Below are 72089 nucleotides of genomic sequence, written 5' to 3'. Positions count from 1 at the left end.
GAATGATGGTCAAAATGGGCTTGTTGGGCTGAAGAGTCTGTTTCCATGCTATATTTGTCAATCTTTCAAAAACACAGCCGCCCAACTTTAATATGGGCAAAGAAGTTATTATTCTGATAGTTGAATATCTTCTTCAATTTGTGTGTGCATTCAAATGGAATTTCAACCCCATGGCTATGAAACTTAGATGTGTACACAGTAAACTCATATTACAGTATGAAGATGCTTATGCTTAATTAAATATAACATAACTCTAGACATTTATCTTTGTAAATATGCTCTTAAGAGATGTAATCATAACACACTGCTTATTTTGAAGATGAAATCATCTCTTAATCCAGCATCCTGATCACTGACCCCCTGACTCCCTGAACTCCCCTCTCTCCTGATTTTTGCCTCTAGCACAATCGCTGAAGCCAAATATCATGGAGTGGGCAGATTCATATTGAAAGTAACATGCTTTTAGATCTGGAAGCACTCTTGTCTAGATCTTCCTTGTTCAATTCCATCTTTTAATATATAAAGCATGAAATTGGAGAAAGAGTCATAAAAAAAATGGAACTAGCAAACATTATAATTCCCAATCGAAATCCATTTCTAATTCTATGGAGAAAATAAAACTAAAGATGGATGAAATATATAAATGGCATCCAATGCATTATTGCTCGGTTTGTGTCCTCATTTACACCTGATTTCAGAAAGCCATGAGGAGTGGCACATGGCAGCACAGTGGCTTAGTGGTTGAGCTGATGCCAAACAGCACAAAAAAACTCAGGTTTGATCCAGACTATTGATGCTGTCTGTACGGAGTTTGTATGTTCTCCCTGTGACTGTGTGGGTTTTCTCTGGGAGCTCCAGTTTCCTCCCACACTCCAAAGACATACAGGTTTGCAGGTTAATTGGCTTTGATAAAAATTGTAAATTGTCCCAAGAGTGTAAGATAGTGTTAGTATATGGGGTTATCACTGGTCGGTGCGGACTCGGTGGACTGAAGAGCCTGTTTCCACGCTGTAACTCTAAAGTCTAAAAGTCTAAGGAGTCCATGTTGTAACATCGAAAATTGATCTGTCTGTCTGTCTTTCTAAATATCTGTTTATCTATATCTGTCTGTATCTCTGTCTGTCTCGGTGTCTCTCTGTCTGTCACTGTCTGTCTCCATCTGAATCTTTGTCTGTCTGTCTCTATCTACTCATCCCTTGCACATGATCTTGCACTTTGACTTGAACTGGCTGAATCATTGTTGGGGAGGATCAGTCTGAAGAAGGGTCTCAACTCGAAACATCACCCATTCCTTCTCTCCAGAGATGCTGGCTATCCCAGCATTCTGTGTCTATCTTTGAATCAATGTTGGTGTGGATGTTAGCAATTGGAAGGTGTCAAATGGTCAAAAAAGAAAATCCAATGGTCTTTTGCAAAGCAGAGATTGAGCTGAGCAATTAAAGGATGAAAGGATGCTGTGAATGAGGGCATGGCCTTTTTAATGAAATTTGGTGAGGTGAGGAGGACTACCAAAGTTCCAGAAATTATCCCTCATTGAAATCACAGGCATAGCTTTGTTTAGACACATTAAATCCACAAATCCACGAATATGTTTTCATTATAATGCCTTTTATTCTTCAATTAACAAAGCTGTTTTATCCAAGAATTAATGACACATATTATCTATGCATAGATAAAATTACACCAAAGTTTCCAAAATTTATTTTTGCCTATTCTTTTCACATTTTCTATAAAATATATCAAACTCCACATAGACAGTACTGGAGGTTGTTGTCGAACCCAAGTCACTGGAGCTATGAGACAGCTCAATTTACGCAATATCACTTCACCTGAAATGTTTTCCAGAAACTCATCCTTTTTATAAATTGAAGAATGATCAGAACCTTTGACAGACCAAAAATCGGGTGACTTAACACAAGCTGCTATTCCATGCACTGTGAGCATAATATCCCCAGTCTCCAGAAAACAAACACAAATCAGAACAGTGCACCCAGTAACTCCAGAAAAAAGCTGGACAGGAGCTTATAGATAATAGAATATTCATTGCCAAATCTGACTCATAGAAACACGTCAATTTACTTCCTAAACCATAAATTTAAAGAGCAGAAGAAACCTACTACAGAAACCTGTTCTTTTAAAAACAGGTAATATTCCCAGAAATTACAGTGAGTGAGGATAATTAAGGGAGATCAGGGAAAAGATGGCCATTATTAGACTTGTATTTATATTTCATCCAATGCCACTAAGTACCAAGAGATACAGGAGGTTTACAATTGGCCATTTGAGGACAGTTGCCCTGGAGGTTAGTAGTAGGGCAGTTCAGAAAAGCAAATCATATGATGAAATTCTCAGGAACGGAGTCCCCAGCTAGCACCTCTTCCTCAATGGTATTCACCCAGCTGAAGATGAACTGGGGACTCACAAAATGTATTGGACACAGACTGAGATCATTCAAATGTCATGTTTCAAGAATGCAGGTCCACTGTTTTTAGCCTTCTCAAGACACAGCAGCAGCAGTAGAGTTGCTGCCTTACAGCGCCAGAGACCCGGGTTCGATCCTCACTTCGGGTGCTTGTTTGTATGGAGTTTGTACCTTCTCCCTGTGACTTGCAGGTTTGTCGGTTTCCTCCCACACTCCAAAGATGTACAGGTTTGTAGATTAATTGGCTTGGTATAATTGTAAAATTGTCCCTAGTGTGAGTAGGATAGTGTTAATGTTCGGGAATCACTGGTCGGCACTCAGTGGGCCGAAGGGCCAGTTTCTGCACTGTATCTTTAAACTTAAACTAAACTAAACTAAATAGATTAAATCAGATAGTCATTGGATTGTGAATGATTCTTACAGTACATTGCCTATGATTCATTACTCTTCAACTGGGTCTTTTGAAAAGGCTGTCAAGATTTAACCACATTGACATGGTTCTATAGTTAAGTGCAGTCTAAACTTAAGGATGTTGGAAATTCCATCAAGTAATTCCATCATCACTTTACTGATGCTAGCTTTTTGTTGTAAACTCAAGATTCTCTGAAGTTCCTATCTTGTGATTTGTAATCTTATCTCCAGTCATTTCTCCAAATTTCTCAATTACAAAACCAATGACTTAACTACTACCACACTGTGTTGCTTCTCAGGCTGTTGAAAACACACAGCTGCAACCACACTCAAGAATGTTTCTACTTACGTTGAAATAAATTGAGGCCACTTGTCAACTCTTGATCGACATGGTATCCTCTTCATTGTCATTTTTGCTTTGATAGTACTTTTAAAGCAAGGACCAGCATCCCACTTTATATTTTCTAATATTATGTTATTCACGTAATAAATACAAATCCAGATTTTACTCTTTTAAAATCATATTGCATTTTGATGTTGGTTTGTCTGATGCTTTGGTCCCATCACTAAAATAATAATATTTGTACATATATTTGGAAAACTCAAGATTTCAAAATCAATTTATTGTCACATGTACCAATTAAGGCACAGTGAAATTTGAGTTACCATACAGCCATATCTAATAAAAACTAAGAAGACACACACCCACATAAAATAAAATTTAACACAAACATCCACCACAGCGGATTCCACATTCCTCACTATGATGGAAGGTAATAAAGTTCAATCAACTTCCTCTTTGTTCAACTGCAGTCGGGGCTGTTGAACCATCCACAGTCGCTGCTGTCAACTGTCCGAAGTCCTAACGTCAGTTGGAGCTCTCCAAAGTCAATCCTCGGCAAAGGATCACAAGCTCTATGATGTTAAAGTCCGCGCCGTGCCCGAGGCATGAAGCACCGGGCCGGTCTCCAGGAAACGCCACCAACTCCTCGATGTTAGGCCGCAGTGGGGACGGAGATATGATAGGGAGAAAAATCGAGGTAAGAGATTAAAAAAAGTCGTCCAACCCCTCCCCACACCCCACATAAAATAAACCAAGGAACACTAAAATGTACTTTTAACACATACTTAAAATAACAAAAACAGAAGAAAGGACAAACAGACTGTTGGCGAGGAAGCCAATGCTGGTGGCGCCACCTGGTGGATTGATTGGGTGGCGCCACCATCTTTCTTCCAGAAGCTGGTAAACTAGAAACTGTGAAATAAAAAATAAATTAAAACAATTTGTAATTAAAACAGAAGATGGTGGAAATACTCAGCAAGTAGCATCTACAGAGAGAGAAACAGAATTAACGTTTCAGGCCAGGTTAAGACAGACTTGTTCTGATTTCAAAAACAGACCATCAATCTTTGATCTGCCATGTATTTCTGGCATTTACTTTTCATTTCAGACTTTCCAGCATATGCAGTCTTCTATTTTTACTCCAGCGCAGTTCTTCAGATGGGTGGCTGCATGTCATTAAATAGCTGATCCTATAGAGTCATAGTCATAGAGTCAAACAGCATGGAAATAGGACCTTTGACCCAATTCATCCATTCAGACCAAGATGCACCATGCAAGCTACTCCCATTTGTGTGCTTTTGGCCCACATCCCTCAAAACATTTCCTATCCATGTACCTGTCCAAGTGTTTCTGCCTCAACAACCTCCTCAGGCAGCTTGTTCCATATACCAAACACCCTCTGAGTGAAAAGGTTGTCCATCAGGTTTCTTATAAATGTGGCCCCTCCCATCTTAAACATATGTCCTGTTGCTTTTTGATTCGCCTACCTTGTGTAAAAGACTGTGCATTCACCCCATCTATTCCCATCTTATATTATACAACTCTATAAGATTACCCCTCAGCCTCTTGCACTCCAAGGAATAAACTCCTTGCCTGCCTAAACTTTCCTAGCTGCCTCTCAAGTCTTGGCAACATCCTCTAAATCTTCTCTGCACCCTTTTAAGCTTCTTTCAGGGTATCTTTCCTGTCGCAGGCTGACCAAAGCTGAACACAATACTCCATGTGTAGCCTCGCCCACATCTTGTACAACTATAACATAACATCCCAACTTCTATAATTAATACCTTTACAGATGAAGGTCTACTGTACATTCTAAAAACCTCTTGACCACCCTATCTACCTGTGATGCCCAGTTCAAGGAATTACATGCCTCTACTCTGAGATTCCTCTGCTCTACTACACTCCCCAAGGTCCTACCATTCACTGTGAAAAATATACATACATATTATAATATACATTTTTTTTGCACAGAGTGTTGCAAGGTTTGGGGTTCCAGACCAGTATGGTTAGACCCAGCACGTGGTCCGATAGAATAGCTTTCTTACTAACTGCACAATCATTTTCATTTCACTGCACATCTTGTATATGTATGTGACAAATAAACTTGACTTGACTTGACTTGACTTGAACTGCTTTCAGCTTCATTTGATTATCAGCATAATTTAGATGAAAGTACTGCTTGATTTTGGAGTGTTGTAATTGGTGCAACTGGCTTTGGGTGCCATCTGATGAAGTCTTCAGTGTGAACAAAGACAATTATGATTCACAGAATGGATAATGTAAGTGTTACTCAAAATTTATCCTGGTACAATATTTCAGCTTCTATTGCAATGGATATCGGTATACCTGACAGTATGCATAACAACAAGCCATGGACTTTGTTTGTGCAAGTAGAATGATGATTTTTTACACGACATTCTGAGTAACCTCTCAATACCTTCTGATTTGCAATCTCCACCAACTAGGATGGAAAGTACAAAGGGTATCTTGATCTTCAGTTTCATAATTAAGCCGCTCTTAATATGCGACAATCAGTTTCAATGTGCAAGGATGAGGGACCACCAATAAGAGAGCAGCTGGTACACCTACATCTCAAAAAGATCCTCCTTCCGTTTACGCATCATTACATTAAGCAAGCAGAAGAGCTTAACATTTGTATTCATATCATACATCGGAAGTTGCCCAGACCACTTTCCAAGCAAAGTAAGTTATAATGTTTGAAGCAAGACAGGCAATCTTTTTTTCCACAGCCAGTCCCAGAAATGGGTATGTGATAAAGACCAGATAATGTCCATGCATTATACTGTGCAATGCAATGTTTATAGGTGCTGTGTGATTGGAGTCTATTAGTAAATCAATTAGTAAAATTAATTGGCTGCTTACGGCATTGTTCGTAACAGGTGGAGAATTGATGTGTAAGCATGATGCTGAATATGCAAACTGGCTTTCAATGGTGAGAAATATCTGTTTGCATGCAATTGTGACAAAATTCAGTTCTATACACATGGCTTGTGTACAACATGGGCCATTCAGCAGGAGTTGGCCTTTACATCAAACATGAGGCCTACCTTTTGCCTCAGTTAAAGGAAACTGGCTTACTTGCAACATCACCACAGAATTCAACACCCAGACCTACTCGTAGGTAGATCCTCTTGAGGATTTTAATGTGTGCCTCGTAACTGTAACTCTTGTCTAAATCCACATTTTCTTTTGGCCATCCTCTGTCTCTTGAGTTGATTATCTACCTTGCTCTCACCTAAATCCCAAAAACCAATCACACTCATAAAACTTCCATTCCTTAGTGTCATCCTTTTCCCAAAGTTTAATGCCTCAACCTCATCAAATTGAAGCTACAGGTCTCCAAATATTTTAATACCCATTTAACCACGCTTCCCTGTGTGGAAAATAATCTAGGAAAACCTATTTTAAGCATGTTGATGAAGGGATCAATAATTGCCCAGTATATGGGGACAACTTCCTTATTGCTCTTCAAAATGGCCTCATGGAATCTTCTACATAAAGCCAAGAGGTCCACAATTTAATATCTCATCTCTGACATTGTGGCATTTCTGAACCACACTGGAAGGTCAGCTGCAATTATTATCCTAGATTTCAGCTTAAAAACCCGATATCTATGTACTTCAGAATTTTGTTTTAGACACAAAGCAAACAAACGTGATGCAAACATAACCTGATAAATTACACCAATAAATAATTAGTCTTAACAACAAGTATGAGTCTCAGTATATTGACATTGTTTTGTCAAAGTGCCAAAGATCGGTAGGTTGCTCACCATTAATTTGACATATCCCTGGGGTCTCTGCTGATCTCCTGCTAAAATTGCAACAATCAGAAGAAACAACATTAAACAATTTAATCCACCCTCTCCGTGTGTATCATGTTCTATCTGCTGAGTTGATGTATAAATGAGGGATGTTTCAATCAACAAGTATTCATTACCCAGCGATATGTTGGTCGGAGTGGGCAAGTTGGGCCAAGGGGCCTGTTTCCACGCTGTATGGACTCTATGACTCTATCCCAAAGATGTGCATATTTGTAGGTTAATTGGCCTCTGTAAATTACCCTGAGTATGTTGGGGGTGGATGCAAAAGTGGGATAATAGAACGAGTGTTAACGGATGATCGATGGTCAGCATGATTCAATGGGCCGACAGGCCTATTTCGATACTGTATCTTTCAATTAATCAATCAATCAATCATGGGGAGAACATGTAAACTTCACAACCCTAGATCAGGGTAGAAGAAGCACTAACTACTAAAATAAATTTAAAACAAAAATCTACTTTAATCTTTGAAAATGCAATTTGGAAGATTATGATAACAGTATTTACATCTTTGGCACAATTTAAAATTGTACGTGAAGCACTTTTAACTCAGACTATTGTTAAAATGTTGGAATATAAATGGAAGTGAAAAGCTGACCCAAGCAGTATTGTCAATGCATTACTTGGAAGATGTCAATGGGCTATAATAATGACATGGTTCAATTGTTTGTATTTGGCAGAATCAACTCGACCTCTTTAGCAACCATCAATAATCAAGATTGCTTTATGGTGAGGCAGGCCATGAGGTGACAGGAGAGTGGTGCAAATAACTAAGCAGTGGGGAGAGAAAGCTGAGCTAAATCACTGTATCATGGCAAGAAACATAATTTTGCCAAAGGCTGCCGGGAATGTACTTAAGTTAAGTGGAGTGGACAGCACAAGGAACATGGAATACAATGCGTAAAAATGTGAGGTTATCCATTTCAGCAAAAAATAAAACAAATATGGTTTTTTTTAAATGGTGAGTGATTGGGAAGTGTTGATGTTGACATTGATCTGGACTTCCTTGTACACAAGTCCCCAAAAGCTAAGTTATGAATGCAGCTGATATTTAAGTGACATTTGTTGCAGGAGGATTTGAGAGCGAGAGTGGAGATACATTATTACAATTATAAAAGAGCTTGGTGAGACTGCAGCTGGAACATGGTGTGAAAGTTTGATCTCTTCATATAAGAGTGAACATAGTTTGTTGAAGGAGTAAGTACACTGAAGATTTACCTTAATAATGTGTGGGATGACAGGCCTCTCATTTGAGGAGAGATTATGTGAGAGGCATTTATTCTGTGTTGTTCAAATGGATGAGAGGTAACCTCACTGAAAATTAGAATGCTCATTGAGGCCACAGCAGGGTGCAGATGGGCAGAATATTTCCCCTGGCTGGAACGTCTAGAGCTATGAATCATAGTCTTAATATGATTGTTAGCCTCTTATTTCCTTGGGAGCATTGGAATTCGGTGCCATGGAGGGTTGTGGAGACGCAGGGATTGATTTTATTAAAAAATGAAGTTGATAAATGTTTGGACATGGGAGAAAGCAAAAGAAACTGAGTCTGGGACTAAGGTGGGAGATCAGCCATGATCCTTTAGAAAGGCAAAAGCAGGTTAAAAAAAGCCGAATGGCCTCCCTCTGCTCTGATTTATTATGTCCCTTTATTCTATCTTGATCGGGTGGCGTGCCCTAGAGTGGTGTGGGTGTCTTGGTTCTTGGTCCTCCAAAATATTCCAAATGGAATTTAAACTGGAGGTGGCAGAGTATGGACTTAAGCAAGAAGGGCTTCTTGGAGAAGAGCTGCCTTCAAAACAATTCTCATTTGTTAACACAATATTGTTTTTCAGTTTTCAGCTAAAATTTTCAAATGCTTTGCTCTTCAAACAGTTTTGGCTTTGGCACAGTCTCAATGATAAAACAGAGATTAAGAAGATAATTCCAATGCACAAAATGGTTCTAAGGGCATAGCGGATGACATAATTGGTTTAGTCCATCTTTCATCAACCGGATCTGGGATGGACCCTGACATGGACATCCAACATCAAGCTTGTGATTAGGCAGTGCGGATGCTTGAGGAAGCTTGGAACTTCTGTACCTCTGCACATTAATGTAATAATTCTTGGCAGTTATATGGGGACATTCTCAATGTTCCATGTAGATTGATTTTAAATGTATTTTTCTTGGAAATTCTTTTAAATAATCAGGAAAATCCAGGCCATTCAGTTAACACTGTGCCTCTAGAGGATTGAATTCTTAATCTAAAAGTAAATTAACATTACATATTACAGTCATAAAAATCGCACAATACAATAAATATCTTGCAGTTTCATTGCAAATATCTATTGTCCAACAGGCTTCAGTCATTTTCTAACCTTGTGCACAAATGTTATTTTCAACCAGATATTATCAATGTGACAGTTTATTTCAGCTTATTTATACGTGACATTGAAAGTTGAAAGTAGAAAGTTCAAAAACACTTTATTTGTTCCCGTGGGGCAATTTGCAAAGGCACGTGGAGTAATACAAAAACTATTAGGGGGGGAGGGGGGGGGGGGGGGATTAGCAGGGTGAGCAGCGGGACAGGGGTGGTTGGGAGTTGAGGAGCTGAACAGCCTTGGGCACAAAGGTTGTCCTTTTCCTCTGTGTCCTACAGCCAGGGCAATGAAGCCAGCATCCTGAGGGGAGCCACTCAAACGCAGAGAACAGGACAAGTGAGGGGTCTTGTAAAATCCTGCCAGCTGACCTTAGCATCTGCTGGTCGCATAGGGTGGAGAGGGCTCTGACAAGGAGTCCTATAATTTTGGAACAGACTTTGGCTGTCCTCTGAAGATTTCTGTTTTGAAGGCTGATGGAGTGGAACCAGCAGGTGAAGGAGAACGTGATGACACTCTCAATGAAGGAGTGGTAAAACGTTATGAGGTCCTTGCTGACCCCAAAGGAGTTGAGCTTCCTCAGGAGATACTGCCGCTGCTGGCATTTCCTGAAAATTAATATAACATGATGTTATCTACTTGGTTTTGCCAGTAAAATTATAAATCTTTTTTGTTTTAAAGCATTTGGCAAGGGAAGTCTTCCCATTATGTTTTCAACTGCCTGGCTGTATGCTCTGGAATTGTATGATAAAATCACTAAGTCCCTTTTCCTTTTACCCTCCTTGTACAGCTCGTTTCCGACATCTGCACTGTTGCTGGAGCTGTCAGTTGTTTTACTTGAAGCAGCACGTTGTCTGGCTGATAATCCATCTGAAGATCCAAAAGCACTTCACACCTGGCCCCTCAGGTTTTCCAATAGAGAGGCATGGTAAAAGGACATGAATCTCATTCATTTGAATGAAGTTCCCAAACCCAGTTAAAAATAAATGCAGTTGAGCTTTACTTGTCTTTATTTTATTTTTTAACAATTTAATGATCTTTTAATTATAGTTTAGACATTCCTTGATTTATATATATTTTTAAAATAATGTAAGGCTATCCAAACAGTTTTTTATCAGAAACATTTTGAGAGTTCAAAAGCCTCTAATAAATGCCATCAGGTTTTACTGAGAGTGGGGTAACAGGGTTCATCTCCTGAGGCCCATTTACCACTTGCAGCCTGCTCCACCTCACAGGAAGTCCCACAAGTATGGAAATTCAGCCTGGATCGTCCCATATGTGTGAATGCGTGAGCAGCCTGGGAGGCAAGTCCACGTTGAAGGGTTTGAAAACGCACACCTCCAGATTCAGGGACAGTTTCTTCCCAGCTGTTGTCAGACAACTGAACCACCCTATCACCAACCAGAAAATGGTCCTGACTTACCATCTATCTCATTGGAGACACTCAGTCTATCTTTTGTCTTTTCACTGACTGGATAGCATGCAACAATTTTTTTTTTACTGTACCTCAGTACACATGACAATAAACGAAACTATCAAACTATCAAAAATCCAGAGCGACCTGGCCTATGTAGATCAGTGGCCGATTTTGAATATATATCTCACCTTGGATGTGCCTTTAAGGTGCAGTACAACGACAAGTTGTTGCCATTTTCTTTAACACAAGAAAATTAAATCAATAAGTGCTTTCCAGAATTGCCATAAGACGGATTTGATGCAGTCCTTTACACCCTGACCTCCTCTGATACTAAAATAAACCATAATTGAATTTTGTCTTTGTTTCTTTCTCCCATTAAAGGATACCCAGTAATTCAACCAATCAAATCAAGGTATTAGACAGACACAAAAAGCTGGAGTAACTCAGTGGGTCAGGCAGCATCTCTGGAGACAAGGTATAGGTGATGTTTCAGGTTGAGACCACTCTTCAGACTCTGCCTGAAGAAGATCTGCCTGAGAGATGTTGCCTGACCCGTTGAGTTACTCCAGCTTTTTGTGTCTGTCTTCGGTTTAACCAGCATCTGCTGTTGCTCTTTACCCATATTGAAGTATGATATATTTAGATTTTAGACCCTTGACTTTAGAGATACAGCGTGGAATCAGGCTCTTTGGCCCACTGAGTCCACGTTGACTAACGATTACCCTGTACACTAGCGCTATTCTACCAATTAGGGACAATTCACAATTTTACCAAAGCCAATTAATCTACAAACCTGAACATCTTTAGAGTGTGGGAGGAAACCGGAACACCCTGAAAAAACCCCACATGGTCACAGGGAGAATCTACAAACTCCCTACAGACAGCACCCATAGTCAGGATCGAACCTGGGTCTCTTGCGCTGCAAAGCAGCAACTCCACCACTAATGGGCGGCACGGTAGCGCAGCGGTAGAGTTGCTGCTTTACAGCGAATGCAGCGCCGGAGACTCAGGTTCGATCCTGACTACGGGTGCTGCACTGTAAGGAGTTTGTACGTTCTCCCCGTGACCTGCGTGGGTTTTCTCCGAGAGCTTCGGTTTCCTCCCACACTCCAAAGACGTACAGGTATGTAGGTTAATTGGCTGGGTAAATGTGAAAATTGTCCCTAGTGGGTGTAGGATAGTGTTAATGTGCGGGGATCACTGGGCGGCACGGACTTGGAGGGCCGAAAAGGCCTGTTTCCGGCTGTATATATATGATATGATATGATATGCCAACTGTGCCACCCCAAAAACATAAAAACTTGCATTGTGCAAAACAACATTGTGATGGTCTTCTCTTTAGAGTCAGGTTGAGGAAGTTCCGCATTAACACAATAAAACAAGAATACACAGAGCAACAAGGATGCATTCTCAGCTCTTTACTATACTCACTATACACTCACAACTGCGTGGCCAAAATTTGCTAAAACCCTATTTCCGAGTTTGCAGATGACACCACCATAATTGGCTGGATCTAAAACGGACGGATGAGACGGAGTCAGGACGGAGATAGAGTACTTAGTAACACGGTGTCAAGACAATGACCTCTCAGCAAGATAAAGGAGTTTGCTCACTTTATCATATATCTATTCCCTTTATCATGTATCTATACACCATGGATGGCTCGATTGTAATCATGTATTGTCTTTCCGCTGACTAGTTTGCACGTAACAAAGATTTTTCAATGTACCTCAGTACATGTGACAATAAACTAAACTATGGGAAACAAAGTGGTGTACAATACCATTCAGCATCAATGGTGCTGAAATGGAGATGGTCGAGAGCTTCAAGTTTCCTTGGCAGAAATATCACTATAATTTACCCTGGTCCAACCTTTCAAAACAGGTCATCTGTTGCTGGCCTTGATTTGTCCTCGTCTTTTCTCGCCTCCAGTTCTTCCACTTCCACCCCCACTACTTTCAGTCTGTAAAAGGGTCCCGACCCGAAACGTCGCCCATCTATTTTCTCCAGAGATGCTGTCTGACTGACTGAGTTACTCCAGCACTTTGTATCTATCATTGCAGCCATTGCATTGTTTTTTAAAATCTGTACTTTCTCTTAAATGAAAAGCTAAAACACTGTAACACTACATTCTGCATTTTGATGTTTTTCGCTTTGCACTACCTCTGCCCTTGTGCAATGACTTGAATGTACTGATGTATAGTATGATTTGATTGTCTAGAATGCAAACAAAGCTTTTCATTTTTCGGCAAATATGAAAATTATAAACCGATCCTAATGTCGGCTACGTGCCTCAATACTTAAAGTGACGTCAGTCAAAATTAGGCAAGTTATATTCCTAGTTAACAATTTTTTTAAATAAGAAAAAGGGGAAAGAAAAATCAATCAAGATAATCATCCTGACAAACAAAGCTGCAGAGATGTCCAGAACTAGGTTGGAACCAGGCCAACAGAAGGAAATATATGCGGTAAAGCCTGAGACAAAGGCACAACAGGGAACATACAGTCAAGCTGGCTTAAGTGTTGCAAGTATGATAGAACATGAGCAGCTAAAAAAAACAGGATTGCCCTGAGCAGGGGTCAAGATGTGTGTGTGTGATTGTAACATTATTTCTACTATCAGGGCACAATTAAATAGATATCGGAAATCCATAGAGTGCATGGGTGTAACATTATAGAGAAGACTTTCTTTAAACAAGTGGCATCAGCAAAATGTACTAATTTATCTTTATTTTTTGCACACTTGGTGACTAATTTAGGAGTGCGTATTACTGAAGCAATTTGGATAATACCCATTTCTTTCTGTAAATTCAGAGCTGTCATTAATACTTTCTTTTTGGCAGTGTTTTGTTACAGAGGAACATCCTGGAGGACAGGGTGATACTGTCAGCACCAGCAGCTGGGTCACATCATGAGAAGCTGAGGCACTTCCTCATTCCCACTGTGTGACAGGATTAATGAGATACTTCCCTGTCTGGGTTTAACTCTGATCAGTGGACAGATGGATACCAACTGATACAGCCGCCCCATAACAATAACTCGGAGAACGTCTGCGTTTGTAATTTCGAACTAATTAGGGCAGTCATGTGGGTTTAATCTCATCTGGACTTCAGTGCTATAATTCTGTTGTAGCTCCTGTTGGAAATAATTAGAGCCCCTACCTGTGTAAAAATGACAGGAATATTGCCTAGATACTGCAACATATTTGGCACAGTGAAGTTTAATATTTTGGTATCAGTGTCAAGATGACAGTTCAGGGTCACTAGATAAATATAGCACAGCATTTGATGATTTCTCTTTACACCATTACAAAGGACTCTGACCTTGCATGTAATATTATACCATTTACACCATTTTTCTGGTGCTTTTTTTTTCTGTGTTACTGTTTGGCTTTGTCTATGAGATAGGAATCTCAAATAAGTACAGACATGAATAAAATGAATAATACAATATCAGAAGAAACTAAAGCACATCACTGACTGGATACATTTTTTTGCAAGATAGCTAGTTATTCTCTACAAAATACTGTTTAACTCCTTTGAACTCTTGCAGTTTTTTTCAGGTGTTCTGAAATAGAACACATATGCCCTTGAAAAGATGTTAAAATTACACTGTAGAAAATCAAGTAACTAAACATATGCATCATAAAAGTGAAGTCTGGATATAAAGAGGATTTTTCAGTCAGAACATGAATTCATGTTGTTCCCATTGACTGTAGAAGGTTAAATACTACATTGCACAAGGTAGTTTGAACTATGTGAAGTCTAGCCAATCCCTTCATGTCACATAACTATTAATCACAAACAACAATTCTGAAAGTTGCAGTGCATGTTATTTTTGTATGGGGATTGGTTGTAAAAAGCCTTTCTCACTCCATCAATTCAGTACAAAACATCAGAACATTTAACACTGGCATATTAAAATTCAACAGTGTTAGCAGAAAAAACTCATTAATAAACCCTTGCAATATTTCCAATCATCGCACCAGATCTTATGGTGTTATTCAGGTGAAAAAGAAAACATGCAAAATTCACACTAAAAAAACATTGTATGCACTCTCACGTGAATTAACATGTTTTCAGCAAAACAATTTACACTTGCGGTTTTAAGAGAATTAGTGGAGCATAACATAACATAATAAATTGAAAAAATAAAATTACTTATGTAATTAATGGCAAATCAATTTTATTGTTATCAATATCACTGACATCAAGTTTCATTGTTACAGACCTCCAATGTTAATTATTGTTATGCTATATTGTTGAGCATTAGTGGCACAGAATTGACAAAGTCCACTAAGTAAAGTCAAAACACAACATATTAAATAGGAAAGGGTCAAATGATAGTGGAGATGAAGTGAAATCATGGCTGTTGGCGGAATCTGTACAAATGGGATTCTCTCTCTCTTTCATAATTCACTTCCAATGTGTTTCTAAAACCTTTATTGCAGCCAACAAGGATGTTTCCCAAGACTGTATCCCATTGCCACCATTAGGATTGCTTTGGGGATGACAGTGAAAAGGAATATTATTTTACAAATATTGGGTGCATAGCTTCATTTGAAGAAGGGTCTCGACCCGAAACATCACCCATTCCTTCCCTCCATAAATGCTGCCTGTCCCACTGAGTTGCTTCAGCTTTCTGTGTCTTTCTTCATCGGAAAATGTTGTTTCTTATGGATGGTGTAGGATGTAGTGATGCAATGTGATATAGAATGATATGAACACATTATCATTGATATAACATTACATTGCCATTGACTTAAAAATCCAATACTACTCGGATGCTATTGTAATTATATTTCCTGTCATCCACATGCATTGGCACTCTGTTTTAAAAGAGTAATTTTCCGTCCAAAGGTTTGTAGAAAGCAGGAACTGTCTCGCCTCTTCCTGTTCCTATCCTCCCTTAGATTATTGCTTTGGGCATAGGTGTTAAAGTGCTTGCAGCAAAGTTAGTTGCTTCAAAGTTGTTTCAAAAGGGGCATCCATGATTTTATCGATTGGCAGAACTGGCCAGAGGGGTAAATGGCTTCCTCCTGTTCTTAATGATCCTGCATGAATTTGTGCTGATTAAATGTCCATAGACTCATTGGCTTCAAATCCCTCCATGGCATTAAAAAAACAAAACTGCTGGATGAACCTAACTGGTGGAGGAGGGAAAGGAATTATCAATATTTCTTGTTGAGACTGTGTATCAAGGCTCATTCTCCTTCCCACAGATACACGTCAACTCATTTGAAATCTCGCAGCAGATTTGTTTATTTTACACCAGATTTCAACATCTGCAGTCTTTAGTGTCTCTCTCCAAGGCTTTGCCTTTTACTTACTTACAGTACCTTGAACTGTAGAAAATGCATTTGGGGTTAGAATGGAGAAACTGGAATTGGAGGGAGTCGACAAAGATCTACAAGTTCAGGACTAGTTTAGATATGGTAGGAAGAGAAAAGCTGCTCCCATTGGCAAATGATTTTGGAAGTGGAGGTGGGCACAGACTTAACATTTGAGGGGGGGAAAAGCAAAATGGGGAATGGGGAAAGGAGAATATGTGAATAAAACCTTACTTTTATGTAGAGAGTAATTAAGATAGCCAATTGGAGTAATAGAAACATAATTATACAATCAGAGAGAATAATTTGCAGATCCATATGGGAGAAGCATGGTGAAATGGGACTGATTGAATTACTCTATTAGGAGCTGGCTTAGACATGATGGAACAAATGGCCTCCTTCTGCACTGTAACAACCCCATGATCCATTGATTTTATGATTCTCCAAGATCTCTAAACTGCAGCAGCTTCAACCTCAATGTACATCCTTAATTTAAGCATTGCAATGTGGGCAGCAATATATTCAACTGTCTGGGCCTGAGCTCTGGAATTTCCTTCATTAACACTTCCCCAAACCTCTCAGATGCGCTCTCTTTCCTTAGGACTCCCCTCTTGAAACACACCTCTTTGAACAATTTGTTTAATCTCCTGTCCAAGTATCTCTTTATATAGGGCAGTATGTATGATAACTTTTCTGTGAGTGCAACAGGACCCCAAGTACTTTAAGGGTAACGTAAAAGTGCCAATTCTCATTATTGTTCGTCAGCACATTGCTACAAAAATCATAAATTTTGATGAAAGTTTATTTCACAGAATTCAGAAAAATATCTTTAATAGCTCTAATTTCAATGGCCACCTAATTAAGGAAGGGATAAAGATTAAGATTTGAGTGCTAATCCTATTGTTCAAATTGTGGTTTGAATTGCATGTATTCAAATATAAAGGGAGTGATGCTCACCTAGGAATGATGACCATACTGTGACCTAATTGAAGGAGGATAAAGTTGTAGCCATGGACTGTAAGAGCTAGCCTTAAGCAGTTTATAATGTTACCTGAGCCTTGATATTAAATTACTGCTTTGAAATTTTCCAGGTACCTGTATTGTTCTAATATACATTGCAAACTTCTAAGGCGATTTTAATCAATTTTTGTCTCAATAACATCTCCCCTTGCCGAGCTGCATATTAAACCTAAATTGTTGACTGGTATCAATTACTCTGAAGTGAATTCTCCGCTGTCTCAATCGTTTGCATGTATCAGCCTGCATAATGGGCAAACTTTAGTTGAGAACAACTTGTTGTCTCATCTTGAGTTAACGCTTAATTGGTGTTTGATTGCACTCAGGTTGAAAGATGAACCATTGCAATTTCAATAGTGTTATTTTATCAAGGACTACATTGCATTCAAACCCTAATGGTTAATTCTGACTATTTTCAAGACACATATTGATTCATTCCGTTTCCCATTCCCTACTTCACTATCTCCTGATAAGAATCTTAGATTAGTTGATAAAACCTACAGAATACTTAATATGCTTGTTGGATACATAGAAAAAAAACTTTAATTTGTATTCACTGGATCAGCAATGCTTATATAAATAAGTTATTAAAAAAATATGACAATGAATAAAAGCAACATTTTGTTTCTACTGTAATAATTTTAATGGCACATCTGTCACATAGCTACCAGGACTCCCACTGATCTGACAACTGCATTAGACAAAATGGATCTTGCAAAAATCTGACAAAATAAAAGACACAAACAGCTTCTACGATGAGCACTATAAATCACAGAATCAAGACTGAAAGTATATGGGATGGCAGAGTGAATATGTAAATTCCATGTTTTTCAAATTTACTTTTATATCTACGATGCCAATAGTCATCTGAAGGGAAAGGATGAGAGAGAAGGTTTATTTTGATATATTACAAACAACTTCAGGTCAAAACCAGTTGAAGAGATTGTTTTAGTTTAAATAAGTAAGTTTGTCAAAGTGCTCTGAATTTTTATTGCCGTTTATACCAAAATACCATTTATATGACGGCACAATGGCTCAGCTGGTAGAGCTGCTGCCACACCGTGCCAGAGACCTGGGATCATTCTTGACCTCAGGTTCCATCTTTGTGGAGTTTGCACGTTCCCTGTGACCATGTGGGTTTCTAATGAATGCTCTGGTTTGCTCCCACATCCCAAACACTTGCAGGTTTGTAAAATTGGCCTCAGTAAAATTGGGCCTAATGTGTGGGGAGTGGGTGAGAAAGTGGGAAACATTGAACCAGCATGAACAGGTGAATGATGATCCGCATGGACATCCGCATGGACATGGATAGAAAATTGGTTGACAGACAGAAAGCAAAGAGTGGGGATAAATGGGTCCCTTTCGGAATGGCAGGCAGTGACCAGTGGGGTACCGCAAGGTTCGGTGCTGGGACCCCAGCTATTTACGATATACATTAATGACTTAGATGAAGGGATTAAAAGTACCATTAGCAAATTTTCAGATGATACTAAGCTGGGGGGTAGTGTGAATTGTGAGGAAGATGCAATAAGGCTGCAGGGTGACTTGGACAGGTTGTGTGAGTGGGCGGATACATGGCAGATGCAGTTTAATGTAGATAAGTGTGAGGTTATTCACTTTGGAAGTAAGAATAGAAAGGCAGATTATTATCTGAATGGTGTCAAGTTAGGAAGAGGGGATGTTCAACGAGATCTGGGTGTCCTAATGCATCAGTCACTGAAAAGAAGCATGCAGGTTCAGCAGGCAGTGAAGAAAGCCAATGGAATGTTGGCCTTCATAACAAGAGGAGTTGAGTATAGGAGCAAAGAGGTCCTTCTACAGTTGTAGTGGGCCCTGGTGAGACCGCACCTGGAGTACTGTGTGCAGTTTTGGTCTCCAAATTTGAGGAAGGATATTCTTGCTATTGAGGGGGTGCAGCGTAGGTTCACTAGGTTAATTCCCGGAATGGCGGGACTGTCGTATGTTGAAAGGCTGGAGCAATTAGGCTTGTATACACTGGAATTTAAAAGGATGAGGGGGGATCTTATTGAAACATACAAGATAATTAGGGGATTGGACACATTAGAGGCAGGAAACATGTTCCCAATGTTGGGGGTCCAGAACAAGGGGCCACAGTTTAAGAATAAGGGGTAGGCCATTTAGAACAGAGATGAGGAAGAACTTTTTCAGTCAGAGAGTGGTGAAGGTGTGGAATTCTCTGCCTCAGAAGGCAGTGGAGGCCAGTTCGTTGGATGCTTTCAAGAGAGAGCTGGATAGAGCTCTTAAGGATAGCGGAGTGAGGGGGTATGGGGAGAAGGCAGGAACGGGGTACTGATTGAGAGTGATCAGCCCTGATCGCATTGAATGGCGGTGCTGGCTCGAAGGGCTGAATGGCCTACTCCTGCACCTATTGTCTATTGTCTATGGACTCGGTTGGTTGAAACAGATGATTCCATGCTGTATCTCTAAATACCAAAATTCATAAAGTACTGCGTTTGTCAGAAATCTAAATTAAAATAGAGATGTAGCCTGAATCTTTGCGTCGAGAATAGCTGCAAACAAAATGTCATTGCCCTAAAACTTTATCCCTGTTTCTCTCGCCAGGACTCCTACTGAAGTTTCCAGCAATCTCTGTTTATTTTATACTAAAATCAATATTCCTTCTCTTCTGCAGGACTTAATAACTGTAATTTAAATATATTTAGGATATTTTAGGAGTTTGTATCAATTATATCAACACCAATCTCTACCTTAATGCGGAATTCCTTCATTTTCTTGGGCCTTGATACATGAATTCAATATTGCTTTTGTGTGAAAACTTCCAAGTGGCAATTTTCAATGGGGGAGTCTACTGTAAATATGCTTGTATGTTTATGTGTGTATGTTTACAGATGGACATCTAATTGTGAGCCTGGGATGTGTGTGCTTGTGAATGTCTATTTGTGTGCGTGTGCGTATGTGTGTGCCTATGCAAATGTGTGCTTGTGAGCATACTGTGTATCGTATAATGTGCATAAATCTGAATGTCTGTGCGTGTGTGAGTGTAAATACATGCGTATTTATGCATGTGGCTGTGTGTATATTTGTGAATGTCTGCATTTATCTGTGGATTTATGGTATAAGATTTTGCTCACAACCAGTAAAGCGCCATCTGCTGTCCATAAAAAAATAGACAACCCTTCTGAATGTGTCATACCAAAAGCAACAGAATCAAAATATTATTGCCAAAATTATGATTGACGCCTGCAAGTGTGCATTGATCCTACCACCAGAAAACCCATAAGTACACAGGTCTCATGACGTGATCTGCGACTGAACTGGGTTTACACACACAAAACCTTTTCTTGTGCACTCTGCCTTTGTAGATGAATAAGGTGGGTCTGAGGACAAGGCTCGATGTTGGTTAGGATTTCTGTGGCAATGAGAGGCCTGAGGGTGTGATGACGTTCAGTGATGGAGATCAATGAATGAGGAATGATTTGGGGTTAAGGCTAGTTGCCCAAAGATTGCTGGGGATTAGGATTGTACATCAAAATTAGTTTGATTAGCAGTTTGAGCAGTAAGGCCATGCCCCTACCTTATGCGAGAGAAGACCTTCATATTCCAGTGACGTTGAAAATATGTTTATTAATCTGTGCATCTCCATGCAATAATTTGATAAATTAGTATTCCTCAGGCGAGTGAAATGGCTTAAAGGACTCATGCTGTTTAGACATCCTCTCTCCACTGGTACTCCACAGGGATTGAAGAGGGCATCAACATTAACTACTTTACAGAGTAAATATTACTTTCCACACACTTAATGTTATTTCTGATGCCATGTCTCTGATGTCATTAACCTAGAAGTTCAGGACTGGCAGTTGAGATAAGTAGGAAAACCTTTTGCTGCAGATTGAAAGAGTCAGTCAGACCAATTCCACAGGAGAGGGAATAGAAGTGGTCTGATTGGCATAAATCAACCATGGGGATAAAGTCACCAAATCTGGTTAGGTGCTTTTCTGGACATTTCATCACATAACTTCCTCCCCCAATCTCCCCTCTCCCTTTCTCTCTCCTCTCTCCTCTCTCCTTCCTCTCCTTCTCTCCTTCTCTCCTTCTCTCCTTCCTTCTCTCTCTCTCTCTCTCTCTCTCTCTCTCTCTCTCTCTCTCTCTCTCTCTCTCTCTCTCTCTCTCTCTCTCTCTCTTTTTTTTTTTTTTTTTTTTTTTTTTTTTTTCATTTTCAAAGACTTTATTCAGCACATTCACATGATACATCACATCAAAACCACATTCAGGGGTTACAAGTCATCAAATAATCATTATAATACAATGTTGCCTTCATTATTTACAATGCTCTCAACCCCCCGCGGTGACCAGCGCCCACGGAAGGCCTCCATAGTCCCCGTGGTCTCCGCGTGTTCCCTCTCTAGGGTCACGCGCGCACGGACGTAGGCCCGGAAAAGGGGAAGGCAGCCGACTCTGGCAAGACCATCGACCGCCCGCTGCCTGGACCCGCGAATGGCCAACTTGGCCAGGCCCAAGAGCAAACCGACAGGGAGGTCCCACCCCCCCGAAAGACCCTCCCCACCCCCTGCCTTGTGTCCAAACACTAGAATCGTAGGACTAAAGTGTAACCAGAACTTGAGGAACAACCCCTTCAGATATTGGTACAGGGGCAGTAACCTCTCACATTCCATATAGACATGGAACACGGTCTCTTCGTCACCGCAGAAAATACAGGCGGTCGGCGAGCCCGTGAACCGGCTCAACAGTTTATTACACACCACCGCTCTGTGCAGCACTCTCCACCCCAGGTCCCCGATGTAAAGGGGAACAACTCCCTTATAGAGAGCCCCCCACTGAGGACCGTCCCCGTCTTCAGGTGGTAACACAGACCGCCAAGATGTATCAGGGCGGTGTACGAAAACAAGGAGGTGTAGAATGTGCAGGAGCATTCTGTACAGTGTGCGTCTCTTCGCATCACGAAACAGCACGCTGGGCATCTCGGAAAGGCGGCTCAGGTTGTGTGGAGCCGGCGCCCGGGAGAGATCCCGGAGCCTAGGCCCGATGAGCAAATCTGACGGAGCGGGGGTAAGCTCAGTCAGAACTACTCTAGGCACACGCCTCTCCTCGACACCCGCCACGACAGGGTGAGGACCAGCTGCTCCCGCAGCCACGACGTCCCCCTCCCTTTGTGGAGCAACACGTCGGCTGAAAACAACCAAATTCCTCACTCTAAGCACGTCCCGATAGAAACTAGGCAGACCCCGTAAGGCGGGTCGACTGATGCCCGCCACCGGCAGCCGCGAAACCCCCCGTAGGCAACAACCCCGACGAAAAAAATACGTGGCCAGAGCGTGCCACCTGGGGGGGTTCTCCGTGTACATATACCTCCGCAGAGTCCTGAGACGGAGAGCCGCCACCTGGGTACGCACGCATACCAAGGATTGGCCGCCCTCCTCCAACGGGAGACTCAGGACTGCTGCGGTAACCCAATGCTTCCTATTTCCCCAGAAGAAGTCCACCAGCTTCTTCTGTAAAGTAGTTGCAAAGATGGAGGGCGGGACAAGAGTAGCCAGCCGGTACCACAACATGGAGGCCACCAGCTGGTTTATGACCAGCACCCTCCCCTGAAAGGAAAGGACTCCAAGCAGGCCTGACCAGCGTCCCAGCCGGGCGACGATTTTCATCTCCAGCTCCTGCCAGTTCGCCGGCCAGGCATCCTCAGTGGGACTCAGGTACACCCCCAGATAGAGGAGGTGCGTGGTGCTCCACGCATACATCGCCATCTCCTCCGGCAGGGAGTCTACCTGCCACTGACCCACTAATAGTCCAGAGCATTTACTCCAATTAATCCTGGCGGATGATGCAGCCGAGAAAGTCCTCTGGCAGTCACGCATCCTCCGCAGGTCACCAGGGTCAGTGAACGTAAGGAGCACATCATCGGCATAGGCTGAAAGAACCACTTCCACCCCCGGACCTGGTAGAGCCAGGCCTGTCAGCTTCCTCCGAAGAAGACACAGGAATGGCTCTACACAGACCGAGTACAACTGACCGGACATGGGGCACCCCTGACGAACCCCCCTCCCAAAATGAATGGGAGCCAACAACACCCCATTAACCTTCACAAGACACTCCGCTGCAGCGTACAAGAGCCGGACCCTGGCTACAAAATGCGGTCCAAATCCGAACGCTTGCAGCGTCCCGAATAGGTAGTCGTGGTCTACCCTGTCAAAAGCCTTCTCCTGATCAAGAGACAGGAAGGCTACTGACTGACCAGTGCCCTGAGATAGATAAATCAGGTCCCTAACCAGGTGGATGTTATCCTGAATGGACCGACCAGGGACTGTATAGGACTGGTCAGGGTGAATCAGTTGAGACAGCACAGAGCCTAGGCGATTTGCCATCGCCCGTGCAAAGATTTTGTACTCTGTACAGAGGAGAGAGACCGGGCGCCAGTTCTTCAACAGGCGGAGTTCACCCTTCTTGGGCAGCAGGACAACGACTGCTCTGCGCCACGAGAGGGGCATCTCCCCGGTCGCCAGGCTCTCCCCCAGAACCTTCATATAATCATCCCCCAGGACATCCCAGAAGGCTCTAACAAATTCTACCGTCAACCCATCCAGCCCAGGGGACTTGCCCCTCCTGAGCTGGTGCAGGGCACGTGTCAACTCCTCCAGTGATAAGGAGTCATCCAGAAGATCGGACACTTCCCTATCTACAGTCGGTAGACCCTCCCACAGGACCCGCTGAGCCTCCCCGCTGCAACCATCTGCGGAGAACAGGGTCCCATAAAAGGACCGGACTAAAGCACTGATCCTCTCTGGATCTGTGACAGAGGAGCCATCATCCGCGAGCAGCTCCACGAGCTGTTTGCGGGCTCCCCGCCCCTTCTCCAGAGAGAAAAAGAAAGGTGACGCTCGGTCCAAATCGTGCAGCATTTGGACCCGCGACCTCACGTAAGCTCCTCGGGACCGCTCAAGCAGCAGGTCCCTCAAGGCTTCCTTCTTCCCCTGAAACTCTCCCCATTCACAGGAGTCCTCACCAATCCGACCCAGGCGAGACTCCGCCCCCGATAGCTCCCTCTCGAGCCTCTCAACCGCTGAGTCCCGCCTTCCGGTCGACCCCCACGTATATTCCTTACAAAAGAGGCGGATGTGAGCTTTCCCCACATCCCACCACTGCCTAAGTGAAGAAAAGCTCCCCTGCCTCTCTCTCCACTTCACCCAACTCCGTCTGAATGACTCCCGGAAACACCGATCCTCCAGCAGCTTGTTATTGAAATGCCAGTAAGCAGACCCAGCCCGCGTGCGCCCCGGATTGAAGTCCATGCGCACCAGACAGTGGTCCGAGCATGGCACCAGCCGCATTGAGGCCGCTGAGACACGGGAGACAAACGCACCGGAGATATACATTCGATCAATGCGGGAACCGCCCCCCTCAGACCTCCGCGAGAATGCGTTTGAGTCAGGGTGGAGGTTCCGCCATGCATCCACTAGCTCAAAAGAATCAAGCAAGCCTCTCAGTTTCTTTGCTACAGCGGGGGCACACTGAGTACCAGAACGATCTCGCACCTCAAGTGTGCAGTTGAAATCTCCCCCCAGAAAGACACACTCTCCTCTTTCAATAGTGCTCAACAGAGCAGTCACCTCCTGAAGTAGGCAGGCCTGCATCGTGCCGCTGCTGGGGGCATACACGTTAATAAAATGCAACGGCATGCCATCCAGACTCACAGCCAGATAGAGCAAACGACCTGGCACCACTTCCTGCACCTTCAGGATCTCTGGCTGAAAAGTCGGGGCCAACAGAAAAGCCACCCCGCTCGAGTTTGTGCTGAGGTGGCTCATGTAAACCCCCCCTTCCCACTCCAGTCGCCAGGTGGGTTCGTCACCGACAACAGTGTGCGTCTCTTGCAGAAAACACACCACGTATTTCCCCTCTCTCAGGACTTGTAAATGCTGAAATCTGCGAAAGCTCGCTCTACTGCCATTTAAATTTAATGTAACTACTGTGAATTTGCAAACACGTTGGAATTATTTCCTCACATTGCTCTTGGTCGCAGAACCATCCTCCTTGAGGAACTTTGAGAATTCCCCAAGCTGATGCCTCACAGACGCAGGAATATCACTATCCTTGCTGCCAAGGATGCTATCAAGATCCTCAATAAATCCTGGCAGCTCTCCCCACCGCCTCTTCGCTGTTTCAACTTTAGTCTTGTGACTTTTAGATGTTTTGAGAAAGTCCTGAATCTCACGGATAAGGGTTGCGTTAAACACAGCCCTGAAGTCTGGGCGCCCCGCCAACCCACTCACACCTGGAGCAGCAGCCTCCTCTGCACATCGCTCAAGGCCAGTGTCAGAGTCTGTGGGACTACAGCTTGCTGAAAGCTCACCCACCCCACTGCACAGGCCGAGCCCATCGCTCTCCCCCTCCTCCGGCATGACACCACCCCCAGGATCCATGCCGAGGGAGGGTCCCGATGCCTCTGACAGCAACAAGCTGTCCGGTAAAAGGCTAGGCTCCTGCACTCTCCCATCACACCCCACCTCTGGGTCTGGGGAAGAAAAAACAGCAGGCACCCCCGGGGTCCCAGGTGTTCTTGGAGTCTCCCCTACTACCTCAACCGATGAGGCATCACTCCCCTCATCACTTCCACTGGTTCTAATACAGAGCTCAGAGTGGAACGTTTGATCTCCCGCTCCTCCCCCCTCAGGCTGACTCTGCTCATCCCCCATCCCAGGGAGCACATTTCCAGGGGAGTCAAACCCATCAACCGGCGTGCCATCACCCTCAGAAGGCCCCTGAAACGAGGGGACCTCCTCCGACCCAGCGGACACACTCCCAGGGGCATCAACCCCGCTACCCGATGAGATGACTCCCTCGGAAGGCCCCAGAGATGAGGGGGCCGCCACCAACCCAGAGGACACGGTTTCAGGGGAGGCGATCCCAGTAACACCTGCAGAAGGTCCCTGAAACAGAGGCTCATCCTCCGGCCCACAAGTCACCAGTCCGTGGTCACCGCTCTCGACAGGGGTGGAAGGTCTCGAAATATCCGTCCCCCTTAATTTGGGCCCACGCTCATGCTCTTCCTCGCTTTCCGACAGCCTTCTTTTTGTCCCGGTGACCGGGGGAGGTGCGGTGACCTCCATAGAGGAAGGGTCCTCCACCTCCGCACCACCCGCTGCCCCCTTTCTACTCCCATGTTTGCTCCCCCCTGCCCCCTTCCGGTTCACCTCAGCTCCTTGCTGAGCCAAACCAGGTGCGCCCTGGACTTCACTGGGCCCACTGGGCAGGAGCCCATCTGCTGTTGATTGATTCCCTTGGAGGGGCTTATCCTTCTTCTTATCCTTATTCTTAGTCTTCCCCTTCTGCGTCACCCAACCTCCCTCCCCCCCTTCACCCTTCCCCTGCGCCTTGCCATCTACCACCTCCACAGGTTCAGGGTATGGGGGGGGGGGGGCCCTCACTGCTCCGGGTCACCAAGGTAGTACTTGCAGCCTCTGATGGGTTGGCAGTGCCATCCCGGGTTACCGAGACGGAGCCAGCAGCCCCAGCCGAGTCAGCAGTTCCACCCCGGGCTACCGAGGCTTGGAGGGCCGCCCCGGATGGGCCAGCACTGCATTCCTGGGCCCCTGCGTTAGAATTTCTCGCAGTGGCCCGGCTCCTGGGACACTCTCTACGGAGATGTCCAAACTCCTTGCACGCGTGACACTGTGCCTCTCCCCAGCTCCAATACACGCGATTGGAGAGACCCTTATGCTCCACAGCGAAACTCCCCTCGGCACCCAACCCCACTTCCACCTTCATAAACACGCGCCTCTTAAAGCTCAGCACCCCTTTCTCATACGGGTCATTCCCGGGGTGCATGAGCCTAGTAAGTTTAGACCGCACCTCCCCAATCTTCATCAAGTGTGGAAGGATTTTTGCATCCCGGAGAAACGTGGGACAATTCCGTAGGAGAACCGATTTTACATTGGACACCCACGGTTCCACCTGTAGATGGACCCCCTCCACCGTGAGCCCCTTCTCCAACACTTGGGCCACATCCTTCCGGGACTTCAGTATCAACTGAACCTTCCCTCCTGCACTCTCGGAAGAGGCAATGACATCCCTCTTGAACAGATCATGCAAGCCCTTTGCAATTGCAGCCCTGCTCCACGTGAACCCGGTTTGAACCGAGATCCCGTAAATATCCCAGTCCAAGTCAACATGAGGCTCATCCACGAGTGGCCTCGAGGCCGCCGTCGAAGCCGCCACTGCGTAGCTCTGAACCTTAGGCCGAGCCCCCGCCTTCATGACAGTGGCACACCTCAGCTCCAGGGACAGCAGCACCTCAGCTCAAAAGCGATCCTCAGAGACAGTCACAGTCTGAATGAGCAGCAGAAGCAGTTTCCTCCAGCCAGAGAAAGGAAAGTCCCCAAGCTCACCTCCACAGTCCAGAGCAGCTTTTGGATGGCTCTTCAAAGCCCTGACAGAAGCAAAAGATACCCTCTTCACGTTAAGCCCAGGCAACAGCACTGTGCAAAACGGTATTGGGGCAGAGAGTCGGTGCTATAAAAATCCCCGCCAGCACCACGGCTGCTCCCCACCCGCGGTGCAAGAGGAACTCAGGAATTCCAACACGAAATGGAGAAAAATCCTTAAACAAACAAAGGAAAGTTCTCCCCACAGTCCCCCGACCGTCGGCGACTTTCTAGTTGGGGTCAAGCTATGAAATCTCACTGCAACTGTTCACCTTCCTCCTTTCGACAAGAACCCTTGATGAAAGGTTTGCTTCAAAACTTCTCAGGTCGCCGGAGCAGAGAAAAACACGACCTCTCTCTCTCTCTCTCTCTCTCTCTCTCTCTCTCCTCTCTCTCTCTCTCTCTCTCTCTCTCTCTCTCCTCCTCTCTCTCTCTCTCTCTCTCTCTCTCTCTCTCTCTCTCTCTCTCTCTCCTCTCTCTCTCTTCCCTCTCTCTCTTTCTTCCTCTCTCTTCTTTCTTCCTCTCTCTCTCCCTTCCTCTCCTCTCCCTCTCTCTCTCTCTCTCTCTCTCTCTCTCTCTCTCTCTCTCTCTCTCTCTCTCTCTCTCCTCTCTCTCTCTCTCTCTCTCTCTCTCTCTCTCTCTCTCTCTCTCTCTCTCTCTCTCTCTCTCTCTCTCTCTCTCTCTCTCTCTCTCCCTTTCTCTCTGTGGCTTCTAATGCACATATGACTACATATTTTATATAAAAGCATGCACAATAGCGCACTGTGGAGTTGCAAAGAAAATGCACTTTGTCGCAGAATTTGATCAATTATAGGAAGTCAGAGAACAGATAACTCAGAGGAGATCATTGTGAAATTGAAAATCTGCTGCCAAGTCTTGTTAGATTAATGCATTAGCACTTCTGACCATTATTCATCTAATTTGTTCATTATACAGAACATCTCAGTTAACCGTATTTGAGGTACCAATTTAAGGAAGGAAGAGGGAGTGGGATTGTTGAAGTGTGGGGTGATCTCATCTTGTCGTTCTAAATAGATGTCACATTTTTTATTCAGTGGAGTAAGGGTTAGATTGGCAGTCTTTTTACACAAAGCGAGCAACAAAGCTATTACCTTCAACTTTTAATGGGTAACAATGTACATCTTTTCTTTCAAGCACTATTAGATTGACAGCTGATCTCACACTATCTTTCTACCAGAATCCTCCTTACTAACCTTGGGCTGGTTTCATATATTTCAAACAGCCAGTCATCTCTCTTTGTGAAAAGCTATCTGAGTAAATTACCACAGAAATTAATAAGGAGACTAATAAAGCATTTGAGAAAAGTACAATATATATTTTTAAATACCAGTTTGCAAGAAAATAATGGCAACCATCAATTTAATTCTTTCTTTTAATTGATCTTGGTTGTACATTTAGAAATAAGGTGGGTCAGATTATATACAACAGATGTAGAGGTAAATTTAAAATCAGGCTTAGTGATTACATTTCATGTATTAAATGTGCATAATCTATCTTAAAACTGCATAATCACCCCATCAATTTGCATAGAATATTGCCACACGCGACTTGTAAATGAAAAGAATACCTAATTATGGCACAAATCTTGTCATTCTGTATTCAAGAATTGTTTTGAAAAGGCTGCACAATTAAATGTTTTCTATTACAGTGAGACCAGGAGTTGGGTTAAAATTCATGTTTCAAATAACACTTCTGGGGTGGGGTGGGAGAAAACTGAGAAGAACATGATGTGTGTGGAAGATAAAATGCTTCTAGGTCCAGAACTAATATTATTGAATTTCTGACAAGATTAACAGAAGATTTGTGAGGTATTTTCTGAGATAGCAAAAGAGCTTCTGCATTATTTATGTACGCTAATGGTGTTGCACTATTTTCTGCAAGGAATCAGAAGCACCATGTGTGTTTATGTCATATTGATGCCTTAAAAGCGAATCTATTCTGTTCTGATCCCCTTACACTATGTAATAACATATGTGATTCATTTCACTCCGTCAAAAATGTTTCTGAAAGTGTGCTTTATGTCTTATTTTTCACTATTTTTTCTTAAGAGTTTCAGTGATTTTTTATTGACAGTATAATCATAACCAATTCACATAGTTAAATTGATTTGAAGTCATATTAAAATAATGGGGTGGGGGTAAATAACCAAACTAATGTATCTACTGGGTACACTGGATGAATTCTGTTTTCCCATGAACTTTGGAGACAGCAGAAATTAGACTTCATCCTGAGACCCCGAAAGATCCAAATCTTTCCATAAAGTCTATACGTAGTGGTGAGTCCATTAGAGAAACAAACACTTACTTCTTTCTACTTGCTCACTAGATGTAAACACTGGTGGCAATGCCAACATCTATTCCCCATCCTCAATTGCCAGAATGGAGAGATATTTAAGAAACACCAAACCAACGGTCTTGGAATCGCAAGAAGGTATTGTAAATCGGCTCTCCTATACTGCAGGAAGAATAGTAATGAATCACAACAGCTCATGCACCACTGCAGTAGCCATGTGCTAATTGTTACTCAGACTTCATTTTATTCCAGATTTTATTTCATTACATAATTGCCACTGTGGGATTTGAACTCATCTCATTGGATTTACGGTCAGATCAATAACTGGAAGGATGATGCAAGTAGAGTGTTTGAACAGCATTACTCAGATCCTTGATCAGCAAGAGGATAAAGGTAGGGAGAATACAGAGTTGAAACTATAATCAGATGAACTCTAATATTATTGAATGCTGGAGAAAGCTCGTTACTTGAGTGACTGACTCCTGCCTTTACTTTGTATGTTTACAGGAAATAACCTGCCGGTCAGACAATATTTGTGGAGAAAGAAATAGAGTTAACATTTCAGGTTAGTGACCTTTCATCAGATCGAAACCTGCCCATTCCATCACTGGCTTTTTACTAAGTTAAGTAACTTAACCACATTACTGGACCAGGAAATGGAGAAGGTGCCCAACCGAGGTGAATATTTGCATGCTAGCCAAAGAAGCAGATTTACAATCACATATTACAATCGCTCCACACTTGTAAATCTCAAATCTATACACTGTAATTGGCTCGATTGTAATCACGTATTATCTTTCCGCTGACTGGTTAGCACGCAACAAAAGCTTGTCACTGTAACATCAGTACATGTGACAATAAACTAAACTGAACTGAAGTATATAGCACCTTACGTGTCTCTTTCCGAATGCGCTAGCATATCAGGCAGTTAAGTACTTTATGATTTGTTTTTATCCAATTGTAAATGTTAAGCTATTGTAAGTTTGGAAAAGGAAGTATTTTCTTGGTTATAAAACTATAATTTTTTTTTAAATTTGGTTTCTCTTCTAACTGGTAGATCTCAGTCAATTAGAATTCATCATAATATTTCCTTCACCCTGACCCTCAACATTGGTGCTCCTCAGGGTTGTGTGCTGCTCTGCACCCTGTACACCCAAGACTATATGGTCAAGTAAAACGCCAACTTGATCTTTAGTTCCACCAATGATACCACTGTTGTCAGCCGGATGAACGGCAATGATGATACATAGTCCAGGAAAGAGATCACAAAACTAATGTCATGATGCTAGGACATCAACTTTGCCCTCAACATCAGCAAGATGAAAGTGTTGGTTGCTGACATCAGTAAGCAGTGGAAGGGATGTAGGGTGGAGGGATATCATTGAATCCAATCCTGACCTCATCAACAAAGCTTCAGTTTCCTAGACATCCATATCACTAGCAACCCAACCTGATCCCTTCACACTGATGCGGCAATCAGAAAAGTACATCATTGTATTTACTTTCTTTCGCATCTGAGAAGATTTGGCATGTTCTCAAAGATTCCCTCAAACATTTACAGATGTGCTATAGAAAGCATTCAGCCTGATATGGTAACTGCTCTGTATGGTGATACCTCCAGAGAATGGTGAACACAGCCCATTCCAGCACTGGCTTTTTACTCCCTTCCATCCAGTGCCACCAGACTCCTGAATCAAGTATCTCTTTCACACCCATTTCCCAGAAATTATGTCACGTACACTTATTTTTAACTCTACCTCATTCAGTTATTCCATTGTTGCACTTAACATTATTTTGCTGCACTTCAGATTGCAGTAGACTTTGCATTATTCAACATCCTTGTATTTATTATTGAATCTTCATTACTACGTATAAAGTTTACTCTATAAGCGTCATACAAACAAGGAATTTCATTACACCCTGGTATATATGACAATAAACTATTCTGAATCTGAATATGAATGTTTCCAGCATTTTCTGGTTTTGTTTCAGGTTTCCAGGTATTATGTTGCATCACTGGCCAGCGCACCACATTCTAGGCACTGAATCTACATGAGAATATACTATGAAGTTTGATTATTCAAATCTGTATCTGGTAATCTACCTCACAAACAGTGCCCTTGAAAACAATAAGGTGCAATAATTGTCATTGCTACAATTTGGGAAACATAACACCACATTGACTCATATACAATAAGGTTCCCCTGACAGCAATGTGATATCGAACAGGTGATCTATTTCAGTTGGGTTGGGTGAAGCACAAATCGTTGCCAGGTTATCAGGGGTAACTTCCTTGCTCTTCTTTGAAGTTGATCTATGTGATCCTTTATGTCCACCAAGGAGGCTTGGCTTAATGCCTCACCTGAAACAAGACAGTTCTGCATTGAAGATGATAGAATTAACCTGCTTTAATAATTTGTTTGGAAAAACAATGAACTGCAAAAAAAAAGGCACAAAGTGATGGAATAACTCGGCAGGTTGTATAATTTGTTACTACAGTTAATTAATTAATTAGTACCCATGGTAAATGCTTTCCCGGAGATGGAAATATACAGAGCACTGCAAACTATCATCCAAATCCAGAAGGTTTGATTTATGGGACATGACCAAGGCACGCTCTCTGGGAGTACTTCTATGATTATACTCGACTGAGATTGATAGACTCTTAGTCACTAAAGGAATCAAGGGACAGCGCAGAAAAAAGGAGTTGATGAGGATGATCAGGCCTAATCTTTTTTTTTATGTTCTTTTTGTTCACAACAAGTGGCTAGTAAAATTGGGCAGTTCATTCCAAGCTAGTTCTCAGTGACAGGAAATGTGCAAGAGAATTCTGAGAGAGTACTGAAAGGATATACTTGTTGGATGTAGCTAATACACTGGATGGGAATTTTGATGATTGTGTCTGATGTAATAGCTGGAGGTCACCTTGGACTGAGATCACAATCCTCAACTGAGCATCTCGGAGTGTGGTGGGAAGAGATTCTTCATTGTGTTCAGTCACCCTCAATAAGCACAACTTCTCCTGTGGGGTTGACCATTGCATTCTTGACAAGGTTCTCACATGCCCCTTCCTAGCCAATGCCTCTGCTTGTGGGGCTGGAGAGTTGCCTGAAGCAGGATTTGCATAGAAATTCTTGGATCCTTTCAGTCTGAGGTACAATAAGTAAATAGAAAAACAATAAGTTCAGAATAGTAATTTGGAAGAGGAAGAGAAAATGATGGAAACACTCAGCAGGTTCGGCAGCATTGATGGGATGTCAAATGGTCTTGATCTCATGGTGTAATTTGCTCATTAAGATATAGGGACAGGCACAGCTAACACAGATGAATGTAAGTCAATGCATGCTGCAACAAGAAATAAAAATATATTATATGCATTCATTGTAGAAGTCAGTCGGAGCGTAAAATTAAGACCCAACCTCTGTCAGTGCAAGTTTTATCCCACCAAGTCCAACCAAGGATAAACTGAACCAACTAAATCACAGCTAACCAAATTTGATCAATCATCGGCAATCCAAACCCAACCTTATTATGATCAATTCTAATCTGACTCAATCGCGACCAATCCTAACCCAGTCGAATCAGTGAATCCAAACCCATTTCAACCATGGCCATTCCAATCATGGCCAATTTAAACCCAATCTTACAGTCCACAGCCAATCGAAACCTGACCTGACCTGACCTGACCTGACCAATTCAAGCCTCACACAAAACCAACCCATGACAGCCATTCCAAGCTCAACCTTATGCAGCATGGTCAATCCAAACCTGACTGATCTGACTCAACCAATTCAAACCTGACCTGACCATAACCAATCCAAGCCTAAAAATGGCCATTCAAACCCTACCCAAATTAATGTATTCTAGCTAATATAAACCTGATCTGAGCTCAAGGACTTGCAATTTTTCCACAGCCTCTTCCCAGTCACCACCACATGCAAAGTGGTTCAAGTGAGGTACTGAGCTGGGCCAATAGGCGACCTCAGCCAAATGTTTCATCAGAATATACACTTGTCCTGAATCCAAAACATATTGATAGAAAACTAAAGTTGATGGAAATTTGAAGCAAAATTAGAAAGTGCTAGGAGCACTTAACAGATTAACTAGCATTTGTGAGGAGAGAAATAGACTCGGTTTCAAGTCAACAGCCGCTCATCAGATCTGGAAATGTTTGAAAATGTGTTTTAAGTTGTCGACATGAGGAAGGTGGAGAGAACAAAGAGAATATTTATGATAGGGAGTAAACCAAAGATGACAAGGTAGTAATTATTTTAAAAGATGGTACATGAAGCAAATTGAAATGGAATAATACAACCACATCTGGGGAGAATAGAAAGAGATTATGTCATAAGGTCGTAAGTGATAGGAGTAGAATTAGGCCATTCGGCCCATCAAGTTTACCCATGGGTAAATTTAAAAATTGTCCCTAGTGGGTGTAGGATAGTGTTAATGTACGGGGATCACTGGGCGGCACGGACTTGGAGGGCCGAAAAGGCCTGTTTCCGGCTGTATATATATGATATGATATGATAAGTCTACTCCGCCGTTCAATAATGGTTGATCTATCACTCCCTCCCAACCCCATTCTCCTGCCTTCTCCCCATAACCTCTGACACTTGTACTAATCAAAGATCTATCTAGCTCTGCCTTAAAAATATCCACTGAATTGGCTTCTTCAGCCTTCTGTAGCAAAGAATTCCACAGATTCACCACCTTCTGCCTAAATAAATTTCTCCTCATCTCCTTCCTAAAAGAATGTTCTTTAATTCTGAGACTATGACCTCTAGTCCTAGACTCTGCCACTATTGGAAACATCCTCTCCACATCCACTCCATTCAAGCTTTTCACTATTCTGTAAGTTTCAATGAGTTCCCCCTCATTCTTCTAAACTCCAGCAAGTACAGGCCCAGTGCTGACAAACGCTCATCATAGGTTAACCTACTCATTCCTGAGATCATTCTTGTAAGCCTTCTCTGGACCATGTCCAGAGCCAGCACATCCTTCCTCAGATACGGTGCCCAAAATTGCTCACAATATTTCAAATGTGCAGAAAAGCATCACCAGAACAGATGCAACAAAGACAGAGAATCAGGGAGAATAGAAAAGAGTCTTACCAGCCATAAGGTGAGAAGAAGTCTGCTCAAGATACCCATGGGAATAAGATGCAAATCGACAGCGAAGATAATGTAAGTTTGCACCATCAGAATAGATTTGGAGAAAGTGAGTGGAGTTGAAAGAGAAGTTGTTCAATGAAAGAAGTTCTGGTAGAGTGGACGAGTGGCTGAGGTTTAGGTTTAGTATTTCCATGTGTACCAAGACTTGTTTTGTATGGTATTCAATCAAATCAGATAATGCTGTGCATAAATACAATCAAGCCTAGGGAAAGAATATTTATTAGCTCTTGATCAAGGAAGAAGTGAAAGGCATCCTGGTGTAGAATGGAAGTGTGAAAAGATTAGATTTCCATGGTGCTAGTCATGACCCGGAAACTGGAAACTGTGAAAATATGGAGGCCATCAGATGTGTCATAGATGAAAGTGGGAAAGTACTGAACAATGGGAGAAAGGTTAGATGGGAAGATGTGAAAATGTACTTTCTTTGGACAAGGACACAATGACACATTGGAACTAATAGCATCGCTGTTAACACTAATTAGTTCATTTAAGCATCGGCCATTCTATCATTTACTGTACATTCTGAGATCAAAAACAATGCTCTAACTCAAATATTTTGCTTCAGTTTCAGCAGGCTATCTGAAGGGAAAATATTGTTTGAACAGCTTCAGGGAAAGAGTGGCATGGCTGATAGCAAGGGTTAACTCTCTTAAGTATTTATATAATATTCATGTCTGAACGTGCTACTGTTGGAAAAATGAAGGGAGAGGATAATAATCCAAGTGTTAAAAATGCTGAGGGATGAGATGCCACAGATGTTTAACTTAGACTGTGAAAACAGAAGTAGAAGACGGGCATTCACAATTTGCATGCATGAGGTAACACTGTGCTGATCAGAGAAACTTATCTTCTGGAGTATTACATGTGTGCACTGAACTGATAGGAAAAACACCCCTAGCTGAGCTAATTAAGACCTTCAAAACAAATTAAATGGGACATGGATGAAAGTGGTTGGGGACAATCATTTGAATGGATAAGGACAAGCACTTGAATCGCCAAGGCAAAACTTGAATTGCCATGACATGGAAAGACACAGACCAAGTGCTGCTAAATATGGATGGGTATTTAATAACCACCTTCGACATGGTGGGCCAAAGGGCCTGTTTCAGTGCCTAATGACTACAAATAATTTGAGACCAAGATGGCTGAGTGTACTTCGCTGGAGTGAGTTAAAAATGGGTACCCTGTAGGGGCACAGGGATTGGTCCAGACCATCGAACCCTCTGATTGGTCGAAGAGGTCAGGTGGTGCGCAGGGGAGGGAACAATCAGTCTGGTTTTGAACTCCAAGAAAGACAGTTGAATTTATGGTTGTCTGTCGTTTACAGCGTTGGTTTTGTCACGGTTGTTAGCCTTCTAATAAACGTCTACCTCAACGCACATCGCCTTACGACTCGCCATAGTGGTGACCCCGACGTGATCACAGATCACCAAGATGCCCCACCAGGAGGCATCGACACCGAACGCAGTCGGCATTCATCTGCCCCCGTTCTGGGCCCACCAACCACGCCAGTGGTTCGCCCAAGCGGAGGCACAGTTCCACCTCCGGGGCGTAAAGGAGGACGAAACCAGGTTCTACCACCTATTGAGCGTCCTGCCATCAGAGACGTCAGCACGGGTAGCGCAGTACGTCACCGACCCGCCAGAAACCGGCAAGTATGCGGGCCTCAAGTCGCTGCTGCTGAAAACCGGCCGCAGCCAACAACAGCGAGCCAGCACACTCCTGCACTTACCTGAGCTCGGGGACTGACCGCCGTCAGTCCACTTGACGGAGATGATGACTCTGGTGGGAGAGCACACCAAATGCCTCATGTTCGAGGAGGCATTCTGCGAGAAGCTGCCAGAGGACGTCCGCGTAGTTCTAGCAGACGTCCCGTTCGGGGACCCGATGGATTTTGCAGAGAAGGTCACGGCAAAGACGAAGCGCGCCGGTTCGGTAAATCGGGTTTCCACACCGGTGAGCGACCGACCGCGCGGCCAAGATGGCGCCCATCCGCCCGCCACTTTTCAAAAAAAACGCCAAACTGCCACATCGACGGCGGCCATTTTGAAACAGGCTCGCAACATAGAAACACACCAGCACGGCTGGTGTTTCTTTCATAAACGGTGGGGAGCAGCGGCACGCAACTGTCGGAAATGCCTCGGCCGATCAAATGTAGAGGCAATCTCGATCGGCCAGAACCATCGTCTCTACCTTGCTGAGCAACATACCGGTACCGTTTTCCTCGTGGATACTGGGGCGATCGTTAGCATTGTGCCTCCACCCTGCCAGGAAGCGCGGTCAGGTAGGACCGGTCCCCCACTCATTGCAGTGAACGGCAGCCCTGTCCGTACCTACGGAACACGGGACATGTCCCTGTCCTTTGGTTCCAGGACCTACGACTGGACTTTCATCATCGCGGATGTAGGCAAGGCAATCCTGGGAGCAGATTTCCTTTGGGCTTTCTCACTGATCCCTGACGTCCGCGGGAAGAGCCTGCAACCGTCGGCCAGTAACGTTGACCCTCCCGCTCTTTCGGTTTCCGTGTCGCCCAGCCCGACCGTCCAGGCCGTCACCACGACCTCCGACCCGTTTGCTGCGATACTCACTGAATTTCCGGAGCTCCTGGTCCAGCGTTTCGACGCACCTGCCACCAAGCACGGAGTCGTGCACTTCATTCCTACGTAGGGACCGCCTGTTTTCGTCCGAGCCCGACGCCTACCCCCTGATAAGCTGGCAGTCGCTCGTGAAGAGTTCCTCACTTTGGAACGGCTGGGGATCGTGCGCCCGTCGGACAGCCCGTGGGCCTCACCGTTGCACATGGTCCCAAAAGCATCTGTGGGGTGGAGACCGTGTGACGATTACCGGCGTCTGAACGACATCACCACGGCTGACCGATACCCGATCCCTCATATTCAGGATTTTTCCGCCAGCCTGGAGGGTGCCACGGTATTCTCAAAACTGGACTTAGTCCGAGGGTATCACCAGATTCCGGTTCGCCCTGCAGACATCCCTAAGACCGCCACGATCACCCCGTTCTGGCTTTTCGAGTGGCTGCGGATGCCTTTCGGTCTCAAAAACGCCGCCCAGGCGTTTCAACGCCTCATGGATCATGTGGGTCGGGGTATGCCTTTTGTGTTCATCTATCTGGACGATATTCTCGTGGCAAGTCGGTCGGCTCACGAACATCGGTCCCACCTGCGCTCCATATTCCAAAGGTTGCAGGACCACGGTCTGATCCTATACCCGTCCAAATGCCAGTTCGGGCTATCCTCGGTCGATTTCCTGGTTCATCAGATCACACCGGCCGGTGCCGTTCCCTTGCCCGAGAAGGTGGCTGCTATCCGCTCCTTTCCCCGCTCCGACACCATCAAAGGGTTACAAGAATTTGTAGGCATGGTGAATTTTTACCACCGATTCGTCCCGGCGGCAGCTCGGATCATGCGCCCCCTTTTCCAATGCCTCACGGGTAACCCCACCGAGCTCGTGTGGTCCCCTGCTGCCGATGCGGCTTTCGCGGCGGCCAAGCTGGCCCTCGCGAACGCCACCATGCTTGTCCACCCGCGCTCCTCTGCCCCCACCGCCCTCACCGTCGATGCCTCCGGCGTGGCGGTGGGAGCCATCTTAGAACAGCAGGTTAACGGTCTCTGGCACCCTTTGCCGTTTTTCAGCCGCCAGCTCACTCGCCCCGAACTGGCTTACAGTGCCTTTGATCAGGAACTCCTGGCCCTCTACCTGGCGATCCGTCATTTTCGCTATTTTTTGGAGGGTCGCTTTTTCGTTGCCTTCACTGACCACAAGCCACTGACGTTTGCTTTTTTGAAGGTTTCCGATCCGTGGTCGGCCCGCCAGCAGAGACACCTCACTTTCGTTTCTGAATTCACCACCGACGTTCGGCACATTGCAGTTAAACTAAACGCCGTGGCGGATGCCCTGTCCAGACCAGCGGTTTCCCCGGTTGCCGAGGTAAGTTCCGGGATGGATTTCCAGGAGCTCGCGGAGGCTCAGCGCCTGGAAGACACCCCCTCCCTGTACCCCCCCACCACCTCGGGGTTGCGGTTGGCACAGGTAGCCTGTGGCACGGGCTGCGGAGGCAGGTGGCCGCCTGGTCCCGCTCCTGCATTCCTTGTCAAACCTCCAAGGTTCACCGGCACACTCGGCCCCCCGTCCAGCAGTTCACGGTCCCCGCAGTCCGATTCCTCCACATCCACGTGGATCTCGTCGGCCCGTTGCCTCACTCCAGGGGCTACACCCACCTCATCACGGTAGTCGAGCTGTTCACCCGGTGGCCGGAGGCGCTCCCGTTGTCCGACATCTCAGCAGTCTCCTGCGCTCGGGCTCTGGCACTAAATTGGGTTGCCCGTTTCGGCGTCCCGGACGTCATCACTACCGACCGGGGTGTGCAATTCACCTCGTCCCTGTGGGTGGCTCTGACTCAGCTGTGCGGGTCCCGATTACAGCAAACCACCGCCTATCACCCCCAGGCCAACGGGATGGTGGAGCGGTTCCACCGGCAGCTCAAGGCGTCCCTCACTGCCCGCCTGTCCGGCCCAGACTGGGCCGACCAGCTCCCATGGGTTCTCCTGGGTATCCGCACGGCTCCGAAGTCCGATCTCGTAGCTTCCCCGGCGGACCTCGTCTATGGCCTGCCCCTGCGGGTTCCAGGCGACGTTCTCCCTCCATGTTCTACCCTCCCTTCCTCCGTGCCAGCACTCTTGGCTTCACTCCGAGCGCGGATGGGTCCCTGGCCCCGGTCCCTGCTTCTCGCCACGGGGAACCCCCTTCACATGTCCCGGCGGCCTTGGGCGACTGTGAGTTTGTGTTCCTACGAATCGATGCCCACCGTACCCCATTCCGGCCGGTTTACCAGGGTCCGTTCAGGGTAGTGAAGAAAGGCACAGTCACCTTCACGTTGGAAGTGGGCACACGACAGGAGGTCGTCTCGGTGTCCCGCCTTAAGCCTGCCTATTTGGACCCAGACCAGCCCGTTACAGCGGCTCAACCTCCTCGCCGGGGCCGACCTCCGGCCGCGGCTCCCATACAGCAGTTTCCCCCCTCGCTGCCCCCGTTCGGGACTCCTCTTCCCCCGGTTGCCTTGCCACTGCCGCCTCCGGCTCCGGCAGCCCCTCCCGCGGTGCCTGCTCCCCCGTCCCCACCCCCGGTTGGGCCTCCCTCTCCTCTCCGCACCCGCTCCGGTCGGGTGGTCCGGGCACCTGCCCGGTATCGCGCCGAGGGTTCTGGGGGGGGGGGGTCATGTAGGGGCACAGGGATTGGTCCAGACCATCGAACCCTCTGATTGGTCGAAGAGGTCAGGTAGTGCGCAGGGGAGGGAACAATCAGTCTCGTTTTGAACTCCAAGAAAGACAGTTGAATTTATGGTTGTCTGTCGTTTACAGGGTTGGTTTTGTCACGGTTGTTAGCCTTCTAATAAACGTCTACCTCAACGCACATCGCCTTACGACTCGCCATAACCCTGCACATTGACTGATGGTCAATGAAGGTCAGGGTATTCGCTCAGAATTTGATCTCCTTTTGGGCACCAAGTGCACTGACAGCCAGGGGCAAAACTGCCAGATAATGAAGTGCCTTGCCCCACTTTGTGCCCAATTACACATTTCAATATCTAAGAAAACTAAACCTGGTTGAAAATCAGGATTTCTGTATGTTGGTTGTAATATCCACATTTTCCATCTGGATCCTTCATGTATTGCAAAGAGAAAACCAGGCAGATGAAGCGACGACCAGCAATATTTGTTGTACACTTGAATGTGATGTGATTAACACACATGTATTTAACCTGCAGGTTGTCACACATATTCCTGTGTACCACTTGTGAAAAATGCATCGTCACAACTTAACACAATGACAAGAAATTGATTTGCTCTTTTGTGAAGATTTGCTTGTTACAGATGCGTGGCATAAATTTACAAATATAATTTAATGTGGGCTCAGAATACATTACATTATCTTCAGCAAGGGAAACACTAACAAAAGGTGACTTGGATATTGGAATGTCTAACTGTTGTGATTAATTGGGTATATTAAAGTAACAAATAAGTGTTGACTTCTGTTGTCTGCCTGTAGTCATTTGTAGAACATTGCCAGTGATGGATATCAACAATGAATGTTTGAATTTACAGGAGTCTTAAAAGGGTTTGTTTAAATCTTATGAAAATTCTGAGAGAAACAAAGACAAGTGAGAAAAACACCAGATTTCTTAAACTGCAGCAGAATTGTCTGTATTGGGCCATGATTGTCACATGAATCAAAATTGTTTGCAAGCTATCAAGCAATAGGCAAGTACAACAGGTACAGAGAGAAAAATACCAGAATGTAGAATCTAGTGCTGCATCATTACAGCATAACTATTGCAGAGAAAATCCAGATTTTTAAAACCTGCAAGGTCCACAATGAGAAGGGGTGGGAGAGCGAGACTACATTCTGGTTTATGGGAGGGCCATTCAGAAGTCTGATTACAGTGGTGGAGAAACCTGGCAGGCAGGTTTGCTAGTGTTACACGTATGGGTTTAATCTAAGTAGTGGGGGAAGGGGTTGACAAATTGGGAATATGAAGATGGAGTTAAAGGGGAAGTGAATACAGGAGAAATTGCAAAGGACTCTAGAATAAATAGGAAGGAAAGTTCTAGATGGGATAAGAGAGTAAGGTCAGGGCCAATGGTGACCGGTGTGAGAGAGGAGGTGCATACCAAAGATAAAGTGTTGTATTTAAATGCACAAAGTATAAAAAATAAAGTGGATGAGCTAGAGGCTCAGTTAGACATTGGCAAGTATGATGTTGTGGGAATTACAGAGACAGGGCTACAAGAGGACCAGGGCTGGGAACTGGATATTCAGGGGTATATGACCAATCGAAAAGACACACAGGCGGGCAGAGGGGGTGCGGTTGCTCTGTTGGTAAGGAATGATATTCACTCCCTTGCTAGAGGTGACATAGAATCAGGAGATGTAGAATCAGTATGGATAGAAATGAGGAATTGTAAGGGTAAAAAGACCCTAATGGGAGTTATCTACAGGCCTCCAAACAATAGCCTTGACATAGGGTGCAAGTTGAATCAAGAGCTAAAATTGGCATGTAGAAAATGTAATGCTATGGTGGTTATGGGAAATTTCAACATGCAGGTAGACTGGGAAAATCAGGTTGGTACTGGACCCCAGGAAAGGGAGTTTGTGGAGTGCCTCCGAAATGGATTCTTAGAACAGCTTGTACTGGAGCCGACCAGAGAGAAGGTAATTATGGATTTAGTGTTGTGTAATGAACTTGATTTGATAAGGGAACAAGGTAAAAGAACCATTAGGAGGCAGTGATAATAATATGAAAAGTTTTAATCTACAAATTGAGAGGGAGAAGGAAAAATCAGAAGTGTCAGTATTACAGTATAGCAAAGGGGATTACAGAGGCATGAGGCAGGAGCTAGCCAGATTTGACTGGAAGGAGACCCCAGCAGGGAAGACGGTGGAACAGCAATGGCAGGTATTCCTGGGAATAATGCAGAAGTTGCAGGATCAATTATCCCAAAGAGGAGGAAAGATTCTAAGAGGAGTAAGAGGCACCCTTAGCTGACAAGGGAAGTCAAGGACAGCATAAAAATAAAAGAGAATAACAGAATAAGTATAACATAGCAAAGAAGAGCGGGAAGCCAGAGGATTGGGACTCTTTTAAAGAGCAACAGAAGATGACTAAGAAGGCAATACGGGGAGAAAAGATGAGGTACGAAGATAAGCTGGCCAATAACATAAAGGAGGATAGTAAAAGCTTCTTTAGGTATGTGAAGAGGAAAAAAATAGTTAAGGCAAATGTGGGTCCCTTGAAGACAGAAGCAGGGGAATTTATTACAGGGAACAAGGAAATGGCAGACGAGTTGAACCGGTACTTTGGATCTGTCTTCACTAAGGAAGATACAAACAATCTCTCAGATGTTCTAGTGGCCAGAGATCCTAGGGTGATGGAGGAATTGAAGGGAATTCACATTAGGCAGGAAATGGTGTTGGGTAGACTGATGGGACTGAAGGCTGATAAATCCCCAGGGCCTGATGGTCTGCATCCCAGGGTACTCTAGAAGGTGGCTCTAGAAATCATTGACGCATTGGTGATCATTTTCCAATGTTCTATAGATTCAGGATCAGTTCCTGTGGATTGGAGGGTAGCTAATGTTATCCCACTTTTTAAGAAAGGAGGGAGAGAGAAAACAGGAAATTATAGAACAGTTAGTCTGACATCAGTGGTGGGGAAGATGCTGGAGTAATTTATAAAAGACAAAATTGCGGAGCATTTGGATAGCAGTAATAGGATCATTCCAAGTCAGCATGGAATTACGAAGGGGAAATCATGCTTGACTAATCTTCTGGAGTTTTTTGAGGATGTAACTAGGAAAATGGACAGGGGAGAGGATATAGTGTACCTTGACTTTCAGAAAGCCTTCGACAAGGTCCCACATAGGAAATTAGTGGGCAAAATTAGAGCACATGGTATTGGGGGTAGGGTACTGACATGAATAGAAAATTGGTTGGCAGACAGAAAGCAAAGAGTGGGGATAAATGGGTCCCTTTCAGAATGGCAGGCAGTGACTAGTGGGGTACCGCAAGGTTCGGAGCTGGGACCGCAGCTATTTACAATGTACATTAATGACTTGGATGAAGGGATTAAAAGTCACATTAGCAAATTTTCAGATGACACAAAGCTGGGTGGCAGTGTGAACTGTGAGAAAGATGATATGAGGTTGCAGGGTGACTTGGACAGGTTGTGTGAGTGGGCAGATGCATAGCAGATGCTGTTTAATGTGGATAAGTGTGAGGTTATACACTCAGTGGTAAGAAAACAATACAATACAATACAATACAATATATCTTTATTGTCATTGTACCCAGGGGTACAACGAGATTGGGAATGCGCCTCCCATACGATGCAATAATTTAAGTAATTAACAGCAACCCAACGAAACGAAACAATTGTAACAGTTTTTTAGACAGGGTAAAGTGCAAGTTGATCTATGCGTTGTGGCCATCCGGCTCAGCAGGACCGGTTCATAGCAGCTATGGCCCTGGGGATGAAGCTGTTCCTGAGTCTGGAGGTGCGGGCGCAGAAGGCCTTGTATCATCTGCCTGATGGAAGGAGTTCGAACAGACTGTTGCAAGGGTGTGAAGAGTCTTTGTGGATGCTGGTGGCTTTTCTGAGGCATCGTGTGTTGTAGATGCCCTCCAAGTCTGGTAGCTGTGTTCCGATGGCCCTCTGAGCTCTATGGACTACCGCTGTAGAGCTTTCCTTTCTGCCTCCGTGCAGCTGAGGTACCACACAGGGATGCCATGCGTTAGGATGCTCTCTATGGTGCAGCGGTAGAAGGTCGTCAGCAGCTGTTGGGGTAGACCAGACTTTTTCAGTGTTCTTAAGTAGAACAGTCTTTGTTGTGCCTTCTTGACCAGCGCAGCAGTGTTATTGGACCATGTTAGGTCCTCCGAAATGTGAGTGCCCAGAAACTTGAAGCTGGACACTCTCTCCACACTGTCCCCGTTGATAGAGATCGGGGCATATTCCCCGTTATGTGACCTACGGAAGTTGATGATCAGCTCCTTGGTCTTGGTGGTATTTAGGGACAGGTTGTTATCCGAGCACCAGTCCGCCAGGTTCTGCACCTCCGCTCTATAGTTTGTTTCATCCCCGTTGGTGATAAGCCCGATCACCGTTGTGTCGTCTGCAAACTTGACAATGGTGTTGGTGTCGAATGCAGGAACACAGTCGTGTGTGAAGAGGGAGTAGAGCATGGGGCTCAGAACACAGCCCTGTGGTGTGCCGGTACTCAGGGTGATAGTGGAGGACAGGTGCGGGCCCATTCTCACTGCCTGCGGTCGTTCCAGCAGGAAGTCCAGGATCCAGTCACATAATGATGAGCTGAGGCCTAGCTGGTGGAGTTTGGTGATGAGCTTGGTGGGGATGACCGTGTTGAAGGCAGAGCTATAGTCTATGAATAGCATCCTCACGTACGTGCCCTGTCTCTCTAGGTGAGTCAGGACAGTGTGAAGAGCCAGAGAGATGGCGTCCTCTGTGGATCTATTTGCCCTGTATGTAAATTGATGTGGGTCCAGAGAGTCAGGGATGCTGGTTTTGATGTGTGAGAGGACCAGCCTCTCAAAGCAGATTATTATCTGAATGGTGTCAAGTTAGGAAAAGGGGACGTACAACGAGATCTGGGTGTCCTAGCGCATCAGTCACTGAAAGGAAGCAGGCAGGTACAGCAGGCAGTGAAGGAACCCAATGGAATGTTGACCTTCATAACAAGAGGAGTTGAGTATAGGAGCAAAGAGGTTCTTCTGCAGTTGTACAGGGCCCTAGTGAGAGCGCAACTGGAGTTCTGTGTGCAGTTTTGGTCTCCAAATTTGAGGAAGGATATTTTTGCTATTGAGGGCGTGCAGCATAGGTTTACTAGGTTAATTCCCGGAATGGCGGGACTGTCGTATGTTGAAAGACTGGAGCGACTAGGCTTGTATACAGTGGAATTTAGAAGGATGAGAGGGGATCTTATTGAAACGTATAAGATTATTAAGGGGTTGGACACGTTAGAGGCAGGAAACATGTTCCCAATATTGGGGGAGTCTAGAACCAGGGCCACAGTTTAAGAATAAGGGGTAGGCAATTTAGAACGGAGATGAGGAAAAACTTTTTCACTCAGAGAGTTGTAAATCTGTGGAATTCTCTGCCTCAGAAGGCAGTGGAGGCCAATTCTCTGAATGCTTTCAAGAGAGAGCTGGATAGACGTCTTAAGGATAGCGGAGTCAGGGGGTATGGGGAGAAGGCAGGAACGGGGTACTGATTGAGAATGATCAGCCATGATGACATTGAATGGTGGTGCTGGCTCAAAGGGCCGAATGGCCTACTCCTGCACCTATAGTCTATTGTCTATTGTCTATTGTTCCTGAATCTGGTGGTACGTCCTTTCATGCTTTTGTATTTTCTGCCTGATGAAAATGGGATAGAGAAGGAATGACCAGGATCAAAATGGTCCTTGATTATGTTGGCTGCTTTCTCAAATGCAGTTGATAGGGTTGAGGCTGTGTGATGGACTGAGCTACATCCACAACTCTCTGTAACTTTTGATCCCAATTGAAAATCATTCTATTGAAGGGATATTGAATCATTACAATTGTTCACATTTTAATTCCAGAGTTTAGAGTTCAGAGTTCCAGAGTTTAATTCCGGTGCGGCTCGGCCGCGGGGCCTTCAATCGCCCGGTACGGCCGCGGGACGGTTCAGCGCCAGGTGCGGCTCGGCCGCGGGGCCTTCCATCGCCCGGCGCGGCTCGGCCGCGGGGCCTTCCATCGCCCGGCGCGGCTCGGCCGCGGGACCTAACATCGCTCGGCGCGGCTCGGCGGCGGGACTTTACATCGCTGGTGCGGCTCGGCCACGGGACTTTACATCGCTGGTGCGGCTCGGCCGCGGGGCCTTCTATCGCGCGGCGCGGCTCGGCCGCGGGACTTAGCTGCGCACGGTACGGCCGCGGGGCCTTCCATCGCCCGGCTCGGCCGCGGGATGTTTCAGCGCCCAGTGTGGCTCGGCCGCGGGGACTTGGGCGTGGGGAAGAGAGCGGAAGTTTTGTTGCCTCCATCACAGTGAGGGGGTGTTTGGAGTCACTGTGATGGATGTTTGTGTTGGGGTTATGTGTCTTGTGTTTCTTTTTTTTGTGTGACTGTTGGTAACGTAATTTCATTCGGTACCTCGGTACCGAATGACAAATAAAGGCTCTGTATTCTGTATTCTGTAGAGGAGTAAATTGTAAGAACATTCAACATTGAAGCAGGTGCAAGCCAGACGATCATCAAACCCCCTTTGTCATTCATAATGCATTTGATCATCTGGATTCACCTCTCCCAGAATCTTCATTCCAAGTCACACAGGTTCTCTATTATTCCAGAACCTTTTGATACAATACAATTTTGACTAATTTTTCACAGCTCTCTGATGTGTAGAATTTCATATCTTCACAACTATCTGAGAAGCGTGGGGTTTTTACATGTGAGTTACATGTGTCAATGATACAATGACGCTGCTCGTGTGACATAAGAACATGTGTTAGTTGGCATGAGACTACTATAAAGAAAACATCTGCAGCATCTCATGGCGCCTCGAGATATTTACAGATTGTATAGCCCAGTTTTGAAAGGCTGGTTTATAGATCACCTCAAAGTAACTACAAGAAGCTATTTTTCATCATCGTAAATGGACATTCTTTTATCTTGAGACTATACCTTCCAGGTTTCTTACCTAGGGATTTTCCTGAAACTCAAATCCTTCAGAATCTTATATGTTTTATTGAGGTCTCAACTCAGGAGAGTATAGGCCAAATCTACTCAGACTTCATGAGGCATCCTCGTCATCCTAGAATCAATCTAGTGAGCATTTTCTGCACAAATATCAAGGTGGGTAAACCTATAGCATTCAGAGATGTGAAGAAGGGATGTACAGATGACAGAGGGTCAGCATATAAGCGGGGTGGCAAAATCTGGAATTTATTTAGGTAGATGTTTGAAGAGGTGGACGAGAATTGTACATTTAAGCATGGGAGGTTATTGGTAGCTGTCCCAATATAAATCTTTGCACTAACAGCATGTCCTGCCCTTGGATGGTAATGGGAACAATTTGCTTCCTGAGATTTGTTACAAAACCAGCATCAATCGTACAATATACTTTTGGAAAGTTGACATACTTCCAGTGACCAATAGGTATTTTTAACTGGTATTGCCTGTTTTCAACTTAATTCTTAAAAAAGAGCAATTTGAAGTTTGATTAAAAAATGTGTTTCCTGTTGCTTTTGCGATATTTCAATATTCTTATTCAATTCTATTCTGATTGTACATGTTAGATGATGAAGTCATACTGGGAAAATGTAATTAAAGAGATAGCAAATGCTAAAGGAATTAATTGATGCCATTTAAAAAGAAAATCAATCAAAACATTTTAACAATTGTGCTGCATAGTATTAAAATCCATTTGGAATTATAATTGCAGTGCTATGTGTATGAATGCTATAAATGCTATCGAAGCATATAAAATGGCAAGTGCACTAATCTGAATGTGATAAACTGGAATTTAAACTCTTAGAAAATGCAGTGGGAAATACAATTAAAAATATTATGGCATAATGTCACATTGTTAAGTTGGTGGCAAGAAATGATGACAATTCTAAATGTTCCCATTAAATTTAATACTGGTTTATAGCAGTTCCGGGTTTGTTGGAATGCAACATTTCTGCATTTTAAGTTAGATGTTAAAATTATAACAGCTTTGTAGCTGAGAAAGCCTGAAACCTCCACATCATTACTCTTCACTGGAGTTTATGGTGAGAACCCAAATCAGAATTAATCTGCTATTGTTAGAATAATAAATCTAAACTACTTAACACCAATGCTATAATTAAAAGGTGGAAACAACACTGGCATTTGATTGCGAATAGTGTACTTTATAAATAAACACAAAATAATTGTAATTAATATATGGGCTCCCAATTGGCAAAAGAAATGTAGCAGCATTCAATCTGCTAATAAACTTAAATTCTTGACACCCTTTGCTTAGCTTGTCAAAGCTTCTGCATTTCAGATTATTTGCAGAACTAGACTTTTATCTCTTCACAACTTTGAAAAGAAAAATCATGCGCCTGTTATCAATGTACATTCTGGTTTTGGTAGTGTGTCCAGGAACATGAGCAATGAGACAAATATTTTCCTTACCATTAACTGTGGATGTCCAAAGGGCCTTCTTTGTGTATGTAAGTACGGAGGAATGTGCTACCTCACCACATATCACAAATTTATTAAAACAATGAAACAAATTTTACAGTTGTTTAAGAGCATTTAATGTTACCAGATCATTCCAGAAAGCATAAGCCTGAATTCTGCTCGAAAGGAACAATCACCAACATTTGCACACTAACCATCAGCATCTGGATAGGTAAATATATTGACCAAGATCATCTTGGACTTAATCAGTGATGAGTTGTGTGACCACAAAGCCCTGAGCAATCTAATTAGAATACATGTGCGAGGTAGAACAAGCACCAATCATTTTACTCCTCTGAAAATTTGACTGATAGCAAAGAAACATAGAAACAAGAAACATAGAAAATAGGTGCCCATTCGGCCCTTCGAGCCAGCATTCAATATGATCATGGCCGACCCAAACCCTGCTACGCCATCTTTAGGTGTTGTTGATAACTCCAAATGTTTCTGAATATCTCTGATATGTAGAAACATTTAAAAACTACTAGCCGGGCGTGGACCCGTTGGGCCCAAATCTCTCCTGCGGGCCCGGCAACCCTCCGTGCAAACCTCTCCTGCGGCCAGCAGCAGGAGAGCTCTCTTCAACTCCCTCTCATTGGCCGCCTCTCCCGTCACTCTTGCGGGTCCCACCCACCTCCGAGCGGCAACCCTCCCCCAACTGCGCATGCGCGGATGCGGCGGCCATCTTACGTAAGTATTAAAGTTTAAAAACTGATTTTTTTATCTCTCCTGCATTGGTCTAGCACCCTCCCCTCCCCCACTCCCCCCTTCCACTCCTTCCCCTCCCCCCCATTCACCCACTCCATCCCCCTCAACCCCCTTATCCTCCCCTTCTCCTCCCCCCACTCACCCACTCATCCACTCCATCCCCCAACCCCCCTTATCCCCCCTCCTCCCCTCCCCTGCCCCCCTCACCCACTCCATCCCCCCTCAACCCAGGCATCAGTCAGAACCACCACTTCCCACTCCCCTGCAAGAGATTAATATATATTAATTGATATACAATATAACATTTTATATTCTTACATTATTATATTCATTATTATTATTATTATTATTATTATTATTATTATTATTATTATTATTATTATTATTATTATTATTATTATTATTATTATTATTATTATTATTATTATTATTATTATTATTATTATTATTATTATTATTATTATTATTATTATTATTATTACCCCAAATTTGTGACTTACCTCACCAATTGCCACTTTTGATTGTTGTAGTTAACATACGAAAGAAGAAAAACCCTGGAGGTGTGTATGTGTGTGTGTGTGTGTGTCTGTGTGTGTGTGTGTGTGTGTGTGTGTGTGTGTGTGTGTGTGTCTGTGTGTGTGTGTGTGTGTGTCTGTGTGTGTGTGTGTGTGTGTGTGTGTGTGTGTATGCCGCGCTGCCCGGTGATCGTCCGGGGGGTGCTGGGGCCGGGTGGGAACGTGACTACACCCTCCGGCGGGCAGCACCACAGTAGTGGGAGCCGCGCACAAGATGCTGGAGCGGGAGGAGGAGGAGAAGAAGGAGAGCGTCAGCCATTGTTGTTGGAGTCGTCAACTATGCTGTTGGTTGAAGCAGGCGCTGGAGGAGATGCAGGAGGAGGAGGAGAAGAAGCTGCCCGCTGGGGGTTGTAATCCGGTGATGGTCCGGGGCTCTGGGGCCGGGCGGGAGCGGGGACTCAACGACGCCATCGGTTGAACAAGGCTCTGGAGGAGACGGAGGGGAATTCGGGTGGGTCCCACCTCCCTCCGAGCTCCCATTGGTCAGATCCCGTCCCGCCCTCTACCCTCATTGGCCAGGCAGCTGTTGGATTCCCATTGTGACGTCAAACGCGGCTGACGGCCAGGACAAATGGAAAAGTGATTTTTTAAAAACATTAAAAAGCCAATAACTTTTAAAATATAACACAAATTTGAATGAAACTTCCTACGGCGCGAGGGCATGAAGGACACACGCGCTGAGAACAAAGAGGGACCGGCAGGGGCATCGCTGATAACAAAGAGGGACCACTGGGATCTAAGGAGTATTTTGTAACTTTGTCGGCACCAGATACGCGGTGACTCTTTACGTACTTTGTGTATTGTATGCAAAAACAAAGAATTTCTATTTCACAGCACCGAGGTATAAGTGACAATAAAATATCATTGAATTCTTTGAATTGAATCATTGAAATAGCTATGACCTCATCGTGCCAGAGACCGTCTGCATCTCCTAGCTGTGATTGTGTGGGTTTCCACTCAGTGCTCTGGTTTCCTCCCACATACAAAAAAACTTGTTTTTTTGGTAGATTAAAAGTTGGGCCATTGTAAACTGTCCCTACTCGTACTCGATGGGTAGAATCTGGAAAGACAGACGGGAGAATGAAAACAATGAGATTAATAGAGAATTAGTGTAAAATGGGTGTTTGATGGTAGGAGGGGACTCAATGGACCAAGGTCCTGTTTCTATGCTTTATCTCCCTATGACTCTTTGATCACATGTTTGTAGCTGAATGCAAGAATGCCACTGGATGAGAACATACTTTCTCCAAGATGCTAGTTGACTTCTTACCAGTTGAGTTACAACTTCAGCATAACCTTTGGTCTCAAAGAGAAGAATTCTACTCTCAAGACCAAACTAATGCCTAAATATCTGAGTATGTGGGATAATTAAGATTAAATAGTACTATTGACCAATTTTTTAAATGTATCAAACTGTGTTTAATTCCCATTCCTAAAAAGCACTCTGTTATAATTGATTTTGTTGAATGGTCCCATTATGAGTTTTCAGTGTACACAATGTTGGAACCGTGTAAATGTTTTGGACCAAACTGAATTTGTCCTCAATAGCCCTTGCATGGGAAGCTACTGATTACTAGCCTCCCGCTGCATTGCTTATCTTGCAATTCCATACCTGCGTGGAAGTCCAGGAGGAACTGGAGATCAGATGGTGGTGTATTGAACATAGCCTTATTTCTGTATTTCCCCATCCTTCTCTTACATCTCAACCCATATTCTCCACCCTGCCACTCGATAAACATGCTCCACAAATTGGAGTATGCCATGCTGCTTCTTTCCTGCTTTGCACTGCTGCATATTCTCACAACTAACATGACTCTTTAACATGTGCAGGAAAGAAAACTGCAGATGCTGGAAAAATAGAAGGTAGACACAAAATGCTGGAGTAACTCCGTGGGTCAGACAGCATCTCTGGAGAGAAGGAATGGGTGACATTTCGGGTCGAGACCCTTCTTCAGACTGATCTAAACTGTTGATATATAGAGGCATAGAAACCCGTCCATCGGCCCAACGTGTCCACACCGACCAAGGTGTCCCATTTACCCAATCTATTGCCCTCACAATTTTGTACACTCTGTACGATCACCCCTCATCCTCCTGCGCTCCAAGGAATAGAGTCCTAGCCTGCTAAACAGCTCCCTATAGCCCAAGCGCCCAGTCCTGGCAACATCCTCGTAAATCTTCTCTGCAACCTTTCCAGCTAAATCTTAAAGTAGGCACTGTAACATAAAAACACAACATCCTCCCCTTATTCCTCTCAATTACATCCCTCACCCAGTAATCAATCTTGCCCCCAAGATCATGAAGGTGTCCACTCTGACTGATATGCAAACTCTCCACCAACACGCCACACCTTTCCCAGCTAACCAACTTTCCGTGATCCCCAAACTATACCTGGAACCTAACTGTTTTCTGACAAAGGCCTTTGACAGTCTTGAAGCTTATTCTGCTCAGCACAACATCTTGAACCTTCAACAAAATAATATAGGGTATCTGCTATTCTTGACATTCAGTGTAGCTATTCGGTTATAGCTGAATAATAGCCTGGGACTGTGGACAGGTCCAGAGGCCCAAATGTATTACCATGCTCCTGTGCTGGATTCAAGATGGAGTCAATTGGCAGTGCTAACCTTTGCATGGATTCAACAGAATTAAAACTGGGGATCATCTCTCAGACCTTGTGCCATTATCATCCAGTGTTGGATCAGAAACACCTTCCACTTCAGTGGGAATTCTATCCCTGCAGACTAAGAGGAAGGTAAATTTTGTATTAATTATGTTATTTTGGATTAATGGTTTTCATAATTTTTTGCTAATACATAGAATTTTTATTTATCTCGTGTAACTGATCATTTGTTGCATATTTATTTGCTGTGTTGTTACATTGAATGTGCGTATCACCCATCCCTTCTATCCAGAGATACTGCCTGTCCCGGTGAGTTACTCCAGCATTTTGTGTCTATCTTGGATGACACATTACGTTCAGAGAGGAAATGGGTGAAATGCAGGCCAAAGGGATACTCAAGAACGAACCTTGTCAGTATGGATGAGTGGAGTGGAAGGGCCTGTTTTGGTGTTGTAAACTCAACGACTCGTCCATCAGTAAGTGCAATCAAAGATCACAGTCAACAAACTGCAGGCTCATGTGATTTCAGTCAGGATCAGAGATGTTTTAACAATCTATTGAATGTTGATCGATGGAAGGAAAACAAGCACCCTCAGTATTCCAGGGTCGATGCTTTTTATTTTGTTCAGGACATGTTTGATTTTAGGGAAAAAAAACCCAACTCATAACTTTGAGGGCATGATTGGACCGCTTGATGAAAGATTGATCCTTTTGTCAGTGCACTGTTCCATTGGTGCCGAGAAGAGAACAAAGTACTGTTTGTAGCTTTTTGGTGAGTAGTGGATTGAAAGCTCTTTCATCTCTTCAGCGTTTTGAAGTTCTGGCTTTTATGCAGTTCAAAACATTATTTTGCAATTAAAATATTTTCAAATTTGAGAAGCTCTTCTTGAAAGCATGTTATTTTTATTTTGTGATTTTTTTACTTATTCAAAAGTGTATTAAAAATTGTTTTCAACAAGGAATTATTTGTTATATTTTTTAACATGTTTTTATTTTTTAGTTCATTGTTAATGCACTTGAATCTCTTGATTCACCATTTGAATAGTATGTTTTATTGACTATACTGTGACTGAAAAATATACCAATCTCTGCCAGGACAAGTTGTTCTTTTTTTTCTTTGACTGTTCACATCAGCGAGACTAAATCAAATTTATACCTTCAAATGAGATGATGATTGTTTTCCAGTTTTATTTTTCATTCTACTTCACAATTGTTTACATGTTTTTCTGAAATTAACCAACATCTGTGGCTTGTCTCTCTTCACTTGAATAGCAGAGCCTGATTTAGTAAAGAAGCTTCATTAAGAAGGATCTGAAGGTCTGAAGAAGGGTCTTGACCCGAAACATCACCCATTCCTTCTCTCCAGAGATGCTGCCTGTTCTGCTGTGTTACTCCAGCTTTTTGTGTCTATCTTCTTTAAGAAGGCTTTTATATGAAAAAAAATAATTTCTATAATCTGGCCATTGTTGGCAAGGCCAGCATTTACTGCCCATCTCCAATTATCCCTTGAGAAAATAGTGGTGACAACTGGTTTAATACGATTTTGTTTTAAGAGTGAGCCACCTAGTGAGGATACAAGAGAGGCCACATGTAAGCCACACTGGGCATGGAGGATACATTCACTCCCTTGAAGAACATCACTGAGCCAGATGAGTTCTTATATAATCCAATAGTTTTTATGGTCATGTCCAGATTATTAGGCTAAATTGAAATTCCACAGCTGAGCATCTGTGAGGGAGAAATGGACACATGATGTTTCAGGCTGAAACAGAAGGTGTCCAGACCCAAAATATAATCTGTTCATTTCCTTTCACAGATGCCTTCTGACCCATTGTGCTCCTCCAGCAGCTTGTTTTTTGTTGCTCAAGATTCCAGCATCTTTTTAGTTTAATTTAGAGATACAGCACGGAAACAGGCCCTTCGGCCCACCGGTCCGTATCGACCAGCGAACCCCGCACATTAACACTATCCTACACCCACTCGGGTCAATTTTTACAATTACCAAACCAATTAACTACAAACCTGTACGTCTTTGGAGTGTGGCAGGAAACCGAAGATCTCGGAGAAAACCCATGCAGGTCACGGGGAGAACGTACAAACTCCGTACAGACAGCATCTGTAGTCGGGATTGAACCCAGGTCTCCGCTGCTACATTCACTGTAAGGCAGCAACTCTAACGCTGCGCCACTTTTGTGTCTCTATCAGTTTATTAACTACAATCCAATTTTCCAGATTAGGCAGCATGTTATTAAGTTTGAATGTAAATATTATTTGATTTTCCTCCTTTATTTCACCTCCTTCTTTCCATTAGACAAATAACTCATTCCTCCTGGCACTTTGTTTCAGAATATCAGACGTTATTAGGAGGATTCAGGTACCTGGGTGAGTTTACATGAATGTGGACAGACCAAAGTTCCTCACAGCTAATTGTTGCCATAGTTTTGATTTCATTCTGCGACTTGACTCCCCGTGAAGTGCAGCTTTGGAGTACACATTTCTGGGAAATCTGCACACTGAAGCTGAACCAGATTAGACATGGCCTCAATTTCAGTGGTTCCGTTCTTTTCAGCAGAGGGAAGAATTGAGTGTTCAGTTCAGTTTTATTTTATTGTCATGTGTACAAAGTACAGTGAAAAGCTTTTGTTGTGCGCCAACCAGTCAGCAGAAAGACAATATATGATTACAAATGAGCCATTCACTGTGTACATGATAAGGGAATAACGTTTAGTGCAAGGTACGGTAGCGGCACGGTAGCGCAGCGGTAGAGTTGCTGCTTTACAGCGAATGCAGCGCCGGAGACTCAGGTTCGATCCTGACTACGGGTGCTGCACTGTAAGGAGTTTGTTCGTTCTCCCCGTGACCTGCGTGGGTTTTCTCCAAGATCTTCGGTTTCCTCCCACACTCCAAAGACGTACAGGTATGTAGGTTAATTGGCTGGGTAAATGTAAAAATTGTCCCTAGTGTGTGTAGGATAGTGTTAATGTACGGGGATCGCTGGGCGGCATGGACTTGGTGAGCCGAAAAGGCCTGTTTCCGGCTGTATGTGTATGGTATGGTATGGTATGGTAAAGCCAGGAAAGTCTGATCACAGATAATCCGCGGGTCACCAATGAGGTAGATAGTAGTTCAGGACTGCTCTAGTGGAGGTTGGATGGTTCCGTTGCCTGATAACAGCTGGGAAGAGACAGTCCCTGAATCTGGAGGTGTGCGTTTTCACACTTCTATACCTTTTGCCTGATGGGAGAGGGGAGAAGAGGGAGTGGCGAGGGTGCAACTCGTCCTTGATTATGCTTGAGGCAGTGTGAGGTATAAATGGAGTCAATAGAAAGGAGGTTGGTTTGTATGATGGTCTGGGCTGCGTCCACAATTTGCTGCAATTTCTTGCTGTCTTGGATGGAGTTGTTCCCAAACTAAGCTGTGGTGCATCCCGATAAAATGATTTGTACGGTGTTTCTGTAGAGGTTGGTGAGGGATGTTGGGGACATGCCCAACCTCCTAAGCCTTCTAAGGATGTAGAGGCGTTGGTGTGCTTTCTTGGTCGTTGCTTCAATATGGTTGGTCCAGGAGAAGTATTTACTCCCAGGAATTTAAAGTTTTCAACCATCTCTACTTCGGTGCCATCAATGCAAACTGGCGTGGAAGAGATAAGACATCAATAATTTATACTTCACCAACACAATTAACAAATACTGTATATGCAAAGTTTTATGTGATTCCTAGTTTCATTTACTTTGGAATTGTTTAACACATTGTTTACTTTGAAATTCATTTTTATTTGTTTCTGAACATCAGGGACATTCACTAATATTCATCTTTATCATTCTGTTCAGCCTGTTCACTCTGAGGATGAGGGTTAATCAACATTTAAAATATTTCTGCCTGATTGATAATTAGAAGGTCCTAAACTGCAAATAACCTTATAAATCAAGCCAGAGCCAAATTCACTGAGAACTTTCACATGGGGATTCTGCTGAAAGTAAGAACAAGTTCAATGCTGGACAAAGACCAGATCAGGCAACCCTGTCCATTAAATTCCAGGCCATAAATTTAGCGCTAAGGCTTTCAATAATAATGATGTCCGCTCCTTTCTTCGTGAATAATTTTGGCAGTGCATTGGCCAAGTGACAAACTTCAAGAATCAGCTGTATTGATCTTCCATTTAATCTTATGGTTATGATGCTATTCAAAAGCTTAATGAACACTGCCTTATTATTTACTTCGAATAAAGTGTGCACGTGGAATACTTATAATGGAAAAATCACTGAGATGTAATTGACTTAAATGTTCATTGCATTTGTTACTAAAGGTTCAAGGTGTAATTCATGGTGCAGGCTCAACATTTTCAAAGAGTGAGAATGTTTAAAAACAACTTGGTTGCAGCTTTTAGAATAGTGAAGGAAAATACTGAAAGGGAGATTTGGCATCTTCTTTCTCAGAATCGTATGCTTGTACCTTCTCACCAGAACACAATAGGTTGATGGCTTTTAGAAGGACTTGCATTAATATTTGTCCTGTGATGTGGTAGGGGGTGTGGGGGGTTATGAGATCAATAAAATACTAAATGTGTCTGTTCTGACTTAGTTTGCAACTTCTCTGGTATGTGAGTTACAAAGCACGGAGTCCAAATCCCACTTTAGGTCCTTCTTGCCTACCTGAGAGGGAACAGCTAAAAATGTGAAAGATTGGATCTCTGGAGACCTGCACTAGAGTGTCAGCCTACAGAGAGACGACACGTAATTATGGAAAAGCCCATACCACTATTAGCATGCTTTTATTGGTCTTTGAGAGCCTTACTTCACCAAATTTGGAAACAAAAAAAGATTTCCCCATTCTTAGGAAAGTAAACATTCCATCTAACAGAAGTGCGCTTGAGGAGTAATAGTGAAATTTGGGAAGAAAGTTACAAAGCCTGGGGTCTTGGTAGCTGAAAGCACTTACTAAATAGAGGAACGGGCTAAATTTGAGATCAAACAAATAATACAGAATTGAAGGAGTTAGGACATATCATAGATCTGGGGATGAAGCATTTGGGAGAGGCAGTGAAAGAGGGATTTGAATATATTGGTGGGAATTTAAAGAATAAATGAGGTACTGCTTAATTGGAGGTCAGCACCATTCTGAAAAAAGGATCCCAACTCAAAACATCTTCTGTTCATTTCCCTCCATAAATGCTGCCTGATCCACAGTTTGTTTTATGGTGAGTTAAAATATACATGAGAGATCAGTGAACAGGGCTTGGAGTGTTTAAGGAATAAAGGATCAGAAGAGTAATAAGGAAACGTAGCATTCTTCATTAAATCATTCCGATTATAACAAAATGAATCACATCACTGTTAAATAATTTCTTTGTGAAACAATGCAGCTTAATAACATGATATTAGCGGAGCGGGTTTTACTAAGTTAGATTTATTCTGTTTTGAATAATGACCCTGCTGTAATCTCAATTTTTTTCCAGATATGCACTAATCTGTTTTCCTTCCTGTTTCCCTGCTAATAAACATTGCAGTTAACGGAACAAGAGCACAATATAGTCTGCTTGTCTTCCAAGATACATTATAATGAATCACAATGCACACTTATTGATTTTGCCCATTAACAAACCATGATTGGATGCATAACATTTGATGCAAACTAATTAGCTGGCAGAAGCAGTTTTGTTTTCTCTCTTTGCAAACTGAGTTCGTTAATAAAATGCATCCCTGATAATTGCACTGCCTAACTTTTCATTCAAACTGCATCATAAAGATTTTGTCACACAGGGAACAGATTAAGTATGTTTGCAAAAACAATGAATTCTCCTCTCCTTGTTAAACACAGGCTGATTCATTTGCTCAGTAATTACTGGATAAGTATTTACCTATGTGGTAGGAGTTAATTTTTCAGCATTCTTCAATTTGACAAGGATAACTGGAGAATATGCACAAAATGTTTGTAATGCTGTTTGATTTATTCTGTATACATTTTCAATGCTCAATGGAAGCAAATTAATCAATTCCCCATCCAAAATTAATTCCCACATAGACAACCTGTCATCCATTTTCCATCTGCAGTCCTTAATTTGCTTTTGATGAGAAATGAGAAATGATTTCACGGCAGCATTCATGAAATAGCACAGTAAATATCATTTGAATTTGAGAAGAACATTTCATGGTCATATCTCCCAATGAACAGGTGATATTTCTGCTGCTATTTGAACCCCATTGGTAAGCACAGTTCTGTTCGGTGACAGGAGTCAATCCTTTAATATTACTGACTTATTCTAACTGCTTATCTTATTTTTGCTGCAATGGAGTACCAAGTTTTATTTGTTAAGCAGAAACTTCAAAAGTTGATAATTCCTCATGAAGGGAATTAAAATACAGCATCTTGGTTCAAAGACAAACACTGATAAAATGGGGTTTTTTCCCCAATAAACAAAAACAGAAAATATTGCAAGCACTCAGTACGTCAAGATGTATCTTTGGGAAGAGAAACAGAGCCTATGTTTCAGATCGAACTCAACTTTGTCAGAATTGGCTCTTCTCGCAGTTCTGTGGAAGGATCCCTTGCTCAAAAACTTTAACTGGTTTCCTTTTCCATTGATGCTTCCTTATTGGTTACGTTCTTCCATTGAATGTTTCCAGCATTTTCTCCTTTTACGTTCGAGTTCCAGCATCTGCATTTTTTTTATTTTGCGCTTTTTCCCAATTAGTGCTGTCTGGTGGAAAAGTTTTAAACTACATGCTATGTTCTGACTTCCATTAAGCTTTCTCCCTCTATCAGTAGGCTTGTCCCTTTCTCTTCCTGCCCTGTTCTTCCACTGCATACTTTTAAAGCAAAAGTGTGACTCATCAAAGAACTTTATTAGAGCTCTGAAAGGGGAATTGATGCAAATTGTAAGATATAATTTCTCTGCAACCTGTAAATGTTACATTGAGAATCGATTGTCTCTTTGCAGGCCCATTAAACAGGATGGTCCTTGGAGACTGTTATTCATCATCTTTTTACGTAACCAAGAGATACTCATATGCATTCTGGAGAAGAAATCTCCTTTCACATGGGTACGTCTTGATGTCTCTGTTGATAATGTACTTGAGGAAGCGGGATTAGATTGACAGTTCTGCTGACTAATGCTTGCATGGTAAATTTTCAGAGAATCTGATATTCAGCAACAATGGAAAATAGGAGATAATAAATCATGGCAGTGGGCAGTTAATACTTGAACGATGACAGTGGTTTGGCCTCAGAGAAGCTGAAAATATGTGTGGTCTGATTTTGGTGTTCAAAATAAAGAGGCTTGAATTCTTACAGTGCTTTTCATGATGACAGAATGTCCCAAAGCAAGTTTTAAGATGCACTTTTGCCATTTTGTAATGTGAAAAAATTAGAAAGGAAGTCACACCAAAGGAAGTCAACCCGTCCAAAATAAAGTACAATTAAAATGACGTGCTAATTTTTACGGAGATAGGTGAAGTTAACTCAGCACATTTTCTTTGACTCATAACTCATAGGAGCAGAATTAGGACATTCAGCCCATCGAGTCTACTCTGCCATTCCAGCATGGATGATCTATCTTTCCCTCTCAACCCAATTCTTCTGCCTTCTCTCCATTTGACACCTTTGACACCCTTAATAATCAAGAATCTATCAATCTCTGCTTTAAAAATACCCAAATGACAACCTTCCAAATTCACTGCCCTCTGGCTAAATAAAATTTCCTTACCTGGGCCTGCACCTATTTCTTGCATCTCCACCTTCCTCTTAACCTATATTCTTTCCTCTGGCCTCACGATGTGCAACCTTTCAATCCTTTTGTCTCACAGCCTCTGTCTTTCCACCTCTTTCGTTTGTTCAACCATCAGCATATCAACACTTGCCCACTCCCTCGCCTGTGTTCACCTATTACCTGCCATACTCTGACCTGTCCCAACATTCTTCCAGTTTTCTTCCCCACTCCGTCCTACCATCAGTCTGAAGAAGGATCCCAACCTGAAATGTCACCTATCCATATGTTCTAGGGATGCTGCCTGACCTGCTGAGTTATTTCATCATTTTGTGTCTTTTTTTGAGAATAAGTTAAAGGTGAATGGCCTAGCACCAGAATGTTTAATTCAATAGGTAACATTTCGGTTCGAGACCCTTCTCGACCTGAAATATCACTCATTCCTTCTCTCCAGAGATGCTGCTGGTCCCACTGAGTTACTCCAGCATTTTGCACCTATCTTTGGTTTAAACCAGCATCTGCAGTTCCTTCCTACAAGTTTAATTCAATGTTCAGTTGCATGCACTGCCAGATCGAAGGATGAAAATGAGGAGTTGTCCCTTGAACTTGCCCTCCGGGCTGTGAGATGCCTTAAATGGCCTCTGTAAAATTCACCCTAATGTGTAGAGAGTGAGATAACATAGAACTAATATGAACTGTTGTTCAGAGGTCCGCATGGACTCAGAGGGGCCGAAGAGCCTGTTATCATGCTGTATCTCTGAACTAAACAATCAGTAAGACTGAACCAATTGTACTTGAACATAAAATGGAAAATTACTTTGTATAGTAGAGTTCCTGAATCCTGAAAAGACAACTCTTAAATTAACAATGTGTAGAATTATACTAAGCTCAAACTATAATGACAATAATCATACATGTATTTCTATTGCACCTTAAATTTTTGGTTTAGTTTAGTTTAGAGATACAGCACAGAAACAGGCCCTTTGGCCCGCTGAGGTTGTGCACACCAGCGATCCATGCACACTTACACTATCCTGCACACACTAAGGACAATTTACAATTATACCAAATCAATCTACCTACACACCTGTACATCATTGGAGTGTGGGAGGAAACTGGAGATCCCCAAGAAAACTCACTCAGGTCACAGGGAGAACGTACAAACTCCATACAGACAACACCCGTAGTCGGGACTGAACATGGGTCTCTGGTGCAGTAAGTCAGCAACTCCAACGCTGCGTCACCATGTCGCTTTATAGCAAATGTAACAAAACTGGGAGAGGCATAACATAGGATTATTATCAAGCAATATCTGACTAGTGAGCCACATATTAAAATGACTAAAAGAGGCAGGTTTTGGAAAGTATATTGAAGTAAGAAGAAATGAATAGGCAAAGTGATTTTTGGAACAAATTTAGGAAAAAGTGGCAAATTTGTGATAGAGAGCTACAATTCTTAGATGCCATTTGGAAAGAAAAATATTTTTTTCAGGAATATTGACTCTTCAGGTAGCTCTGTGGACATCGATATTAAGTCCTTGAGATAACATACCTCCTTGAATTGAGTGCTACAGTCATTGAAACAAAGGTTCTTAATGAGATGGATTGGAATACAAGATTTAATTTACTTCAGCACTCTATTAATATCCCTGGTTCAACTGATAGACCTCGGAGATATTAAGTGAAACTACTTTCGCTGCAATTTGTACAGACTAGTGCACGCTATCAGCTGAAAGGATTTTACAATCCAGCTTGTGCCAGCCAGAATTTTATTTAATTTTCCATCAGAACAAAGCAATCTAAATATTTATGTGGGTACACTTGTGAACATAATTCTTCTCATGTTGGATTGCAAACACCTTGCCATGAAAAAAACATCACCAAATGACTGGAACGTCTTCTTGATCGAGGTACATTTAATCGAAGAACATTTATGCACAAGTGACCAATGTCATACATAACTGATTCTCTTCTGCACTTTTCAAAACTCCCTGTGGATTTGAAATTCTGCATGAATTGATTGAAAGAAATAGCAGGGAAACAGACCCTAGGGCCCACCGTCCATGCTGACCATCAATAATCGATTCACTCTAGTTCATAAGATCATAAGATCATGTGACAGGAGTAGAATTAAGCCATTCAGCCCATCAAGTCTACTTTGCCATTCAATAATGGCAGATCTATCTCCCCCTACAAATCCATTCTCCTGCCTTCTCCCCATAACCTCTGACACCCATACTAATCAAGAATCTATCTATCTCTGCCTTAAATATATCCACTGACTTTTCCTCCACAGCCTTTTGTGGCAAATAATTCCACAGATTCACCACATCGCACAGTGATCCGGCACAGATCTACTTGCACTTTATTCTGTTTTAAAACTGTTACAATTTGTTTCATTGGGTTGTTTAAATTAATACTGACTATCATATCATATATATCATATATATACAGCCGGAAACAGGCCTTTTCGGCCCACCAAGTCCGTGCCGCCCAGTGATCCCCGTACATTAACACTATCCTACACCCACTAGGGACAATTTTTACATTTACCCAGCCAATTAACCTACATACCTGTACGTCTTTGGAGTGTGGGAGGAAACCGAAGATCTCGGAGAAAACCCACGCAGGTCACGGGGAGAACGTACAAACTCCTTACAGTGCAGTACCCGTAGTCAGGATCGAACCTGAGTCTCCGGCGCTGCATTCGCTGTAAAGCAGCAACTCTACCGCTGCGCTACCGTGCCGCCGCTAATGAAATTATTGCATCGTATGGGAGGCGCATTCCCAATCTCGTTGTACCCCTGTACAATGACAATAAAGATATATTGTATTGTATTGTATTGTATATTCCTCCTCATTTCCTTCCTAAAGGAACGTCCATTAATTCTGAGGCTATGGCCTCCAGTCCTAGACTCTCCCACAAGTGGAAACATCCTCTCCACATCCACTCTATCCAAGCTTTTCACTATTCTGTATGTTTCAATAAGGTCCCCCCTCATTCTTCTAAACTCCAGGGAATATAGGCCCAGTGCCATCAAACGCTCATCATATGTTAACCTACTCATTCCTGGAATCATTCTTGTAAAACTCCTCTGGATCCTCTCCAGAGCTAGCACATCCTTCCTCAGGTATGGTGCCCAAAATTGCTCATAATTTTCCAAATGCGGCCCGACCAGCGCCTTATAGAGCCTCAGCTCTCCCACCTTGCTATCCCACCTTGGAAGCCACTTCCAACACACTAGGGGAAATTTTAGGGGGCATTTAACCTGCATGTCTTTGGGATGTGGGAAGAAACTGGAGGATCAGAGAAAAACCCATGCAATCACAGAGACAAGGTGCAAACTCCACACAGACAGCACCCAAAGTCAGAATCAGACCCAGGTATCTAGAAATGAGAGTATCTGGCAATTGGGTATCTGGAAATTGCTCTACCACCAACGCCACCATTCTGCTGCACTGTTCTTTGCTGTAGTTTACTTTAACCAAATCACACATAAAACAGAATCAGTGTAAGGCGATTCTGTTCTGCCACTCACTACAAACATGACTGAACTGATCTTAGCCTCAACACCACTCCCTTGCCAGATTCCTGTAATCTTTGACTCCCCTGGCATTTTAAAGTCTATATAATAATAATAATAATAATATTCATTTATTGTCATTGCAACGAGTACAACGAAATTAAAAAATAGCCAATCCTGACGGTGTGTAAAAACATATATGCAATAAATGCAAAAACAAATAAATACAATTATATTAAGTACAAAAGTTTTAACAGTGTTGCCTAGTGCAGAAGGTAGTGTTCAGTTTCCGTATGGCCCTGGGGTAAAAACTGTTCTTAAGTCTGTTTGTTCGGGATTTGATAGACCTGAAACGTCGACCAGAGGGCAGATGAACAAACAGACGGTGGCCGGGGTGGGATGGATCTTTTATTATTTTGCCTGCTCTACTGAGGCAGCGTAGGCTGAACAGGTGCTCCAGGGAGGGCAGTGAGCAGCCGATGATCTTCTGGGCCGTCGTGATGACCCTGAAGGGCCTTCCTGTCCTTTTCTGAGCAGCTGGCATACCATGTGGTTATACAGTATGCCAGCACACTCTCGATGGAGCAGCGATAGAAGAACATCATGAGCTTCTCCTGCAGGTTGGTTTTCCTGAGGATCCTCAGGAAGTGGAGTCTCTGCTGTGCCTTCTTCACTGTGGTGATGGTGTTGGTAGACCAGGTAAGATCCTCTGCGATGTGCGTACCCAGGAACCTGAAAGCGGGTACCCTTTCCACACAGACCCCATTGATGTAGAGTGGGTCGTATTCTGCACTGGTTTTCCTGAAGTCTATTATGTTCCTTTGTTTTGGAGGAGTTCAGGACAAGATTGCTCACTGAACACCATGCTGCCAGCCTGAATATATTTAATGATTCAATCTGCACAGTTCACTCTAGAGCAGAGAATTCTAAAGGTTTACAATCCTTTAGATGAAGAAAATGATTAATCATCTCAATCTTTTGTGACCAATTTTTTTATTCTGAGGCTATTCCGGATTCCCTTACCAGGGGAACATGTACCTTGTCAAACACCTTTAGGATCCTCCAATTTGACTATATCTCATTCTTCTATACACCAATCAATATTGGCTCAATTTGCTCAATCCTTCCTCATAATATAATCCCTAACCCTTTCATACCTGGAGTCAATCAAGCGTACAGTCGTATTTGTTTGGAGACAGAATGAACACAACCAAGGCAATGAGCCTGTGCAAGTCTTTAAAAAGGCTACCTTGGCAAGATTACTCTGAATTACATTGTGTACATGACTGATGAATTGATAGAGGAGAGATTATCTGGATATTTATTACCCAACTATGAACACAGATTAGGCAGAGTTAAATTAAACAGGATAATGATTATCGGATTGTAAATGTAAATGCAATGTGCCTGCATCCACTTCATGTTGGAAGATTTGTGACATTTTATAGTGATTTAAAAGTCACTTAAAAGTCAAGAAAGTTTGATGCAATGCTCAGTGCATTTTTGCCAGTTTTGATTATCAACATATATACATAAGTCAGACGTTTATTGGGCAAATGTTATGGTTGGGGTTAGAGTCAAAGAGTGAAGCAGCACAGAAACAGATCTTCTGCCACCATGTCCATGCCAACTTTTCTATCCATCTACACTATTTCCTTTTGCCTGTGTTAGGTTCATACCTGTCTATGCCTTCTTCATTTCAATGCTTCCTAAATATAGAAACATAGAAACATAGAAAATAGTATAAGAAGATAACTGCAGATGCTGGTACAAATCGAAGGTATTTATTCACAAAATGCTGGAGTAACTCAGCAGATCAGGCAGCATCTCGGGAGATAAGGAATGGGTGACGTTTCGGGTCGAGACCCTTCTTCAGACATAGAAAATAGGTTCAGGTGGAGGCCATTTGGCCCTTCGAGCCAGCGCCTCCATTCATTGTGATCATGGCTGATCATCCACGATCAGTAACCTGTGCCTGCCTTCTCCCCATACCCCTTGATTCCACTAGCACCTAGAGTATCTCACTCACTTTTAAATTCATCCGGTGAATTGGCCTCCACTGCCTTCAGTGGCAGAGAATTCCACAAATTCACAACTCTCTGGGTGAAAAAGTTACTTCTCACCTCAGTTTAAATGGCCTTCCCTTTATTCTTAGACTGTGGCCCCTGGTTCTGTACTCCCCCAACATTGGGAACATTTTTTCTGCATCTAGTTTGCCAGTCCTTTTAAAATTAATACGTCTCTTTAAAATCCCCTCTCATCCTTCTAAACTCCAGTGAATACAAGCCCAGTCATTCCAATCTTTCCTCATATGACAGTCCCTCCATCCCAGGGATTAACCTCGTGAACCTAAGTTGCACTGCATCAATAGCAAGGTCGTCATTCCTCAAATTAGGAGACCAAAACAGCACGCAATACTCCAGATGTGCTCTCAACAGGGCCCTATACAACTGCAGAAGGACCTCTTTGCTCCTATACTGAAAACCTCTCGTTATGAAGGGCAGCATGCCATTAGCTTTCTTCACTGCCTGCTGTACCTGCATGCTTACTTTCAGTGACTGGTGTACAAGGAAACCCAGGTCTCATTGCACTTCCCCTTTACCTAATCTGGCACCCATCTTTGGCAAATTCTGCAGGCCCCTCCTCAGCCACCTCAGTGCCCAAAGCAGTGTAATGGAAACAGGCCATTCTTAACTCTCAGGGGCTGTCTAAGAAGAAAAGTGGCGTTCCTTTATAAAATTGCGTCTTGTCTGACTGTATAAGGAACTGCTTCCATTTCTAAATTGCTTCCAATGCAGAATAATCTTGTTTAAGTAACATGCTGCTGAGTCAGCAACATGAGAAATCATTGATGTATAAAATGTAGTTGGAGAAAGCAGATTTGCTCTTTTCATTCTCTCTCTTATTCTCCCAGTGGATCTGAGCTTTGCAACCATTTGAAATGTTCTCTCTGCCTTCCTGAATAATTTTCACAGATCAAATCATATTTGGATGTGTGCAAAACAATCCTGTCATCTTTGGTTTTGAGATAATTCCTGCCGCCATTTCCTTGGGCTAAAGGAGAATGTTGAAGGCATGCTTGCATTCCCCAAGGGAGGAATGAGAGGGGAAAAGCACGGCAACAAAGGCACTGAGAACAATGTCCAAATTTATCTTTACATGTACTGTAAAACCTTTTTTTTTACTGCTCTGAGCAGTACCATTCAAAAGCCGCCGCATTAATGGCCACATCATGATTTATTAAAAATCTATTTTGTTCCTTAGAGTAATGGCTTACCAACTTTTCTAAATTCCTTAACAGTGGAAGAACAGTTGCTTCTCCAATGTGAAGCAATTGGCCGAGCTTGCTGAACCCCACTCCTTGCTGACCAGTGGTAAGCACGCCTTTATCTCGGACGGATCCAACAGTTATCTCGCCCTCCGAAAGTGGCCTGATTTTCACTGATGATGTCCAATGCAGTGGGCCAAATAATGCTGCACCAAAGGTTAGCCAGAAGAGCTGAATAAACCTTTGACAGTTGTCGAACTGGTCAAATATCTTGAATGCCTCTGAATGAAACAAAACTTCAGAAGAATTACAAATCGATTTACCAGTAAGAGAATTATACCACTCTTATGCTTAAAAGCAGCTAAAAAAAACAAAACATAAACAAGCTCAGTTAATTACAAACAATACTTACCTAAGTCCAAAGCAGTTCTTCCTCTCCATAGAAATGCATGGGATCATTGTTTCTCTAGTTGGTCTTACTTTCAGCACAGTTTCAACAGCCTAGTTCACCAGTTTTAACTGTTGGGAATTTTACAGTTTTATAGATATGGTGTGAAGCACATTTGGAAACCATCAGAAAAAAGGTGCAGCCTTGAAGAAGGGTTCCGACCCAAAACATTGTTAGTCAATTTCCTACCACAGATGCTGCCTGGCCCGTTGAGTTCCTCTAGCAATGTGTTTTGTTTTAATCACAAAAGTGTGGCCATCTGATTTGCTGAATATTATATTTGTATTCTGTCATATAAGCAAAGTATTTGATCTTTAAATGCATCATTCAATTTTTTTTTCCAAATGATAAGATTACTTTAAAAGGTCCATTCTTTATAAACAGATTTTTAGTAACATTGATATTGCCTAATCTTGCACTATTTAAAAAATACTCTGTGTTTCTATTCTGTGCATCAAATCAATTACCTAATTTATTTTACCACAATGCACTCACTGGTCCACTCATTTTATTTCTCAACGTTGCCTTGAAATTTCTTTACATCTTCTTCATTTTTCGCAATCCCACCTGGTTTAGTACTGCCAGCTAACTTGGAAATGTGACGGCAGATCTCTTAGATTGCTAAAATGAATATATCCCTGGATGGCTTTAATGTTCATCCAGACCTAATTCCTTCCTTTGCTATAGTGCACAATGCTAATAAAATTCAGAGAATGGGAGCAAAAATTCAGATTATGAGGATATAGATGTCAGAGGTCTATTTCTTGTAGAGATCACTGTGATCTAGAGTGGGAGAATGGACCTCTTAATGAAATCCATCTTGGAAAATATTCTAATGATCCATTTAAAGATCAAATATTTTGCTTTTACTGCACACTATTATCTTTCAGCCACATATACTAAAAATAATTTGTGCATTTAATTAGGTTGAAAACACAATTACATTCAGTGTTCCGGTTACAGCCATAAATCGCCTGTCTATTATTCATTCAAAACTTCACAGTCATGTTGTGGAGAAACAAGCTCTCAGGTCTGCACTGACCATCAAGCATTAATTTACACTAATCCTTTACTAGTCTGGTTATGTTCCATTCTCTCCACATTCCCATCTGCTCCTCCCATATTCTGCCACTCACCTACACATGGAGGCAATTTAAATTAAGCCTACCGACCTGCATGCTTTAGGGATGTGGAGTAGAGGTAGGAAAAGGGGAGGTTAACAGAGGGGGAGGGGGGGGGGGGGGGAATAAGGCAGATAAAAGAGCGGGGAAGGTTTATTAGAGGTTACCTAAAACTGTGTTAGGTTGTAAACTACTCAGGCGGAATATGAGGTGTTGTTCCTCCAGTTTGTATGTGACCTCATTCTGGCAAATAGATTAAGTGGTAAAGGAGTGGTTTAGATCGAGGTCTACCAGAACAGGAATCCTAATCATAGAATCATAGTCACATAATGTGGAAATTGGTTCTTTAGGCCAAGCTGCCCATGCTGATCAACATGCCCCGTCTACACTCGTCCAATCTGCCCTCGTTTGGCCCATAACCCTTTAAACCTATCCTATGTATATACCTGTCCAAATGCCTCTTAAATGTCATGATAGTACTTGCCTCAACTAGCTCCTCTGGCAGTTCATTCCATATACCCTTTGTGTAAAATAAGTTACTTAAGGTTCCTATTAAATCTTTCACCCCCTCACCCAACACCTATGTCCTCTGGTTCTTGATTCTCTATTCTGGGCAAAAGACTCTGTACACTTACCCGATTTATTCCTCTCATGATTTTGTACACATCTATAAGATCACACCTCATCCTCCTGCACTCCAAGAAATAAATTCCTAGCCTGCTCAACCTCTCTCTCAAGTTCTACCAACATCTTTGTTAATCTTCTCTGGACCTGATCTACCAATGATAACAAGCACAATAATAAAAATATCCATCTCATTATCAGCTTACATCTAATGTAAGAAGACTCACATCTACATATAAAAGTAGAAATTGGGAACATTGGTCTAGTGCCTTTTTTCATAAATGGATTGCAAAATAACATTTTTATTGTCCAGACTTTCATTCAGTAAAGGTCTTTAATACTAGGAAAGTTGAATCAGAAATGTTAGCCTGATTTTCCTTTCTGTGATGACATAAATATATTTTTTAATGTATGCTATTCGGGTGAATTTTTGGATAAGGTGCCATTGCTCTGCTGGCTCTGGAGAGGGTTCAGAGGAAGTTTACAAGAATGATTCCAGGAATAAGTGGGTTAGCATATGATGAGCCATTGACAACACTGGGCCTCTACTCGCTGGAGTTTAGAAGGTTGAAGGGGGTCCTCATTGAAACTTACAGAACTAATAGAATAATGGAAAACATGGATAGAGTGGGGAAAAAAAACTGCAGATGCTGGTTTAAATCGAATTTTCCACTGGTGGGAGAGTTTAGGATCAGAGATCCTTCCACAGTTGTACAGGGCCCTAGTGAGACCACACCTCAAGTACTATGTGCAGTTTTGGTCTCCAAATTTGAGGAAGCACATTCTTGCTATTGAGGGAGTGCAGCGTAGGTTCACTAGGTTCATTCCCGGAATGGCGGAACTGTCGTATGTTGAAAGACTGGAGCGACTGGGCTTGTATACATTGGAATTTAGAAGGATGAGAGGGGATCTTATTGAAACATATAAGATTACTAAGGGATTGGACACGCTAGAGGCAGGAAACATGTTCCCCAATATTGGGGGAGTCCAGAACCAGGGGCCACAGTTTAAGAATAAGGGGTAGGCCATTTACAACGGAGATGAGGAAAAACTTTTTCACTCAGAGAGTTGTAAATCTGTGGAATTCTCTGCCTCAGAAGGCAGTGGAGGCCAATTCTCTGCATGCTTTCAAGAGAGAGTTAGATAGAGCTCTTAATGATAGCGGAGTCAGGGGGTATGAGGAGAGGGCAGGAACAGGGTACTGATTGTGGATGATCAGCCATGATCACATTGAATGGCAGTGCTGGCTCGATGGGCCGAATGTTATTGTCTATTGTCTATAGGTCATAGCCTCAGAATGAAAGGGTGCTCTTTTAAAATGGATGTGAGGAGGAACTTCTTTAGTCAGACAGTAGTTAATCTGTGGAACTCATTGCCACAAAGGGCTGTCGAGGCCAAGTCAGTGGATATTTTTAAGTCAGAGATAGACATGTTCTTGATTAGAATGGGTGTCAAGGGTTATAGGGAGAAGGCAGGAAAATGGGATTAGATGGCAGAGATCAGCCATGATTGAATGGCGGAGTAGACACGATGGGCAGAATGGCCTAATTGTACTCCTATAACTTGTGAACTTGTGAACTTGTGAAGAGGAAATACTAATTCTAAAAAAAAAACATTCTTTATTGCAGGTTGTAACAAAACAAAAAAAGAAAAAATGTAAGAAGGAACTACAGATGCTGGTTTAAACCGAAGATAGACACAAAAAGCTGGAGTAACTCAGCGGGACAGGCAGCATCTCTGGAGAGAATGAATGGGTGACGTTTCAGCTCGAGACCCTTCTTCAGACTGGTTAGGGATAAGGGAAACGAGAGATATAGACAGTGATGTGGAGAGATAAAGAACAATGAATGAAAGATATGCAAAACAGTAACGATGATAAAGGAAAGGCCATTGTAAGCTGTTTGTCGGGTGAAAATAAGACTTGGGTGGGGAGGGATAGAGAGAGAGGGAATGCCAGGGCTACCTGAAGTGAGAGAAATCAATATTCATACCACTCGCCTGTAAGGTGCCCAAGCGAAAGATGAGATGCTGTTCCTCCAATATGCGTTTAACCTTACTCTGACAATGGAGGAGACCGAGGACAGAAAGGTCTGTGTAGGAATGGGAAGGCGAATTAAAGTGTCCAGCTACCGGGGGATCAGGTTGGTTCAGGCGGGCTGAGCGACGGTGTTCAACGAAACAATCGCCCAGTTGGTCTCGTCGATGTATAAGAGTCCACATCTTGAACCACGGATACAGTAGATGAGGTTAGAGGAGGTGCAAGTGAACCTCTGCCTAACCTGAAAGGACTGTTGGGATCCCTGGACAGATTCGAGGGAGGAGGTATAGCGACAGGTGTTGCATCTTCTGCGGTTGCAGGAGAAGGTATCTGGGGAGGGGGTGGTTTGGGTGGGAAGGAATGAGTTAACCAGGGAGTTGCGGAGGGAATGGTTTCTGCGGAAGGTGAAAAGGGGTGGAGATGGGAAAATGTGGCTAGTGGTGGGATCCCGTTGGAGGCGGCGGAAATTTCGGAGGATTATGTGTTGTATGCAACGGCTGATGGGGTGGAAGGTAAGGACTAGGGGGACTTTGTCTCTATTGCAACTAGGGGGATGGGGAGCAAGGGAGGAGCTGTGGGGTACCGAGGAGACATGAGTGAGGGCCTCATCAATGGTGGGAGAGGGGAGCCCCCGTTCCTTAAAGAGT

The sequence above is a fragment of the Rhinoraja longicauda genome, chromosome 7, assembly GCF_053455715.1.
Source record: "Rhinoraja longicauda isolate Sanriku21f chromosome 7, sRhiLon1.1, whole genome shotgun sequence".
Lineage (NCBI taxonomy): Eukaryota > Metazoa > Chordata > Chondrichthyes > Rajiformes > Arhynchobatidae > Rhinoraja > Rhinoraja longicauda.
This window is presented reverse-complemented; position numbering follows the sequence as displayed.